This window comes from Rhinoraja longicauda, unplaced genomic scaffold (assembly GCF_053455715.1).
Source record: "Rhinoraja longicauda isolate Sanriku21f unplaced genomic scaffold, sRhiLon1.1 Scf000248, whole genome shotgun sequence".
NCBI lineage: Eukaryota > Metazoa > Chordata > Chondrichthyes > Rajiformes > Arhynchobatidae > Rhinoraja > Rhinoraja longicauda.
The window spans coordinates 89,191-150,000 of NW_027601466.1; the positions used below are offsets into that span (position 1 = coordinate 89,191).

General features: G+C 43.4%; 2 protein-coding genes across 2 annotated transcripts; one reads left to right on the forward strand and one right to left on the reverse strand.

Annotated features, from left to right (window-relative positions):
- Positions 1-655: 655 nt before the first annotated feature.
- LOC144590678 (uncharacterized) lies at positions 656-10,640 on the forward strand (the record flags this gene model as incomplete). Its single annotated transcript, XM_078395126.1, has 6 exons — positions 656-758; positions 3,949-4,041; positions 4,794-4,865; positions 6,978-7,010; positions 9,215-9,304; positions 10,488-10,640. Coding segments are annotated over 6 exons (450 nt in total), but the record flags the coding sequence as incomplete, so codon positions are not given.
- A 34,431-nt stretch (positions 10,641-45,071) lies between these two features.
- Positions 45,072-59,868, reverse strand: LOC144590679 (signal-transducing adaptor protein 1-like; the record flags this gene model as incomplete). The annotated part of the gene is made up of 9 exons (XM_078395127.1): positions 45,072-45,618; positions 46,802-46,891; positions 48,542-48,574; positions 50,683-50,754; positions 51,485-51,571; positions 55,710-55,812; positions 57,137-57,206; positions 58,865-58,996; positions 59,690-59,868. Coding segments are annotated over 9 exons (825 nt in total), but the record flags the coding sequence as incomplete, so codon positions are not given.
- Positions 59,869-60,810: the final 942 nt, after the last annotated feature.

The following is a 60,810-nucleotide window of genomic DNA, read 5'->3' on the forward strand; positions in this document are numbered from 1 at the left end:
ATAACATATCAGTGTAATGAAGAAATAAAGTGATTCGTCATTGTTTCATTCTAAAATTGTGAACAATATCTAATGAACATTTGTGCAATCTACTATATTGCAAACCTGCCAAGCTGCTTTAGCGGACCATTAGAAAACCTTGGTACTGAGCCACATGATAATATATTTGGGCAGATGAGCAAATTAGTTATCGGGCAGTTATTAAACACAAGAGGGAACTTGTAAGGCTCTGGAGTGAATTTTCGAGTTTATGGTCTTGTCAGCTGCAGGCAAGGGCCTCTAAGGAAACGATTAAGAAATGTTGGCATGATTTGGAGCCCAGAATTGGAATAACGCAGGCATCTTGGAAGGTTGTGGGGCTGGGTTAGATTACAGAAATATGTTGGGATTTGAAAACGTAGGTGAGACTTTTAAATTTCAGGCTTTACCTGACGAGGAGCTGTTCATGAGGGAAAATAAAAATTATACTTGTTTTCTATGTGGGTTTGCACCCTTGTCTTAAACCATATCTGCTTGTGACCTTCCTGATGCCATTTACAATGTAATGTAACTTACAATATAAATCCAACATCATAACATGCAAAACCTCTTTGTGACAATGTACTGCAAACTGCAACTGTACCAATCATGCAAATTGTGTTCTGGTATTTTCCAGGTTTTGTGCAACAGTAGACAGGAGATCGTCAACTATTTTATTCAACAAACCAATGGAGTGCTGAAGCCTTTGGAAATACCTACGGACTATGAAATCAATCTGAGTATGTTTTGGCCTTTAATTCTTAATGGATGTATTGGTTATTTTTACAACAATTCATTTGATTGACTAGGATTCAAAATTGGCGTGCCAAAGGAGGAATGTCTCTTTCTTCCCCCCCCCACCCCCCCATATGAACTATTCCCTCTTTAAATTCCTGACGGTGGATGCAGGGAGGAAATCTATTGGGAGAATCTAGAACTAGGGGTCACCCTTTGACATCAAGGCGGGTGCCCATTTAAGATAGAAATGAGACAACTTTTTTTATTCTGGCAGAGGCCCTAATGTCTTTGAAAGTCTTCCTCCAAGAGCCATGGGGGCGGAGTCTTTAAATATTTTTAAGGAGGAAATAGATGCATTTTTGAAGAACAAGGAGTACAAAAGAACATTGGGAATAGGTGCCCATGCGGAAATGGAGGTTGCAATCAGATCAACCACCATCTTGTGAGAAACAGGATGATTAAACCACCAGGGACAGGACTGGGAGAATTGTACAAACATCGCCCCAGTCAGAGATAAGACGGGCAACGAAAGCCGAGTCTGGAACTGCACAGGGAACAACCCATATCAGGGGTTACCAGTTTTACGGGACCTCGGGGAGAGTGACACGGTCAGTGGACCTGCTTCAGAGGGATTACTCTGGATCTGTGGACATAAGGCCTACTCAGTACTTCCGGGAAAATGGAGTGGAACGTGTTTTATTGGGTTAGTGCAGCTGGGATTCTTTTTGTTGCCAGCCAGGGGAGGACGAATGCTGGGCACCCCAGTGTTTGATGACCTACAAAGGGAAAAAAGAGAGTTGGAGATAGGAACCTGGGAGGATGATGAGTGGCCTCCGGCCCGAATCATTTCATATTATGGGCCAATGAGGTAAATGAATATTGCAAATACGCCCCTGATCGGGAAACTGCTAATTACCATGCACATGCAATGTATGATCTGGGGGGTACCCGGGGCGGTACAGAAGATTGTGCACCTCAGCGCTCTGATTGGAAGGAGCCCGAAGGGGAGGGGGATTCAGCAAAGGGGAGGGAGATTCAACGAAGTTGTATTGTATAAAGAGAAGGCACTGTCTTTGTCTCGGTGTGTCTCGGTTTGGAGAGGCACCTGGCTCTGCAGACTCGTATATAAACATTTCTTGTTTCCACGACTTTGTCTCTGGCATCGTGATTGTGAGCACTCACATTTGCATCTCACAAGCTTATTAAGTGGCAGACCAGGTTTGAGGTCAGAGTCCTGCTCCTCCTTTGTATTTATAGACAATAGACAATAGGTGCAGGAGGAGGCCATTTGGCCATTCGAGCCAGCAACACCATTCAATGTGATCATGGCTGATCATTCTCAATCAGTACCCCGTTCCTGCCTTCTCCCCATACCCCCTAACTCCGCTATTCTTAAGAGCTCTATCTAACTCTCTCTTGAATTAATTCAGAGAATTGGCCTCCACTGCCTTCTGAGGCAGAGAATTCCACAGATTCACAACTCTCTGACTGAAAACGTTTTTCCTCATCTCCGTTCTAAATGGCCTACCCCTTATTCTTAAACTGTGGCCCCTGGTTCTGGACTCCCAACATTGGGAACATGTTTCCTGCCTCTAACGTGTCCAACCGCTTAATAATCTTATATGTTTCGATAAGATCCCCTCTCAATATTTCTAGAAAATATTGCTGCAAATACTGGGTTTTGGGTCATCTGACTTCTCGATGTTGGTTTTTGAGTAGTATGAACAAGTTATAATTAAGGGCATGCCTGTATTGACTAGTATTTAACTAAGTGATAGTGGTACCTTGGGGTGTTAACGCTCAAAATTACTGTACCCATATAAACATTTGGTGAAATGTATCTGCTTTCTTTCACAACCCTGTAAATGCACACAATAATGAGTTGAGTTATTTAGCTCGCAGCACAGTAGTACAAAACAACTTGCGATCCCACTGCAGTTGACTTGGACTGACTATACAAAGTAGGACAGAGGGAATGCGGGCGTGCAACATTTTGGAGTGTTCAGGTTGCTCCTTTTGGTAACCATGGAGTTTAGAATATTCATCTGATAATCCAAGGCAGACACTTTAGGTGGATATTTTTGAAGAGAAAGGAGTGTTCCTGGTTTGCTGTTAACTCCCCTCCCTCAACTAATACCGGCAAAGGATATATTCATTGTCAAGAGTGTTTTATTGTCATGTGTCCCGAAACGGAACAATGGAACTTTTACGCAACAGCACAAGAGATATGTAAATATAATACTCTGTACACACGATAAAAACAAAGTTCAGTATATAACAAGCAATAATAGCGCAAAGACAAAATGGTTCCCCCATGTCTATGTAGTTCAGAGCTGAGTTGGAGGTTGTTATGTTTAACAGCCTGATGGTTGTTTGGGAAGAAGCTGCAACAAAACATAGGCATTCGTTTTCGGGCTCCTGTACCTTCTTCCCCATGGTAAGAGTAAAGTGAAAGCGTGGCCAACATGACGTGGGTCCCTAATGATGCTGGCTGCCTTTTTGAGGCACTGGTTCCTGCAGATTTCTTTGATGTCGGGAGGTCAGTACCCCTGATAGACTGGACGGTATTCGCTACTTTTTGCAATCTTCTTTGTGCCTGAGCATTCGAGTTGCTGAACCAGGCTGTGATGCAAGCAGTTAATATGTTCTCCCCTATCCACCTTTAGAAGTTCTAGAGAGTATTTGTCGACGTGCCAAATCTCCTCAATCTTCTAAGGAAGTGGAGCTGTTGATGGACTTCCTTTAGGAAGGCATCAATGTACTAGGTCCAGGACAGATCTTCAGAGATATGCACGCCCAATGAGGTTTCGGAGTTGAGCACCTTTATGATGGAGTGTGTGCATTTCTTTTAATCTTTATCTATATTTTATTCCCTTTAGCTTTTTTCTTTGTGAGAAGGGAGGTGACTTTAATCTTGACTGACAAAATACTGATCAAATCGGCCATTAGCTTTACAAACAGTGTGATTTTACTTTCAATTGACTGCATGTAAACTGGCAGCTGATCTAATTGTATTTGTTTAGATTACAATTGCTTGCTTCCCTATCTTTTCCAAACTTCCTACTGTCGAAAAGGGGCATTCAAGTTGGGGACCAGCTTGGTACCACTGAGATGCTTCATGTGCTCACTGTGCATAAAACAACACTTAAAAGCTGCTTTTTGGTGTTCATTTCCATTACTCTTACCTTTTAGGTATTGTGGAGGAAGATGCTGAAAGTGGAGAACTGATTCATCGGAAGCTGGACACACTCACACGATCAGCAACTAAGACATTGTTTAAGCCAGGTGAGCATAATAGTTGTACTAGTTTATTTTGATAATGGGTCAGTGTTGCCTCTGAGAAGACAAAGGTTTGATGGCATTGGGCCTGCACTCGCTGGAGTTTAAAAAGATGAGAGGGGACTTCCTTGAAACTTACAGAATAGAGAAAGGCTTGGATAGAGTGGATGTGGAGAGGATGTTTCCACCAGTGGGAGAGTCTAGGACTAAAGCTCATAGCCTCAGAATTAAAGGATATTCCTTTAGGAAGATGAGGAGGAATTTCTTTAGTCAGAGGGTGGTGAATCTGTGGAATTCTTTGCCACAGGCTGTGGAGGCCAGGTGAATGGATATTTTTGAGGCAGAGATAGACAGATTCTTGATTAGTATCGGGGGTTATGGGGAGAAGCCAGGAGAATGGGGTTAGGAGGAAGAGAGAGATTAGCCATGATTGAATGGCAGAGTAGACTTGATGGGCCGAAAGACCTAATTCTGTTCCTATCACTTATGACCTTAAAAGTAATTCTGATCATAGAGAAACTAAGATAATGGACAAAGACTTTTAAACTTGAGTTGTTCCAGATTAGAGAAGATACCTCTGAGGAACAAATGTGTGCAAAGGAAATCTGCCATTTGAGGTGGTCATGCACTCCGCCTTTTCCTGCACGTGTCCAGGCAAACGTGTACATTATGTTTTCATGTTCACCATTCATCTATCTATCCTTCTCGCTGAAAGTTAAGGTTCCTGCAATAGTCATGTGTCCAATCTTTCTTTGCAGTTAAGAAAGGGAAACAAAGTCCGAAGAAGCCTGTAATTATAGAACCAGAAACGGGGCGCATCAACAACAATGGTTAGTTTTTATTTTGAGTTTCCAAACTACACTGTTGCATGTTAAATATTATTCACATTTTTTTTGGGGGGGGGGGGAAATTCTCCAATATGGGGATCTTATAGAAAAGTTTCAAATTATAAAAGGACTGGACAAGCTAGATGCAGGAAAAATGTTCCCAATGTTGGGGGGGGGGGGGTCCAGAACCTGGGGCCACAGCCCAAGAATAAAGGGGAGGCCATTTAAAACTGAGATGAGAAAAAACCTTTTCACCCAGAGAGTTATGAATTTGTGGAATTCTCTGCCACAGAAGGCAGTAGAGGCTAAGATATTGTGTTTAAATATCTAGTTTAATACAAAGCCAGTGCCCTTTAATTTCCCAAAATTGACCCAAATGTGCTTAATAGCAGTGTTTCATATCTTGCATCAGAATAGATTTCTATTCATCAGGAAATGCCTGTTTTTCTAAGCTTTTCCTTTGGAACAAGAAGAGTTTGGAGCCCCATCTAGTGGACACATCATTCTTCTCTTTGGCGAAAGCAGGTGATAGGGGGAGAGACTGAAGGAACATTCTTAAGTGCTGGAAATCTGTGGTTTAACCCCCCCCCCCCCCCCCCCCCCCTTGAAACATGTTGGAAACACTCACTGGGTCATGCAGCATCTTTGGAACAAGAAACAGTGAACATTTCCGGTCTGGGACAGGCCGGCCTAAAATAGCAAACCCACCTCCTGTCAGTGCAGAAATCTGATAATTATTCCTTCTTTCCAATTGTATTCTACTGGTGATTGGTGACAAGAATATTTGTGTGATTAGAGCAAAGTCCGAAAATTAATGATACCGATACTGTGTTGATTTATACAATTAACCTTTGGTCCTTGGATGGTGCTGTGTCTTCTTGATCGAATGGATACGAACGTCAGCAATCTCAGCTATGTCTACTAAGAATTAGATTTTAGGGGGCACAGGATGACTCATCAACTTATTCTCTATCAAGAGGGCGTGCAGCGTAGGTTTACTAGGTTAATTCCCGGAATGGCGGGACTGTCATATGTTGAAAGACTGGAACGGCTAGGCGTGTATACACTTGAATTTAGAAGGATGAGAGGGGATCTTATCTAAACATATAAGATTATTAAGGGGTTGGACACGTTAGAGGCAGGAAACATGTTCCCAATGTTGGGGGAGTCCAGAACCAGGGGCCACAGTATAAGAATAAGGGGTAGGCCATTTAGAACTGAGATGAGGAAAAACTTTTTCAGTCAGAGAGTTGTGAATCTGTGGAATTCTCTGCCTCTGAAGGCAGTGGAGGCCAATTCTCTGAATGCATTCAAGAGAGAGCTGGATAGAGCTCTTAAGGATAGCGGAGTCAGGGGGTATGGGGAGAAGGCAGGAACGGGGTACTGATTGAGAATGATCAGCCATGATCACATTGAATGGCGGTGCTGGCTCAAGGGGCCGAATGGCCTCCTCCTGCACCTATTGCCTATTGTCTATTGTCTATATGAAGGTTTTGCATATAACAAATCTTTGAATGTGGCATGACAGGTTTGGTAAGGTGCACAGCGTTTGCTTTTCTTTAAAAGCAGAGAGATAAGATGCATAACTTTGTACAGTAAAAAAGGTTGGTCATCAAATGACAAAGATTTAAGATAACTTTGCGTTTATGAAAAATGCAATTGTACCACATTTTCTTCATTGTTAAGAACTAGACTAGAGGGTGGAGGAAGCAGATTGGTTGATTACTATAAGAAGTGACATGACATACCTGAAAAGGAGTAACTGGCAGGACCATGAGAGGAGGAGGAAATTGGGATTAATTATAAAGCTCCTTCAAAGAGCTCTCCCAGACACCAGGGAAGGAATGGTCTATTATATTACCATGTGGTTTTCTAAAGGCGTGTTGTTTATCACCCTGCATATTAAAATATATATTTTTTAATTTTAAAATAAAAATAAAAACAGCAAGTGGGATAAGTATAGATAGGCATGATGGTTGCCATAGACACGGTGGGCTGAGAAGGCTGTTACTATATTGTATAACACGATCACTTTAACACTGCACATCGTGTATGTGTATGTGTATGTGACAAATAAATTCGACTTGACTTGACTTTTGCTGTTCTTCCCTTTAGAAATTAAGAAGCTAAATCAAGCCAACATGCAAAGTAAGTTGAAAATACATTCAAAACTCCGCTGCCCGTCTACTCACACACACCTCGATCCGTGACCATATCACCCCCGTCCTTTATAAACTCCACTGGCTCCCCATCCCCCAGAGAATCCAGTACAAAATCCTCCTCATAACCTACAAAGCCCTCCATAACCTGGCCCCATCCTACCTGACCGACCTCCTCCACAGGCACACTCCCACCTGCACCCTCCGCTCTGCCGCTGCCAATCTCCTATCCCCCCACATCCGGACTAAACTCAGATCCTGGGAGGACAGGGCTTTCTCCATCGCTGCTCCCACCTTATGGAACTCACTACCCCAAACCGTTAGAGACTCCCCCACACTCACCACATTCAAAACATCGCTGAAGTCTCACCTGTTCAGTACTGCCTTCAACCACTGAAGGTCACCTCACCTACTGTCTCCTTTCTCTGTTCATTTATTTATTTACTTATTTATCTATTTATTAATTTCCCTATGTTCTCAAAATCTCTGTAAAGCGTCTTTGAGTATATGAAAAGCGCTATATAAATAAAATGTATTATTATTATTATTATTAAAATAAGGATAAGCAAAGTCAATAAAATGATCTAACTCTAATGTGGGGTAATGTCGAGCTCCTTCTTCGATAGTTATGTGATTTGAATTCCAGAAGTTCACAAAGTGGGGATAGCTGATGTAAACCTTTCGTATTTCCGCCAACAGTTGTTAACCCAGTAACTTTGACCACACCCTTGAGCATAATATCTTCAAAATGAGCTTAAACCTTTATTAAATAGCCCCACCCTGTTTTTCCATTCTATGTACACCAAGTAGAAATTGTTTTACAATTGCATCCAAATTAATTTTACCATTCCCACCCTCTTAAGTACAGAAAATCTAGGAACCTAGAAGTTGTAGATTGAGAAATAAACAAAACCATAGTCGCTGCTAAACTGGATGATCTATTGTTTTTTTTAAAAAAAAGGAATTCTGCCCTATCCCATAGGATTATGGGGTCATGCAGATGAAAATGCAGAAACGGGCACTTCAACTCACCAAGTCCATGCCAACTATCAACCATCTATTTCCACTCATTCTAATCACTGCAAAGCAGAGAGAGAAGAATTTTGGGGGCGGCCCAGTGGAAGAGTTGCTGCCTTTCAGCGCCAGAGTCCCGGGTTCAATCCTGACTCTGGGTGCTATCTACACGGTGTTTGTACGTTCCTCCTGTGACCGCATGGGTTTTCTCCGGGTGCTCTGGTTTCTTCCCACATTCCAAACATGCAAGCTTTGCAGCTTAATTGGCTTCTCCACATTTCCCCTAGTGTGTCAGATAGTGCTAAAGCGCAGCGTGATCACTGGTTGGCATTGGACTCAGTGGGCCGAAGGGCCTGTTCCACACTGTATCTCTGAAGTCTTTAAAAAAAGCAAAAAAAAGCACATGGTCATAGGGCAAAAATGCAAATTCCACACAGCACCCTTGTCATGATGGAACCTGGCTCTCTGACGCGGTGAGGCAGTGGTTCAACAAACTGCCTCACTATGCTGCATTAATATGGTGATGAGCTGGGATTTATCTGACGTTCTTCCTGCTAGTAGCTCGGACGTGAAATGCAGTAAAACACTGACAATCTGGCACACAGGATTTTGGCAGTGCCAGATGGGCAGATGCCCCAAACTATTTGATTTCACTCCTATTAATACAAACAAATTTTAGAATGCTATGGAGAAAGCTAAGGTTATTTTTCAGTGAACCAGACGAGTTTAAGGGAAGAATGTAGTAACAAGGAACTGCAGATGCTGGTTTACAAAAAAAGAGACAAAGTGCTGGACAGGCAGCATTCCTGATGATGGGTGACATTTCGGGTTGGGACACTTCTTCAGACTGAAGGGAACCAGGGCCCTAGTGAGTTTAAGGACAGCAGGGGTCAGGATTGGACAGCTGTTTCTCTGTTTATCACTGTATTCTTGGGGAACATGTAAATGAACTGAACTTTTCATCCCGTACAAAATTGGATTTGTCATGATCTCAGACCATTGAAGTATCTGGAATTGTAGATGCTCTGCAAGTAATTATGTTGCCCTTTAACAATTAATAAATATAAATAATGTGCAGTGTCATTCGAAAAGACACTGCTTCAAACAAAAGGAGACATTGACTAAGAACACCATGGATGGGCAGTTTTCATGAACACCTGGTTTTTGTTTCTTTTGCAGGAATCGTTAAGGTAGAACTACGAGCACATCTAAAAATTGAGCCACCAGCAATGCCTCGTCAGCCCATCAATCTTCCTGGATTAACAGACGGTAAGTGGAAAGGACGGGCAATGTGGGCATTGGGATATCCTTCTTTGTGACATCCTACCAAGATCTTATTGTGGCAAGTGTGCAGAGCTTCACCTGCCAGGGATACGTGCTGGAGAATTTGAGGATGGTTAATGAATTCCACAGGATTTTCTGTCGGTGAAATTAGTCGATGGAACCTCCTGAAAGCCCTTAACCTCCCCTCTCAAATTTCAGCTGCTTAAGATTCATGAACCACAATGTGGCCAATAACACTGAAAATCCCAACCTAACTTAAGGGGTAGCACAATGGTACAGCTGGTGAAGCCCGAGTTTGAGTGCTGCCTGCGAGGAGTCTGCACGTTCTTTGTGTCCGTATGGGGTTCCAGGAGCTCCCATTTCCTCCCGTACCCCAAGATGCCTGGTTTGGTAGGTTAACTGACCACTGAGTTCTTTACTCGTGTGTAATAGAAGAATTTGTGAACACTTAGTGGGAAGGCAAGATGACTAAAATGGGACTGGCACAGAATTAGTGCAAATGGGCGCTTAATGGTTGTCTGGGACTCGGTGGGCTGAAGGACCTGTTAACGTGAGGCGTGACTGATGCCAGTGAGTTAGCTGATATTACAGTGCACACTTCAACATCCTTGTACAATAATTACACGCTCGTCACCATTATTACCACTCTTGATGTCCCATCATTAAATAGTTTGTGCCTCTTACGATTTTGAGCATAAAACATTTAAATATCGTTATACATACTTTTCTCTTAAAAAAACAACAGGTTTTAGTAGAGATCTGGGCTTCTCTGAACTGTTTGTTGTAGTGTGCATGCCATTAAAGCAAAGGGAAAACCCCTCAAAGGCTGGAGTTGTACTGGATCGCTGTTTTTTCTAAACAAAGGTGGTTGTTTAGAGATACAGCAATCGCCCCGTTCGCTAACACTATCCTACACACTGGGGACAATTTGCAATTATTACCGAAGTCAATTAGCCTACCAAACCATAGGTCTTTGGAGTGTGGGAGGAAACCAAAGCACCCAGAGAAAACCCACAAACTCCTGCAATGTCATCTTATTCAAAGACTTTACTCAAAGTAGATTTGGGCATATTTGTCCATTTCTTAATACCACATTTGTCTCTGCATTCATCAAAAAAAATTTAAAAAGAGGGGAATTCACAATTTTTTTTAACCATTTCTCCACCAGATGTCACCAAAGAGCTCAACAAAAAGTTGCAGCAGAGAAGGGCAGCGATGAGTGAATGAGTGACTTCCTGAAGGTCCATTTTCTTTTGTGAATCAGAGGAGCACCGGGTGAAGAATTTGAATAAGGGCATTACAGGTGACATGCCTGAGCATGTGGTGTTTGAATTTGAAAAACTGACTCTCGTTCAATGATAAAACCTCTTTGTAAAAGCTGTACATTTAATTTTGATTCTGATTGATGCACGGTTTGATCATTTGTATTCGTGGTACTTCTCGTTTAATGATTGTTGTATCAATACTGATTTAACTGAGAAGTATGCTATATTGCAGTATATTTCCTAAAGTGCCAGGCATGAATGAGATGCCCAACCTGGACTGTAAACAGAGAGAGAAAAATGTTGAGGTTAACAAATCAAGTTTCCCTGCTCCACAAACACCTACTGCACACGACCAGATTCCCACATTAAACTTTTCATTGATGCCTGTTAACATAGAGAAGATCTATTCTTTTTCAGGGATTAAATGCTATCAAATCAACAGAATTTGAAACGAGGGAATCAGTCTTGACGTGTATATAATGTAGGATGTAAAGGGAGGATTGGTATGGAGGGGGGTAGAGAAGGAGTGAGAGGGATCTGGAGGGGCATTGATGCTCCAAGGGAAATTTGCAAAAACTGTGCGAAGGGAGATAGAAAAGATTAGGAATCCATGACAAGTGTGAAACAAACTCATTCTTTCTAAGCTGTGTTTAATACTCTTAACCGATCAATAGTTTTCTAGTCCTCTTCCATAGTGCCAACAACTCAACATATATATCTAAAGTATATTCCAGAGAGAAACAAAGAGGCTTAAAAGATTGAGCTTCACCACTGGAGTGCAGCTTTCTTCTTCTATTTTGCCTGAATCATAATTGTCTGGAGATGGTTAGTTAACACTCCATATTTACAATAACGTGTGCTTTTTCAGAAAGCTGAGTAACAGCAGTGCTGTGCATTTTATCCCAAGAGATTTATGTAATATATATGCTCTTGAAGTAACTGATATTTAAGAACTTAATTTCTTATAATACACTTTAAAATATTTATCTTGCTTTTGTTTTCTATACGAGCAAATATGCTACTCTTTGGCAGTGTGAATCAAAGGGACGAAACCTCCCTAATTTTCCTGCCATTTACATGGGAATTGACCCAGAGTTAAATTAACACTGGGCAAAAGTTAGATAATGAGGCACAAAGAGTAAGATTGTAAAACTATAAAGCAAATGATTTTGTATGTAATTATTGGTTATCAATGAATGGATTTATATCTAATTGTAACATTATTTGTTTTGTAATAAAGTCTTCCAAGACATTTTATGGAGTTAAATGATTTTTTTTAAAAAATGTATTGTGTGTGAATGATCTTTATCAGCTCACCATAAGTACGTTCATGGTCACATCGCTTGTTAGAAATCCACTCAACTTATAATGTCTTCCCAGTGATACTGAACCTCAAGAAAGAGCATGATTATTGGAAGGGTGCATGTCTGAGGAAGAACAACACTTTGAAAGGCATAGATCCGGATAGCGATGCGTCTAATTTGCAACACTCCAGCCATTAAAATCATTGACACTGATCACTGCCTGACCAGTTCTCACAATTCACTGGCATGACTTCCAACTAGTAATGCCCTCAATAGGAATGTTTCCTGCAAAGGGTCAAAGCAAGGCAACAATAAATTGAAATTAAATGTTCAGTACTTTTCTTTTGATTTTAACTAGTAAAAAGTGGAGTGCCAATTCATTGGATGTTCTCTAACTCGAGGGAGTTAGATTTAGCTCAAGGGATATGGGAAAAAAAAGCAGGAATGGGGTACTGATTTTAGATGATCAGCCACGATCATATTGAATAGTGGTCCTGGCTTGAAGGGCCGAATGACCTACTCCTGCACCTATTTTTCTATGTTTCTAAAACTCTCCCAAAAGCTTTACTGCATTTGTTTTTCCACTCAGAACTTCAAGTCTGGTTTTAATGCAAATAATGAAGGTGGTCATGTCTAGTTCATTTCATCTTAGTCTAGATACAGCATGAAAGCAGGCCCATCGACCCACCAAGTCCACGCCGACCAGTGATCCCTGTACACTAGGGACATTTCACAATTTTTACCAAAGCCAATTGACCTGTGCATCTTTGGAGTGTGGGAGGAAGCTGGAGCACCCGGTGGAAACCCATGCAGTCACAGGGAGAATGGACAAACTCCACATAGACAGCAACCATAGTCGGGATCAAACCCGGGTCTCTGGTGATGCGCCAACTTAAACTTAAGTTGATTTCAAATGCTCATGTTCAAATTCACTACCATTAGGTGTAAAGTTCAGCTAATTTAATATATTTGGAATGGGAGGGACCATAAAACGACTCTATCAGCACTGGGTCCAGTTCCTTTGATGGGAGAACTGAACCTGGCCAAAGCTTTCGACTAATTTGTGGAAAGCTCACAGATCAGGCATATTTCTCCCTGGAAGTATCTCTTTTTGACCTGCTGGGCCTATCACAAAGGCATCAGTTATACATATAAGCTGGAGGGACTGCAAGAATTCCCACTTCAAAGTGACAGATTTATTGTCTTGTTTCAATTCCTCAGTCAGCAAGGCAGTTAGATTTCCAAGTTTTCTTTAGAAGATTTTTTTTTGACGCCAAAGAAACTCAAAGCTTCATTAAAGCCAATCACTAGCAGAATGTAAAAACATTGCATCATGGAATCATGTCTTATCTAATCGATTGGTTGGTAGATCATCTGAATGAACAGTCAGAGCCACTTGCTCCATGGATACCAATATTAAATACTGAACCTTGGATAAATCATGTCCATTTGCATGCTGATCTCAGATACAAGAATGAGAACAAAGAGGGACCTAGCATAGGGGCACCAACAACATAGAGGGACCATTGGGGACTGTAATGAATACTTTGTAACTTTGCTGGCACCCTATAGGTGGCAACTCTTTAACCTTGTCTATAGTATGCAAAACAAAGAGTTTCACTGATGTGTCAAAACTAAATTGCAAAGCTTCAAGAATACAGCAAGGGATAGGTAGAGTGCCTAAACATGCTTATAACACTCATGCAATGACACTTACTGCAGTCTACTTTTGTCAGATTCTGTTCTCTGTTGTAAAAGGATAAATGACATCGTAAAACAATAAAATAAGGTCGAAAGGGTAACAGGACATTTACTTATCTGTAATGGGGTGGAATTGGGCTGTGTTGCTTCTTTCGGAGGTGCATGATTCATAATTGTTGTAAGGCTATTCGGAAGAAGGAAAAATGCTTAAGTGCTTGCTACAATAAACAACACAAAGTAAAATTCCATATAGATATTCTTGCTATTGAGGGCGTGCAGCGTAGGTTTACTAGGTTAATTCCCGGAATGGCGGGACTGTCATATGTTGAAAGACTGGAGTGACTAGGGTTGTATACACTGGAATTTAGAAGGATGAATAGAGATCTTATCGAAACGTATAAGATTATTAAGGGGTTGGACACGTTAGAGGCAGGAAACATGTTCCCAATGTTGGGGGAGTCCAGAACAAAGGACCACAGTTTAAGAATAAGGGGTAGGCCATTTAGAACTGAGATGAGGAAAAACTTTTTCAGTCAAAGAGTTGTAAATCTGTGGAATTCTCTGCCTCAGAAGGCAGTGGAGGCCAATTCTCTGAATGTATTCAAGAGAGAGCTAGATAGAGCTCTTAAGGATAGCGGAGTCAGGGGGTATGGGGAGAAGGCAGGAACGGGGTACTGATTGAGAATGATCAGCCATGATCACATTGAATGGCGGTGCTGGCTCGAAGGGCCGAATGGCCTCCTCCTGCACCTATTGTCTATTGTCTATAAGTAGATGAATCATTGTTCGTTGAGCAATCTCCTAGATTGTTCTCAGTGATCACTGTATTTGACGCTCTGAAATAAAGTTTTGATTGTCTTGCCCGATCGTATTTTTTAGGTTTTCTTCAACACATGTTACATGGGATAATAAAATATCTATCCATTTTGACATCAATTGCATGAGGTATGTCTTAGTTTGCAGAAATATGGAAAAGTGACATGCTCGCCAAGTTGAGACACAGTCTGTTCTTGTTGATGCAGAACCCCTTACATTACAAACAATTGGGATGGATATTTATTTCCTTTTGAACAAAAATCTTCAAGATCTCCCACGAAAAAGAAAGGATACTATCCAAAATAGGAAGAAAATTCTAAATTTCAAAAAGGCTAAAATAGGGGGGGAAAAAAACCTTATAGAAACTGTGGATGTTGGAATCTGAAACAAACAGAAATGCTGGAACAACATAGTCAGACAGCATCTGTGGAAAGAAAACCCAGTCAACCTTTTGGGTTAGTGACTGGAAACCTTAACTAGTTTCACTTACCATTTAGGCTGCTTGACTGGATGAGTTCTTCCAGCATTTCCGTTTTTGTTTTCGATTCCGACATCTAAACTTCAATTATCCAAAACAATAGTTTGCATTTTCCAAGTAATAAATTGACAACTCGACTACCGCCATATAATAGAATGCAAATTTAATGTAAATTCGCGATTTTGCTGCTTTAGAAACAGAACTTCCCATCAATGATAACTTGGTTCTTTTGAGGAACAAAGAGGAGCCAGTAAAAGTTAATTCTCTAACACCGTACCTTGTTAATTCCACAGATCAAAGCCTCCGAAATAGCTTTGTTTTTGCTAGAAAGATAGACTACTTTAGTTCCCCAACCCATTACCTTCTTCCCAACCTGAAAGCTTTTTTAATCATCAATAACAGATGAACTAATTCTCGTTTGAATACTGATCAATTTTCTTTCCTCTTTTTAATCAATGATTCGGGAGCGCTGATTCAACAGATCCCAGATGGTAAATCTAACCCACATGGGTCTCCTTCACCAGGCTTGTCACTGAGTGATGGCAACTTATTCAATTAGTGTCATGGCTCTCAAGCTCCACCTTTCACTCATTATATTATGTCCTCAAAATTCCATTCCTGCGCACAATAGATTGGGGTTTTTTCCACCAGACTATTTAGTTAAATATCACTGGCACCGTAGTAGGTCAGACTATCACTCAAACACGATTCGCAATCTAAATAGAATTTTACTTCCCTGACAATTGCTTTGCATCGTTCCTCCTCAACTCTTGTGTGACTCGCATTTTCAGGTCAGACCCATTTTACGAGAGGTAGACTTTCTGAACACAATGCTTTGTTTTAGTTGGAGCTGGAGTCCGCACAGATTGATACGTTGGCTTCATGGGCACTAATGGTTTTAGAAGACAACTAGACCCGTTGGGCCCAAACCTCTCCTGCATTGGTGCAGCACCCTCTCCTCCTCCCTCCCTCTCCCTCTCCCTCCCCTCTCTCCAACCCCCTCAATCCCCCTTATCCTCTGTCCTCCCCCTCCCCCTCCCCCCCTCATCCTCCGTCCTCCCCCCCTCTCACTCCAACCCCCTCAATCCCCCTTATCCTCTGTCCTCCCCCTCCACCCCTCCCTCCCTCCCTCCCTCCCCCTCATCCTCCGTCCTCCCCCCCCTCCCTCCACCCCCTTCCCTCCCTAGGGGATAGATTTAAACTTTAAAATGTGAATAACTTTAAAAATATAACACCGATTTCAATGAAACTTCTTCCATTAGCACCTGTCAGTGAGTAAGGTGGGCCTAAAATTGTCATGCTATCGTGTACCGTTTTGGCTGTAGTTCAGGAACAAACAAACAAACGTGCAGCACGGTGGCACAACGGTAGAGTTGCTGCTTTACAGCGAATGCAGCGCCGGAGACTCAGGTTCGATCCTGACTACGGGTGCTGCACTGTAAGGAGTTTGTACGTTCTCCCCGTGACCTGCGTGGGTTTTCTCCGAGATCTTCGGTTTCCTCCCACACTCCAAAGACGTACAGGTATGTAGGTTAATTGACTGGGTAAATGTAAAAATTGTCCCTAGTGTGTGTAGGATAGTGTTAATGTGCGGGGATCGCTGGGCGGCGCGGACTTGGTGGGCCGAAAAGGCCTGTTTCCGCGCTGTATCTAAAATATGAAAAAATAAAAAATAAATATGAAATGAGAGTTTTAGTATTTAGATTATGCAGTTTATTGTATATTCCAGTTTGAGGGATGTCTCCAGCAGTACATTTCTCCCTGTAACCAAATGTCTAAAAGGACAGACTGCAACCATGGGATTCTAGATTTGACATGATTGAAGACTGATGAAGCGAAGCATTACAACCCTAAAGAATCAAGCTGCTATACGGCAGAGAATACCTTGGCTGCCTCTAATTTGTAACAAAGATGAAATGTCCTGCTATAGATCAAATCACATTCAAACTGTGAATGGACTCAGATTATCTGTTCCGTTATTTCAACACGTTAGAGGGTCCACATAACTGCCAGTTGTTAAAGATTTTAAGCGCGATAGAAATAGTGGTGCACTAATATCTCAATAACCAATGTCAAGCAAATGGTGAACAATATCTCTGAAGACTTCAAGATTATATTACAATGCTTTTTACATTTACATTGTTTTGCAAAGAGTAGCCGTTTGAGCAAGATTCAAGATTCAAGATAGCTTTATTTGTCATCCAAATTGGACGAAATTCAGTCACCCACAGTCCAACAACAAAAGCATTAAAATAGGCATTAAAATTACACAACCCCAAAAACACACAAAAAAAGAAACATCCATCAAAGAAACATCCATCACAGTGAGTCTCCTCCAGTCCTCTCCTCACTGTGATGGAAGGCCACAATGTCTTTTCCCTTCTCCTGCCGTCTTCTCCCGCGGTCAGGTTGTTGTGGTTGCAGGCCGCGCCGGATGGTCCGCAGCGTTAACAAACTTGCAAGCTTTTTGCGAAGTAACAAGCAAATTAAAATCTTGCTTTGTGGCAAGATCTGAGCAAGCAATCTCACCAAGATCGCTTAGCTATCTCAACAAAAGTCATATTTCTGGAGTTTTCCTTCAACACAACAATGCCACAGAAGGCTGTGGAGGCCAAGTCAATGGATATCTTTAAGGCAATAGATTCTTGATTAGTACGGGTGTCAGGGGTTATGGGGAGAAGGCAGGAGAATGGGGTTGAGAGGGAAAGATAGATCAACCATGATTGAATGGCAGAGTAGACTTGATGGGCCAAATGGCCTAATTCTGCTCTTATCGCCTATGAACTTACGCCCTTGAGTACTTAAATTCAATCAATAATAGAACAAATAATGGCTAAATAATAATAATAATAATAATATTCATTTATTGTCATTGCAACGAGTACAACGAAATTAAAAAATAGCCAATCCTGACGGTGCGTACAAACATATATGCAATAAATGCAAAAACAAATAAATACATAAATACAATTAAATACAAATGAGAATTTTCAGAATTGGCTTACTGCTGGGCCACGTGGGAGGAAGCAGTTCAAATAATAGCTGCACTCTGCAGAATGTATTGTACTGCAGTGGTATTTGTCCTGCTGGTGGGAAATTTGTATTTTCTTAAAATGCAACAGCATGACGTTCAATGCCTGGCAAATAAATGTGTTTGCAAATTGACTATTAAATTATACAGTTCTTTAAAAACATAGTACTCTCTTTTTAAGCCCAAATTAGATAATAGGACAGGCAGCCTAACTCCCTCCAAGAGAACTGACAACTTGATTGTTAATTGCAAGAATTTGGCAAGGAGTCACGTCACTCCAGCTGCGCCCAGTTCCCTGAAAACTCTACTCATCGTGCCTGGTATCCCCATATGATTTACTCATCCAGTAATTGGAAAATTACTAACTGCATCCACATAAAACAATAGAAGATTAAGGTCCCCTTTAATTTTACAAGGAGGAATTTTCTCCTTCCCTCAAAACACTTTCTACAACTAATGATGGGCCTCAGTCGCTGGTTTGCACTTGCATTAAAAAACTGGTTTACACTTGATTTTAAATAAAATGCAGATTTTGTTTTCAATCTAACTCCATGAATTCAAATGACAGTATATTTAATCAAGTGTGGATAGTGGGTGTCTTGAACTCGATTTTCAGCTTGAGGGTGCAATTTTTCCTGCACACAGACATCTCAGGCTAGGAACACCAGAATTAGATAAGAGTGAGACCAAAGTGCTGGAGCAACTCAGCAGGTCAGGCAGCATGTCTGGAGAAAAGGAATAGGTGCATTTCAGGCCAATGCCCTTCCCCAGACCGAGTCCAAAGAACGGTCTCGACCCTAAACATCACCGATTCCTTTTCTCCAGAGATGCTGCCTGACCCGCTGGGTTAATCCAGCACTTTGTGTCTACGGTGTAAACCAGCATCTGCAGTTCCTTCTAACACAGAGCGAGTCCAATCTTAGCTGGCGTCTTCTACAGATGATTGACAGGATTGTTCGGATTTAGTTATAAGCCCCACGAAGCAAGATCTGAATTTGACCACAAAGCAGGAGGAAAGAACATGGTGCATTTCTTTGGCAGTTTTAAAATAATTGGTGAATCCTCAGTCTATTCCCAATTATATCTTAGTATACCAATAGGATTGAGGGGTTTGTGGTGTCCCTTCAAAGTTAATAAATAACACACCTGTACAGATGGAGGCAGAGCCATGGATATTGGGGGGGGGGGGGGGGGGGGGTTGGCAGCGAGGAAATAGAATCTACAAAAGGGAAACCAACAAGTTTGAAAACATTAAGTAATTGTCAATAGTTTGCAACTTCATTTCTATTGCTTCACCATCTCGTCTGTTTTCAAAATGCCCTCAAGTTTGAAAACCTGTGAATCCAATTGACACACCATGCCAGACAACATCTTAATGCCTTTAGACTTAGTCAGTGTTGTAGATGTGGGTCAAGCTTCCCAATCAGTTACTATGTCAGCACTTGTTATCACCTGGCAGGACTCAATTCAGGTCAGCTAATGATAAGTGTTTGTGGTCTTTACTACTCCAAGCGGGCAACAAATTTGCACCCAGGAACAGCAATAATGAAGAAAAGCAATGAGCAAGTCATTCAGGCATTGAGACGTCAGGTTGGTTTTCACTTCCTTTCACTGCCCATATTAAAGTGACACACCTGCATCACAGAACATTGCTCCCAGTTGTAGCCACACAAGATAATATTCTACCTGATAAATGTCAACCTCTTTGGCAATTCAGCTGCTTCCCTCCTGCTGCATCTATAATTTAAGAGCCACAATTGTAATCAGGAAGAGGGCCTGAGCTACAGCGAAGGTGAGGACTTTATTCCTTGGAGGGTAGGTGGATGAGGGGTGATCTTATAGAGGTGTACAAGATCATGAGAGGAAGAGAGTTAACGCAGTCTTTTATCCAGTGTAAGGGAATAGGTTTAAAGGTGCGGGGGGGGGGGGGGGGGGGGGGGGGGAGATTTAATAGGAACCCGAGGGGCAATTCATAAATATATACACAGTAGATGGTAGGTACATGGAACGAGCTGCCAGAGCAGGCAGTTGAAGCAGGCACTATCACATTTAAGAAACATTTGGACAGGTACATGGATAGGATAGATCTAGTGGGAAAAGAGCCAAACGCAGGCAGGTGGGGCTAGTGTAGATGGGACATGTTTGTCGGCAAGGGCAAGGTGGACCAAAGTGCCTGTTTCCATGCTCTATGAGTCTACAGTCACCAGCTCTCCATTAAAAAAACATGCATAAAATTGAGGGCATTTTGAAAACAGACGAGATGGTGAAGCAATAGAAATGAAGTTGCAAACTATTGACAATTACTCACTTAGCTGAGTCGCAACTGGTATTTCAGATGAGAAACTTACTTTGGATCTACCATTGTCTGATAGAACCACATGGAAAAAAATGGAAAATGCAATAAACCAGTAGCCCTCAACATAGCAGCAGTCTGTTGTCATGAAATATCATCATTAAGTGAATAAACCATAAGACTTTCAGAGATACAAAGAAAGGGACTTCAAAGTAATTTTAGCAATTCAATAAGAGGCCATGAGTGGGAGTCTTTAATGTTTCCACTCAATGTTGGTCAGTTTCAAAAGTACTTTTTTGTCACGTGCAGTGACAAGTATGGTGATTTTTTTTGCATATAGTTCAGCAGCAATCCTACTATACATTAGGCACAATCATAGCACAAGAGTGTAAGACAGTAGACCACACTGAGTCAGTACGCAATAGTAACCACATTTCAGGTGTCATCTTGTACTCTTCAAGACCAATGTTTAAAAAAAAAATGTTGGGAGCTTTAATTTGGCAGTAAAGTCCAATGATGCTGAAGCAGCCAACGTTTCCTCAGTTCGCCAACTGCACGATTGGGGAATGCCAAGAGTTGGGTGGTATCAGGGTGACGAAGTCGCTAATTGCTGTCTCACAGGACACTATTCAATCCTGACCTCAGTCCGTCTCTCTCTCTCTCTCTCTCTTTTTTTTTTTTTCTTTTTTTTTCATTTTCATTTTCAAAGACTTTATTCAGCACATTCACATGATACATCACATCAAAACCACATTCAGGGGTTACAAGTCATCAAATAATCATTATAATACAATGTTGCCTTCATTATTTACAATGCTGTCAACCCCCCGCGGTGACCAGCGCCCACGGAAGGCCTCCATAGTCCCCGTGGTCACCGCGTGTTCCCTCTCTAGGGTCACACGCGCACGGACGTAGGCCCGGAAAAGGGGAAGGCAGCCGACTCTGGCAAGACCATCGACCGCCCGCTGCCTGGACCCGCGAATGGCCAACTTGGCCAGGCCCAAGAGCAAACCGACAGGGAGGTCCCACCCCCCCGAAAGACCCTCCCCACCCCCTGCCTTGTGTCCAAACACTAGAATCGTAGGACTAAAGTGTAACCAGAACTTGAGGAACAACCCCTTCAGATATTGGTACAGGGGCAGTAACCTCTCACATTCCATATAGACATGGAACACGGTCTCTTCGTCACCGCAGAAAATACAGGCGGTCGGCGAGCCCGTGAACCGGCTCAACAGTTTATTACACACTACCGCTCTGTGCAACACTCTCCACCCCAGGTCCCCGATGTAAAGGGGAACAACTCCCTTATAGAGAGCCCCCCACTGAGGACCGTCCCCGTCTTCAGGTGGTAACACAGACCGCCAAGATGTATCAAGGCGGTGTACGAAAACAAGGAGGTGTAGAATGTGCAGGAGCATTCTGTACAGTGTGCGTCTCTTCGCATCACGAAACAGCACGCTGGGCATCTCGGAAAGGCGGCTCAAGTTGTGCGGAGCCGGCGCCCGGGAGAGATACCGGAGCCTAGGCCCGATGAGCAAATCTGACGGAGCGGGGGTAAGCTCAGTCAGAACTACTCTAGGCACACGCCTCTCCTCGACACCCGCCATGACAGGGTGAGGACCAGCTGCTCCCGCAGCCACAACGTCCCCCTCCCTTTGTGGAGCAACACGTCGGCTGAAAACAACCAAATTCCTCACTCTAAGCACGTCCCGATAGAAACTAGGCAGACCCCGTAAGGCGGGTCGACTGATGCCCGCCACCGGCAGCCGCGAAACTCCCCGTAGGCAACAACCCCGATGAAAAAAATACGTGGCCAGAGCGTGCCACCTGGGGGGGTTCTCCGTGTACATGTACCTCTGCAGAGTCTTGAGACGGAGAGCCGCCACCTGGGTACGCACGCATACCAAGGACTGGCCGCCCTCCTCCAACGGGAGACTCAGGACTGCTGCGGTAACCCAATGCTTCCTGTTTCCCCAGAAGAAGTCCACCAGCTTCTTCTGTAAAGTAGTTGCAAAGATGGAGGGCGGGACAAGAGTAGCCAGCCGGTACCACAACATGGAGGCCACCAGCTGGTTTATGACCAGCACCCTCCCCTGAAAGGAAAGGACTCCAAGCAGGCCTGACCAGCGTCCCAGCCGGGCGACGATTTTCATCTCCAGCTCCTGCCAGTTCGCCGGCCAGGCATCCTCAGTGGGACTCAGGTACACCCCCAGATAGAGGAGGTGCGTGGTGCTCCACGCATACATCGCCATCTCCTCCGGCAGGGAGTCCACCTGCCACTGACCCACTAATAGTCCAGAACATTTACTCCAATTAATCCTGGCGGATGATGCAGCCGAGAAAGTCCTCTGGCAGTCACGCATCCTCCGCAGGTCACCAGGGTCAGTGAACGTAAGGAGCACATCATCGGCATAGGCTGAAAGAACCACTTCCACCCCCGGACCTGGTAGAGCCAGGCCTGTCAGCTTCCTCCGAAGAAGACACAGGAATGGCTCTACACAGACCGAGTACAACTGACCGGACATGGGGCACCCCTGACGAACCCCCCTCCCAAAATGAATGGGAGCCAACAACACCCCATTAACCTTCACAAGACACTCCGCTGCAGCGTACAAGAGCCGGACCCTGGCTACAAAATGCGGTCCAAATCCGAACGCTTGCAGCGTCCCGAGTAGGTAGTCGTGGTCTACCCTGTCAAAAGCCTTCTCCTGATCAAGAGACAGGAAGGCTACTGACTGACCAGTGCCCTGAGATAGATGAATCAGGTCCCTAACCAGGTGGATGTTATCCTGAATGGACCGACCAGGGACTGTATAGGACTGGTCAGGGTGAATCAGTTGAGACAGCACAGAGCCTAGGCGATTTGCCATCGCCCGTGCAAAGATTTTGTACTCTGTACAGAGGAGAGAGACCGGGCGCCAGTTCTTCAACAGGCGGAGTTCACCCTTCTTGGGCAGCAGGACAACGACTGCTCTGCGCCACGAGAGGGGCATCTCCCCGGTCGCCAGGCTCTCCCCCAGAACCTTCATATAATCATCCCCCAGGACATCCCAGAAGGCTCTAACAAATTCTACCGTCAACCCATCCAGCCCAGGGGACTTGCCCCTCCTGAGCTGGTGCAGGGCACGTGTCAACTCCTCCAGTGATAAGGAGTCATCCAGAAGATCGGACACTTCCCTATCTACAGTCGGTAGACCCTCCCACAGGACCCGCTGAGCCTCCCCGCTGCAACCATCTGCGGAGAACAGGGTCCCATAAAAGGACCGGACTAAAGCACTGATCCTCTCTGGATCTGTGACAGAGGAGCCATCATCCGCGAGCAGCTCTACGAGCTGTTTGCGGGCTCCCCGCCCCTTCTCCAGAGAGAAAAAGAAAGGTGACGCTCGGTCCAAATCGTGCAGCATTTGGACCCGCGACCTCACGTAAGCTCCTCGGGACCGCTCAAGCAGCAGGTTCCTCAAGGCTTCCTTCTTCCCCTGAAACTCTCCCCATTCACAGGAGTCCTCACCAATCCGACCCAGGCGAGACTCCGCCCCCGATAGCTCCCTCTCGAGCCTCCCAGCGCTGAGTCCCGCCTTCCGGTCGACCCCCACGTATATTCCTTACAAAAGAGGCGGATGTGAGCTTTCCCCACATCCCACCACTGCCTAAGTGAAGAAAAGCTCCCCTGCCTCTCTCTCCACTTCACCCAACTCCGTCTGAATGACTCCCGGAAACACCGATCCTCCAGCAGCTTGTTATTGAAATGCCAGTAAGCAGACCCAGCCCGCGTGCGCCCCGGATTGAAGTCCACGCGCACCAGACAGTGGTCCGAGCACGGCACCAGCCGCATTGAGGCCGCTGAGACACGGGAGACAAACGCACCGGAGATATACATTCGATCAATGCGGGAACCGCCCCCCTCAGACCTCCGCGAGAATGCGTTTGAGTCAGGGTGGAGGTTCCGCCATGCATCCACTAGCTCAAAGGAATCAAGCAAGCCTCTCAGTTTCTTTGCTACAGCAGGGGCACACTGAGTACCAGAACGATCTCGCACCTCAAGTGTGCAGTTGAAATCTCCCCCCAGAAAGACACACTCTCCTCTTTCAATAGTGCTCAACAGAGCAGTCACCTCCTGAAGTAGGCAGGCCTGCATCGTGCCACTGCTGGGGGCATACACGTTAATAAAATGCAACGGCATGCCATCCAGACTCACAGCCAGATAGAGCAAACGACCTGGCACCACTTCCTGCACCTTCAGGATCTCTGGCTGAAAAGTCGGGGCCAACAGAAAAGCCACCCCGCTCGAGTTTGTGCTGAGGTGGCTCATGTAAACCCCCCCTTCCCACTCCAGTCGCCAGGTGGGTTCGTCACCGACAACAGTGTGCGTCTCTTGCAGAAAACACACCGCGTATTTCCCCTCTCTCAGGACTTGTAAATGCTGAAATCTGCGAAAGCTCGCTCTACTGCCATTTAAATTTAATGTAACTACTGTGAATTTGCAAACACGTTGGAATTATTTCCTCACATTGCTCTTGGTCACAGAACCATCCTCCTTGAGGAACCTTGAGAAATCCCCAAGCTGATGCCTCACAGACGCAGGAATATCACTATCCTTGCTGCCAAGGATGCTTTCAAGATCCTCAATAAATCCTGGCAGCTCTCCCCACCGCCTCCGCGCTGCTTCAACTTTAGTCTTTTGACTTTTAGATGTTTTGAGAAAGTCCTGAATCTCACGGATAAGGGTTGCGTTAAACACGGCCCTGAAGTCTGGGCGCTCCGCCAACCCACTCACACCTGGAGCAGCAGCCTCCTCTGCACATCGCTCAAGGCCAGTGTCAGAGTCCGTGGGGCTACAGCTTGCTGAAAGCTCACTCACCCCACTGCACAGGCCAAGCCCATCGCTCTCCCCCTCCTCCGGCATGACACCACCCCCAGGATCAATGCCGAGGGAGGGTCCCGATGCCTCTGACAGCAACAAGCTGTCCGGTAAAAGGCTAGGCTCCTGCACTCTCCCATCACACCCCACATCTGGGTCTGGGGAAGAAAAAACAGCAGGCACCCCCGGGGTCCCAGGTGTTCTTGGAGTCTCCCCTACTACCTCAACCGATGAGGCATCACTCCCCTCATCACTTCCACTGGTTCTAATACAGAGCTCAGAGTGGAACGTTTGATCTCCCGCTCCTCCCCCCTCAGGCTGACTCTGCTCATCCCCCATCCCAGGGGGCACATTTCCAGGGGAGTCAAACCCATCAACTGGCGTGCCATCACCCTCAGAAGGCCCCTGAAACGAGGGGACCTCCTCCGACCCAGCGGACACACTCCCAGGGGCATCAACCCCGCTACCCGATGAGATGACTTCCTCGGAAGGCCCCAGAGACGAGGGGGCCGCCACCAACCCAGAGGACACGGTTTCAGGGGAGGCGATCCCAGTAACTGATCTGGTAACACCTGCAGAAGGTCCCTGAACCAGAGGCTCATCCTCCGGCCCACAAGTCACCAGTCCGTGGTCACCGCTCTCGACAGGGGTGGAAGGTCTCGAAATATCCGTCCCCCTTAATTTGGGCCCACGCTCATGCTCTTCCTCGCTTTCCGACAGCCTTCTTTTTGTCCCGGTGGCTATGGGAGGTGCGGTGACCTCCATAGAGGAAGGGTCCTCCGCCTCCGCACCACCCGCTGCCCCCTTTCTACTCCCATGTTTGCTCCCACCTGCCCCCTTCCGGTTCACCTCAGCTCCTTGCTGAGCCAAACCAGGTGCGCCCTGGACTTCACTGGGCCCACTGGGCAGGAGCTCATCTGCATTTGATTGATTCCCTTGGAGGGGCTTATTCTTCTTCTTATCCTTATTCTTAATCTTCCCCTTCTGTGTCTCCCAACCTCCCTCCCCCCCTTCACCCTTCCCCTGCGCCTTGCCATCTACCACCTCCACAGGTTCAGGGCATGGGGGGGGGGGGGGCCCTCACTGCTCCGGGTCACCAAGGTAGTACTTGCAGCCTCTGATGGGTTGGCAGTGCCGTCCCGGGTTACCGAGACGGAGCCAGCAGCCCCAGCCGAGTCAGCAGTTCCACCCCGGGCCACCGAGGCTTGGAGGGCCGCCCCGGATGGGCCAGCACTGCATTCCTGGGCCCCTGCGTTAGAATTTCTCGCAGTGGCCCGGCTCCTGGGACACTCTCTACGGAGATGTCCAAACTCCTTGCACGCATGACACTGTGCCTCTCCCCAGCTCCAATACACGCGATTGGAGAGACCCTTATGCTCCACAGCGAAACTCCCCTCGGCACCCAACCCCACTTCCACCTTCATAAACACGCGCCTCTTGAAGCTCAGCACCCCTTTCTCATACGGGTCATTCCCGGGGTGCATGAGCCTAGTAAGCTTAGACCGCACCTCCCCAATCTTCATCAAGTGTGGAAGGATTTTTGCATCCCGGAGAAACGTGGGACAATTCCGTAGGAGAACCGATTTTACATTGGACACCCACGGTTCCACCTGTAGATGGACCCCCTCCACCGTGAGCCCCTTCTCCAACACTTGGGCCACATCCTTCCGGGACTTCAGTATCAACTGAACCTTCCCTCCTGCACTCTCGGAAGAGGCAATGACATCCCTCTTGAACAGATCATGCAAGCCCTTTGCAATTGCAGCCCTGCTCCACGTGAACCCGGTTTGAACCGAGATCCCGTAAATATCCCAGTCCAAGTCAACATGAGGCTCATCCACGAGTGGCCTCGAGGCCGCCGTCGAAGCCGCCACTGCGTAGCTCTGAACCTTAGGCCGAGCCCCCGCCTTCATGACAGTGGCACACCTCAGCTCCAGGGACAGCAGCACCTCAGCTCAAAAGCGATCCTCAGAGACAGTCACAGTCTGAATAAGCAGCAGAAGCAGTTTCCTCCAGCCAGAGAAAGGAAAGTCCCCAAGCTCACCTCCACAGTCCAGAGCAGCTTTTGGAAGGCTCTTCAAAGCCCTGACAGAAGCAAAAGATACCCTCTTCACGTTAAGCCCAGGCAACAGCACTGTGCAAAACGGTATTGGGGCAGAGAGTCGGTGCTATAAATGTCAAAGACACCGAAATCATTCCTACCCACGATCTCCAGGCACTCTTGGCAATCCGCCAGCCACGGCTGCTCCCACCGCGGTGCAGAGGAACTCAGGAATTCCACACGAAATGGAGAAATCCTTAAACAAAGGAAAGTTTCCACAGTCCGACGTTCGGTCGAACTATGAAATCTCACTGCAACTGTTCCTCCTCCTTCGACAAGAACCTTGAAAGGTTGCTTCAAAACTTCTCAGTCGCCGGAGCAGAGAAAAACACGATCTCTCTCTCTCTCTCTCTCTCTCTCTGTGGAGTTTACCCAGTCTCAGATCACATGGGAATCCTCCAGATGCTTATGAAAGCCTGCTCCTCTACAAAGATGCTTGATAGTGTAACTGGTAAATTGTAGCCAGTTTTTGGTGGGTGGAAATGGAAAAACATACAGTCGATGCAAGTGAGCGAATGACAAGGATGTGGAAGAATTCGACTTTTGGGAATGCTGAGGGTCAGTACAGACTTGTGGAACCGAATGGCCTTCTATACTGTATGAAAATATCAGGATATACTGGGGCATGGAGGAAATGTATCAATTATTCCCATAATTATTTATTCACAAAATGCTGGAGTTGCTCAGCAGGTCAGGCAGCATCTCGGGAGAGAAGGAATGGGTGACGTTTCGGGTCGAGACCCTTCTTCAGACTGATGTCAGGGGGGCGGGACAAAGGAAGGATATAGGTGGAGACAGGAAGATAGAGGGAGATCTGGGAAGGAGGAGGGGAAGAGAGGGACAGAGGAACTATCTAAAGTTGGAGAAGTCGATGTTCATACCACTGGGCTGCAAGCTGCCCAGGCAAAATATGAGGTGCTGTTCCTCCAATTCCCATAAAGTAACTTACGAACACTTACTTTAAAAATAGTAGAACAGAAAGTATTGGAGTAACTCAGCAGATCAGGCAGCATCTCTGGAGGGAATGGACAGGCAGTGTTTCGTATCTGGACTCTGTTTTTTTTCCCAAAAGTGCTGATTTCGGCAAGAATAAATCTCCACATGCGCAAGCAAATGCCTTGTATGTCAGCAAGCCATTACTAATTAATGCATGATGCATCACTTGCCAAGGGATCGAGGCAAACTCCTATGTACAAAACACCTGAGTAAATGGTGACTCCGGCCAAAGCAGTAAAGATACCCCAAGAGTCAAGAGACAGGTAACCACTGTGAACTATCATGTCTTTATTATGTGTTGGGCCTTGCACAAACACAAGACGCAAAAAAAAACAAACCTGGTGCAATTAATTTTTAATAGTAAACGTTTAACTCGCGAAATGCTGACTTTTATGTACATTCTACAATCAGATGTTGATGCAAACATATTACACAGAAACCCAAAATGGAATTTTTACAAGTAAAAATAAATACTGATGACTGCGTCTGGTTTCATTTCTCTCTAAAAGATTTAAACACTTAAATTTAATCCTGCAGATTACTTTCAAAGGTCAGTACAATCCTCAAGAATGAAGTTCTCCGACAATTAGCATCTCTCAATTACCCTCTGCATTTACTACCGTTAGTTAGAGGGGCCTTCAGTGTCTCGCGACATGTGTTCCACATTCAAGTTAGCCCCTCGGTGACACGCGTTAGCCCAGCTAAAGCACAACGGGAGAACTCACATCAATACAAGCACAGATCCGACAGAAAGGTCAGGCCTAACACAGCTTTATTTCTATTCATATCACACAGAGCAAGTGCGTCACAAATACCTGTTCCAACAACCGAGGTAGTAAAATGCAGAGAGCGCATTAAAAAGCCATTTGAAAAATACCAACATATTAACCTCCTTTTAACTTGGCCTCAGCTCTGCCATCTGCGGAGATCTGGTACCCAGATGCACAGGTGGCAAATGCCAAGAGTTCAAATCACAACATCATTCACCAAGTGATTCATTTAAAAAAAACCATCTGTATGAAAACCTGTATTATGTTTATACATCGCCAGAATAGATCTTCATATCCAGAGAAACTGTTTTGTTCATTAATGGTCTGAAAAGACGAATCCCAAAAGACTCTGCAGCATGGCTCCTAGCCATTATGGGGGGAGGGAGGGGGGGGGGAAGGAACGCATTCCTCGGGTTTAAGCGATCTTGAGAGAGTTTCCCAGTCTGTGACGTGTATGTGCACAAGCCACAACCTGGAAATATCCCCTTGCTCCACTCACCGCTTAACCTTTCTCCTCAAAACAACCGTTTCACAGAATAGAATGCATTTTGCTTCAGTAGTAAAAAGCAGCCAGCAGCAGAAGAGCTTAAAGCTTCAAAGGATGAAGCATTCGTTATCTTGCTCAGGAGAGGGGATAAAAAGGGGGCAGAGGAATCCTCCGCAGGCCTCATTGTTCTTAGTCAAGGCGAGTATTATTTACCATTGGACAATTTTGGAAGTTGTTTTTAAATCGGCTATTTACTGTGAAACTTCAATTTTATAAAATCAAAGTGAATGCAGAGGTTTTATTTGGCTCCTAACTGTAATAAAGGCCAAAGGGAAATGCAAGGCTATACAATCTTGCTTTCCCAGCTGCAGAGCAGTTGTATATGAAAAGCAAAATCAGCAAAACGTAGTTAAGTGGGTTTAGAATTTCCTTAGTGATCATGGCTACTCAGGTTCAGCAGTCCAGTCATTATCTGATGCACAATTCACTGTAGGTAACATTCAGTCAGGGGAAGCCAGTGGGCAGAGGTGGGAAATGCTTCTGATCTGTTCTATTGAGGAATTTTACCGTGACGCCCATTACCTTTCACTGCCTCAGTAATTTGAGTTTACACTTCTACCGTAATAAAGCAACCGTCAAAGGGGAAATTTTAAAATACTGTTTTTAACATTATTATTTTAAGTTGAATGAATGAATGAATAAGTTTATTGGCCAAGTAATGTTCGTTGGTGCTCCGCTCACAAATGACAACACAAACATACAGTTACCAATTAAGAATAAAGTATAACCACATCAAAACAATAAGGATACAACATTACGGTCTAAACATGTGGGTGAAAATAAACCAGAGCAAAAAGAAGACTACAGATTTTGGTTCATTGAGCCTGTAGTCTCTTATTTGCTCTGGTTTACTCAAATAACAATAATGGTAGGCAAAATTTACCCCCAGGTTGGGAACACTTGGGATAGAGGATGTTTTAGTAAAGGAAAGAAAGCATAAGGCCCTAAACAGTGGAATAGAAAATTGTCGATTTAATGTCAGGTCAATGGTCAGGGCATTTAGAGGAATAACTTCAGTGATAATTTGAAATTTAAGTTGAGAAGATTTTGTTATTTTAAATGTTCCTTGGATAATTTGTAACCATTTTTATTATGCATTGTTTTAGGTCATCTGTCATTCTACAATGCCAAAACGAAGCAGCTGATTCATTCCTTTAGGACGAAGTTCACACAGCCCGTCCTTCCTGCCTTCATGGTAAGCGCGTCTCACTGTCTTTCAACGCGTTACTGGACCACGCACGGGACACGTACCTCCTGATTATTTGCACAATCAAGCCCATTACTGCTTTGTATATTGTGTGGGTAATCTATTACTGCATTGCCAGTTGATCTGAAGATGTGACCCAAATTGAAATTAAGAAGCTCCCTTGTCGCTAAACTCACTACAACAAATTATAGCAAGACCAATAGTGGCATGATTGACAATTGATCCACTGTAACTTGGTGATTGTTAAAACGATGTTTCTTAAAGAAGAGGAGCACATCAGTTTGGATTTGATGTTTTATTTATACAAATTCACTTCCAGTTATAAACAGAAATTATCTGAATCTGTCTTCTCATCAGATTACTTTGAAAAGTTGGGATGCACAGAGTCTCTTGCCCAGAGTAGGTGAACCGAGGACCAGAGGACATAGGTTTAGGGTGAAGAGGAAAAGATTTAATAGGAATCTGAGGGGTAGCTTTTTCGCACAAAGGATGGTGGATGTATGGAACAAGCTGCCATTCGAGGTAGTTGAGGCAGGGACCATCCCAACATTTAAGAAACAGTTAGACAAGCACATGGATAGGACAGGTTTGGAGGGATATGGACCATATGCTGGCAGATGGGACTAGTATGGGCAAGTTGGACCAAAGGGCCTGTTTCCACACTGTATCACTCTGACTCACTAGCATTTGAGGCCCTCTGAGGGGGCGCTGTGAATTGTTTATGTAGGTGCTGTTATGTTTGTGTGCTATTGTATGTTCGTTCTTAGTACCTGAACTGATGTACAGCACTTTGGTCAACGTGGGTTGTTTTTAAATGTGCTACACAAATAAAATTGACTTGACTCTAAGTTGACCAGCAGGTGGCACAGTGGTGCAGCTAGCAAAGCCACTGTCTCGTGGTGTCAGAAAGCCAGGTTCAACCCTGAATTAGATTGCACTTTGTGTGGAGTTTGCACGTTCTCCCCATGACTGTGTAGGTTTCCTCCCACATCCCAAATATGTGACAGACAGTCACTCAATTGACCGTTGTAATTAGCCTCCAGTGTGTAGGTGAGAGGAGGAGGAGGAGGAGGAGGCTGTGAGGGAGTTGATGGAATGAAGGCTTAGTGTAAAAGCGGTGTTTGTAGCTCGGTGCGGGCTCAGTAGGCTGAATGCCTGGGTTCCTTGCTGTATCGGTACGGTGGCACAGTGGTAGAATTGCTGCCTTACAGGGCCAGAGACACAGGTTCGATCCTGACCACGGCTGCTGTTTCTATGGAGTTTGTACATTCTCCCGTGACCTGCGTGAGTTTTTTTCCAGGTGCTCCGGTTTCCTCCCACACACTCCAAAGATGTACAGGTTTGTAGGTTAATCAGCTTGGAAAAATTGTAACTTGTCCATAGTACGTGTAAGATAGTGTTAATGATGGGGATCACTGGATGGCATGGACTCGGTGGGCCGAAGGACCTGTTTCCATGCTGTATCTCTAAACTAAACGAAATCTCTCCAGCCCTGACTCTATCTCTCCATTTTGTCCTGTGTGGTGGCTCAGTCTTGCCTTTCTCCTGTCTATCGCCCCTTCCTATTTCTTTGGGTTGCATCTCTTCGCACACACACTCACTCAAACACACATGATTGACTTCTTCTTACTGCACGTTTTGTATTGACTGTACCTGTGTGTTTCCTCTTTCTTCAGGTTTGGTGTGGTAGCTTTATCATGCAAACAGAAATTCAGGTACCAAGTGCTGTCAAATCGCTGCAGAAACGAAACAGTGGCACCAGTAGCTCCAATGCTAGCCTAACCTAGAGATCATCACCGAGCCTCCATTTAACTGCACCATATCATGCAAATCGAAGGCTGTACCTCGAAACTTGCCTTGAAGAAAACCGAAGACTCAAAATTTGGATTCTGCAAACCACTGCGTGGAAGTTGGCCTTCTTAAATTTGACGTTATCGAGTCTGGCACTGTCTTCAGAAATTGAATATTGTGATTGGTCTTTCATTTCTGATGAGAACAATTACTAGAAAATTGATGTAAGATGTAAATTTTGAAATGGTTTTAAAACTGACAAGCTGGACAAACTCGTAGCAGTCAATCATTGGACAGGCTATTAGGATAGTTTGTGATCTTCCTCTAAAGGTAACTTGGCATTTTGAAATCTTTTGACCTTGGGAAGCATCCTATTGTAAAACAGATGGTCCCATGGCCCAAGTTTCTCTACATTCAATGGAGAGGAGCAAATCTCCAGAGCTGGGATCTAAATACAATTACTGTAGCTAATTCTGTACTTGTGCCTTCTGTTCATTTAAAGTCGAGGTACTGGGAATGGCCACCTGGAAATTGGATTATAGAACTGAGGCAGTGAAAGGTAATGGGCGTCACGGTAAAATTCCTCAATAGAACAGATCAGAAGCATTTCCCACCTCTGCCCACTGGCTTCCCCTGACTGAATGTTACCTACAGTGAATTGTGCATCAGATAATGACTGGACTGCTGAACCTGAGTAGCCATGATCACTAAGGAAATTCTAAACCCACTTAACTACGTTTTGCTGATTTTGCTTTTCATATACAACTGCTCTGTAGCTGGGAAAGCAAGATTGTATAGCCTTGCATTTCCCTTTGGCCTTTATTACAGTTAGGAGCCAAATAAAACCTCTGCATTCACTTTGATTTTATAAAATTGAAGTTTCACAGTAAATAGCCGATTTAAAAACAACTTCCAAAATTGTCCAATGGTAAATAATACTCGCCTTGACTAAGAACAATGAGGCCTGCGGAGGATTCCTCTGCCCCCTTTTTATCCCCTCTCCTGAGCAAGATAACGAATGCTTCATCCTTTGAAGCTTTAAGCTCTTCTGCTGCTGGCTGCTTTTTACTACTGAAGCAAAATGCATTCTATTCTGTGAAACGGTTGTTTTGAGGAGAAAGGTTAAGCGGTGAGTGGAGCAAGGGGATATTTCCAGGTTGTGGCTTGTGCACATACACGTCACAGACTGGGAAACTCTCTCAAGATCGCTTAAACCCGAGGAATGCGTTCCTTCCCCCCCCCCCCTCCCTCCCCCCCCCCCCCCCATAATGGCTAGGAGCCATGCTGCAGAGTCTTTTGGGATTCGTCTTTTCAGACCATTAATGAACAAAACAGTTTCTCTGGATATGAAGATCTATTCTGGCGATGTATAAACATAATACAGGTTTTCATACAGATGTTTTTTTTTAAATGAATCACTTGGTGAATTATGTTGTGATTTGAACTCTTGGCATTTGCCACCTGTGCATCTGGGTACCAGATCTCCGCAGATGGCAGAGCTGAGGCCAAGTTAAAAGGAGGTTAATATGTTGGTATTTTTCAAATGGCTTTTTAATGCGCTCTCTGCATTTTACTACCTCGGTTGTTGGAACAGGTATTTGTGATGCACTTGCTCTGTGTGATATGAATAGAAATAAAGCTGTGTTAGGCCTGACCTTTCTGTCGGATCTGTGCTTGTATTGATGTGAGTTCTCCCGTTGTGCTTTAGCTGGGCTAACGCGTGTCACCGAGGGGCTAACTTGAATGTGGAACACATGTCGCGAGACACTGAAGGCCCTTCTAACTAACGGTAGTAAATGCAGAGGGTAATTGAGAGATGCTAATTGTCGGAGAACTTCATTCTTGAGGATTGTACTGACCTTTGAAAGTAATCTGCAGGATTAAATTTAAGTGTTTAAATCTTTTAGAGAGAAATGAAACCAGACGCAGAGTCATCAGTATTTATTTTTACTTGTAAAAATTCCATTTTGGGTTTCTGTGTAATATGTTTGCATCAACATCTGATTGTAGAATGTACATAAAAGTCAGCATTTCGCGAGTTAAATGTTTACTATTAAAAATTAATTGCACCAGGTTTGTTTTTTTTTGCGTCTTGTGTTTGTGCAAGGCCCAACACATAATAAAGACATGATAGTTCACAGTGGTTACTTGTCTCTTGACTCTTGGGGTATCTTTACTGCTTTGGCCGGAGTCACCATTTACTCGGGTGTTTTGTACATAGGAGTTTGCCTCGATCCCTTGGCAAGTGATGCATCATGCATTAATTAGTAATGGCTTGCTGACATACAAGGCATTTGCTTGCGCATGTGGAGATTTATTCTTGCCGAAATCAGCACTTTTGGGAAAAAAAACAGAGTCCAGATACGAAACACTGCCTGTCCATTCCCTCCAGAGATGCTGTCTTATCTGCCGAGTTACTCCAATACTTTCTGTTCTACTCTTTTTAAAGTAAGTGTTCGTAAGTTACTTTATGGGAATTGGAGGAACAGCACCTCATATTTTGCCTGGGCAGCTTGCAGCCCAGTGGTATGAACATCGACTTCTCCAACTTTAGATAGTTCCTCTGTCCCTCTCTTCCCCTCCTCCTTCCCAGATCTCCCTCTATCTTCCTCTCTCCACCTATATCCTTCCTTTGTCCCGCCCCCCTGACATCAGTCTGAAGAAGGGTCTCGACCCGAAACGTCACCTATTCCTTCTCTCCCGAGATGCTGCCTGACCTGCTGAGTTACTCCAGCATTTTGTGAATAATAAGTATGGGAATAATTGATACATTTCCTCCATGCCCCAGTATATCCTGATATTTTCATACAGTATAGAAGGCCATTCGGTTCCACAAGTCTGTACTGGCCCTCAGCATTCCCAAAAGTCGAAATCTTCCACATCCTTGCCATTCGCTCACTTGCATCGGCTGTATGTTTTTCCATTTCCACCCACCAAAAACTGGCTACAATTTACCAGTTACACTATCAAGCATCTTTGTAGAGGAGCAGGCTTTCATAAGCATCTGGAGGATTCCCATGTGATCTGAGACTGGGCAAACTCCACATAGAGAGAGAGAGAGAGAGAGAGAGAGAGAGAGAGAGAGAGAGAGAGAGAGAGAGAGAGAGAGAGAGAGAGAGAGAGAGAGAGAGAGAGACGGACTGAGGTCAGGATTGAATAGTGTCCTGTGAGACAGCAATTAGCGACTTCGTCACCCTGATACCACCCAACTCTTGGCATTCCCCAATCGTGTAGTTGGCTAACTGAGGAAACGTTGGCTGCTTCAGCATCATTGGACTTTACTGCCAAATTAAAGCTCCCAACATTTTTTTTTTAAACGTTGGTCTTGAGGAGTACAAGATGACACCTGAAATGTGGTTACTATTGCGTACTGACTCAGTGTGGTCTACTGTCTTACACTCTTGTGCTATGATTGTGCCTAATGTATAGTAGGATTGCTGCTGAACTATATGCAAAAAAAATCACCATACTTGTCACTGCACGTGACAAAAAAATACTTTTGAAACTGACCAACATTGAGTGGAAACATTAAAGACTCCCACTCATGGCCTCTTATTGAATTGCTAAAATTACTTTGAAGTCCCTTTCTTTGTATCTCTGAAAGTCTTATGGTTTATTCACTTAATGATGATATTTCATGACAACAGACTGCTGCTATGTTGAGGGCTACTGGTTTATTGCATTTTCCATTTTGTTCCATGTGGTTCTATCAGACAATGGTAGATCCAAAGTAAGTTTCTCATCTGAAATACCAGTTGCGACTCAGCTAAGTGAGTAATTGTCAATAGTTTGCAACTTCATTTCTATTGCTTCACCATCTCGTCTGTTTTCAAAATGCCCTCAATTTTATGCATGTTTTTTTAATGGAGAGCTGGTGACTATAGACTCATAGAGCATGGAAACAGGCACTTTGGTCCACCTTGCCCTTGCCGACAAACATGTCCCATCTACACTAGCCCCACCTGCCTGCGTTTGGCTCTTTTCCCACTAGATCTATCCTATCCATGTACCTGTCCAAATGTTTCTTAAATGTGATAGTGCCTGCTTCAACTGCCTGCTCTGGCAGCTCGTTCCATGTACCTACCATCTACTGTGTATATATTTATGAATTGCCCCTCGGGTTCCTATTAAATCTCCCCCCCCCCCCCCCGTACCTTTAAACCTATTCCCTTACTCTGGATAACAGACTGCGTTAACTCTCTTCCTCTCATGATCTTGTACACCTCTATAAGATCATCCCTCATCCACCTACCCTCCAAGGAATAAAGTCCTCACCTTCGCTGTAGCTCAGGCCCTCTTCCTGATTACAATTGTGGCTCTTAAATTATAGATGCAGCAGGAGGGAAGCAGCTGAATTGCCAAAGAGGTTGACATTTAGCAGGTAGAATATTATCTTATGTGGCTATAACTGGGAGCAATGTTCTGTGATGCAGGTGTGTCACTTTAATATGGGCAGTGAAAGGAAGTGAAAACCAACCTGACGTCTCAATGCCTGAATGACTTGCTCATTGCTTTTCTTCATTATTGCTGTTCCTGGGTGCAAATTTGTTGCCCGCTTGGAGTAGTAAAGACCACAAACACTTATCATTAGCTGACCTGAATTGAGTCCTGCCAGGTGATAACAAGTGCTGACATAGTAACTGATTGGGAAGCTTGACCCACATCTACAACCCTGACTACGTCTAAAGGCATTAAGATGCTGTCTGGCATGGTGTGTCAATTGGATTCACAGGTTTTCAAACTTGAGGGCATTTTGAAAACAGACGAGATGGTGAAGCAATAGAAATGAAGTTGCAAACTATTGACAATTACTTAATGTTTTCAAACTTGTTGGTTTCCCTTTTGTAGATTATATTTCCTCGCTGCCAACCCCCCCCCCCCCCCCCCCAATATCCATGGCTCTGCCTCCATCTGTTTTAGGTGTGTTATTTATTAACTTTGAAGGGACACCACAAACCCCTCAATCCTATTGGTATACTAAGATATAATTGGGAATAGACTGAGGATTCACCAATTATTTTTAAACTGCCAAAGAAATGCACCATGTTCTTTCCTCCTGCTTTGTGGTCAAATTCAGATCTTGCTTCGTGGGGCTTATAAGTATATCCGAACAATCCTGTCAATCATCTGTAGAAGACGCCAGCTAAAATTGGTCTCGCTCTGTGTTAGAAGGAACTGCAGATGCTGGTTTACACCGTAGACACAAAGTGCTGGAGTAACCCAGCGGGTCAGGCAGCATCTCTGGAGAAAAGGAATCGGTGATGTTTAGGGTCGAGACCGTTCTTTGGACTCGGTCTGGGGAAGGGCATTGGCCTGAAATGCACCTATTCCTTTTCTCCAGACATGCTGCCTGACCTGCTGAGTTGCTCCAGCACTTTGGTCTCACTCTTATCTAATTCTGGTGTTCCTAGCCTGAGATGTCTGTGTGCAGGAAAAATTGCACCCTCAAGCTGAAAATCGAGTTCAAGACACCCACTATCCACACTTGATTAAATATACTGTCATTTGAATTCATGGAGTTAGATTGAAAACAAAATCTGCATTTTATTTAAAATCAAGTGTAAACCAGTTTTTTAATGCAAGTGCAAACCAGCGGCTGAGGCCCATCATTAGTTGTAGAAAGTGTTTTGAGGGAAGGAGAAAATTCCTCCTTGTAAAATTAAAGGGGACCTTAATCTTCTATTGTTTTATGTGGATGCAGTTAGTAATTTTCCAATTACTGGATGAGTAAATCATATGGGGATACCAGGCACGATGAGTAGAGTTTTCAGGGAACTGGGCGCAGCTGGAGTGACGTGACTCCTTGTCAAATTCTTGCAATTAACAATCAAGTTGTCTGTTGGTGTCAGTTCTCTTGGAGGGAGTTAGGCTGCCTGTCCTATTATCTAATTTGGGTTTAAAAAGAGAGTACTATGTTTTTAAAGAACTGTATAATTTAATAGTCAATTTGCAAACACATTTATTTGCCAGGCATTGAACGTCATGCTGTTGCATTTTAAGAAAATACAATTTTCCCACCAGCAGGACAATACCACTGCAGTACAATACATTCTGCAGAGTACAGCTATTATTTGAACTGCTTCCTCCTACATGGCCCAGCAGTAAGCCAATTCTGAAAATTCTCATTTAGCCATAACTTTCTTTAGCCATTATTTGTTCTATTATTGATTGAATTTAAGTGCTCAAGGGCGTAAGTTCATAGGCGATAAGAGCAGAATTAGGCCATTTGGCCCATCAAGTATACTCTGCCATTCAATCATGGTTGATCTATCTTTCCCTCTCAACCCCATTCTCCTGCCTTCTCCCCATAACCTCTGACACCCGTACTAATCAAGAATCTATTGCCTTAAAGATATCCATTGACTTGGCCTCCACAGCCTTCTGTGGCATTGTTGTGTTGAAGGAAAACTCCAGAAATATGACTTTTGTTGAGATAGCTAAGCGATCTTGGTGAGATTGCTTGCTCAGATCTTGCCACAAAGCAAGATTTTAATTTGCTTGTTACTTCGCAAAAAGCTTGCAAGTTTGTTAACGCTGCGGACCGTCCGGCGCGGCCTGCAACCACAACAACCTGACCGCGAGAGAAGACGGCAGGAGAAGGGAAAAGACATTGTGGCCTTCCATCACAGTGAGGAGAGGACTGGAGGAGACTCACTGTGATGGATGTTTCTTTGATGGATGTTTCTTTTTTTGTGTGTTTTTGGGGTTGTGTAATTTTAATGCCTATTTTAATGCTTTTGTTGTTGGACTGTGGGTGACTGAATTTCGTCCAATTTGGATGACAAATAAAGCTATCTTGAATCTTGAATCTTGCTCAAACGGCTACTCTTTGCAAAACAATGTAAATGTAAAAAGCATTGTAATATAATCTTGAAGTCTTCAGAGATATTGTTCACCATTTGCTTGACATTGGTTATTGAGATATTAGTGCACCACTATTTCTATCGCGCTTAAAATCTTTAACAACTGGCAGTTATGTGGACCCTCTAACGTGTTGAAATAACGGAACAGATAATCTGGGTCCATTCACAGTTTGAATGTGATTTGATCTATAGCAGGACATTTCATCTTTGTTACAATTTGAAGGCAGCCAAGGTATTCTCTGCCGTATAGCAGCTTGATTCTTTAGGGTTGTAATGCTTCGCTTCATCAGTCTTCAATCATGTCAAATCTAGAATCCCATGGTTGCAGTCTGTCCTTTTAGACATTTGGTTACAGGGAGAAATGTACTGCTGGAGACATCCCTCAAACTGGAATATACAATAAACTGCATAATCTAAATACTAAAACTCTCATTTCATATTTATTTTTTATTTTTTCATATTTTAGATACAGCGCGGAAACAGGCCTTTTCGGCCCACCAAGTCCGCGCCGCCCAGCGATCCCTGCACATTAACACTATCCTACACACACTAGGGACAATTTTTACATTTACCCAGTCAATTAACCTACATACCTGTACGTCTTTGGAGTGTGGGAGGAAACCAAAGATCTCGGAGAAAACCCACGCAGGTCACGGGGAGAACGTACAAACTCCTTACAGTGCAGCACCCGTAGTCAGGATCGAACCTGAGTCTCCGGCGCTGCATTCGCTGTAAAGCAGCAACTCTACCGTTGCGCCACCGGGCCGCTCGTTTGTTTGTTTGTTCCTGAACTACAGCCAAAATGGTACACGATAGCATGACAATTTTAGGCCCACCTTACTCACTGACTGGTGCTAATGGAAGAAGTTTCATTGAAATCGGTGTTATATTTTTTAAGTTATTCACATTTTAAAGTTTAAATCTATCCCCTAGGGAGGGAAGGGGGTGGAGGGAGGGGGGGGGAGGACGGAGGATGAGGGGGTGGGAGGGGGGAAGGTGGGGTGGAGGGGGAGGACAGAGGATGAGGGGGATTGAGGGGGTTGGAGTGAGAGGGGGGAGGACGGAGGATGAGGGGGGGAGGGAGGGGGGGTGGAGGGGGAGGGAGGGGGGGGTGGAGGGGGAGGACAGAGGATAAGGGGGATTGAGGGGGTTGGAGAGAGGGGAGAGGGGAGGGGGAGGGAGGGGGGAGGAGGAGAGGGTGCTGCACCAATGCAGGAGACGTTTGGGCCCAACGGGTCTAGTTGTCTTCTAAAACCATTAGTGCCCATGAAGCCAACGTATCAATCTGTGCGGACTCCAGCTCCAACTAAAACAAAGCATTGTGTTCAGAAAGTCTACCTCTCGTAAAATGGGTCTGACCTGAAAATGCGAGTCACACAAGAGTTGAGGAGGAACGATGCAAAGCAATTGTCAGGGAAGTAAAATTCTATTTAGATTGCGAATCGTGTTTGAGTGATAGTCTGACCTACTACTGTTCCATGATATTTAACTAAATAGTCTGGTGGGAAAAACCCCAATCTATTGTGCGCAGGAATGGAATTTTGAGGACATAATATAATGAGTGAAAGGTGGAGCTTGAGAGCCATGACACTAATTGAATAAGTTGCCATCACTCAGTGACAAGCCTGGTGAAGGAGACCCATGTGGGTTAGATTTACCAGCTGAGATCTGTTGAATCAGCGCTCCCGAATCATTGATTAAAAAGAGGAAAGAAAATTGATCAGTATTCAAACGAGAATTAGTTCATCTGTTATTGATGATTAAAAAAGCTTTCAGGTTGGGAAGAAGGTAATGGGTTGGGGAGCTAAAGTAGTCTATCTTTCTAGCAAAAACAAAGCTATTTCAAAGGCTTTGATCTGTGGAATTAACAAGGTACGGTGTTAGAGAATTAAATTTTACTGGATCCTCTATTCCTCAAAAGAACCAAGTTATCATTGATGGGAAGTTCTGTTTATAAAGCAGTAAAATCACAAATTTACATTAAATTTGCATTCTATTATATGGCGGTAGTCGAGTTGACAATTTATTACTTGGAAAATGCAAACTATTGTTTTGGATAATTAAAGTTTAGATGTCGGAATCCAAAACAAAAATGGAAATGCTAGAAGAACTCATCCCGTCAAGCAGCCTAAATGGTAAGTGAAACTAGTTAAGGTTTCCAGTCACTAACCCAAAAGGTTGACTGGGTTCTCTTTCCACAGATGCTGTCTGACTATGTTGTTCCAGCATTTCTGTTTGTTTCAGGTTCCATCATCCACAGTTTCTATAAGGTTATTTCCCCCCCTAGTTTAGCCATCTTGAAATTTAGAATTTTCTTCCTATTTTGGATAGTGTCCTTTCTTTTTCGTGGGAGATCTTGAAGATTTTTGTTCAAAAGGAAATAAATATCCATCCCAATTGTTTGTAATGTAAGGGATTCTGCATCAACAAGAAGACTGTGTCTCAACTTGGCGAGCATGTCACTTTTCCATATTTCTGCAAACTAAGACATACCTCATGCAATTGATGTCAAAATGGATAGATATTTTATTATCCCATGTAACATGTGTTGAAGAAAACCTAAAAAATACGATCGGGCAAGACAATCAAAACTTTATTTCAGAGCATCAAATACAGTGATCATTGAGAGCAATCTAGGAGATTGCTCAACGAACAATGATTCATCTACTTATAGACAATAGACAATAGGTGCAGGAGGAGGCCATTCGGCCCTTCGAGCCAGCACCGCCATTCAATGTGATCATGGCTGATCATTCTCAATCAGTACCCCGTTCCTGCCTTCTCCCCATACCCCCTGACTCCGCTATCCTTAAGAGCTCTATCTAGCTCTCTCTTGAATGCATTCAGAGAATTGGCCTCCACTGCCTTCTGAGGCAGAGAATTCCACAGATTCACAACTCTTTGACTGAAAAGGTTTTTCCTCATCTCAGTTCTAAATGGCCTACCCCTTATTCTTAAACTGTGGTCCTTTGTTCTGGACTCCCCCAACATTGGGAATATGTTTCCTGCCTCTAACGTGTCCAACCCCTTAATAATCTTATACGTTTCGATAAGATCTCCATTCATCCTTCTAAATTCCAGTGTATACAAGCCTAGTCGCTCCAGTCTTTCAACATATGACAGTCCCGCCATTCCAGGAATTAACCTAGTAAACCTACGCTGCACGCCCTCAATAGCAAGAATATCTATATGGAATTTTACTTTGTGTTGTTTATTGTAGCAGGCACTTAAGCATTTTTCCTTCTTCTGAATAGCCTTACAACAATTATGAATCATGCACCTCCCAAAGAGGCAACACAGCACAATTCCACCCCATTACAGGTAAGTAAATGTCCTGTTACCCTTTCGACCTTATTTTATTGTTTTACGATGTCATTTATCCTTTTACAACAGAGAACAGAATCTGACTAAATTAGACTGCAGTAAGTGTCATTGCATGAGTGTTATAAGCATGTTTAGGCACTCTACCTATCCCTTGCTGTATTCTTGAAGCTTTGCAATTTAGTTTTGACACATCAGTGAAACTCTTTGTTTTGCATACTATAGACAAGGTAAAGAGTTGCCACCTATAGGGTGCCAGCAAAGTTACAAAGTATTCATTACAGTCCCCAATGGTCCCTCTATGTTGTTGGTGCCCCTATGCTAGGTCCCTCTTTGTTCTAATTCTTGTATCTGAGATCAGCGTGCAAATGGACATGATTTATCCAAGGTTCAGTATTTAATATTGGTATCCATGGAGCAAGTGGCTCTGACTGTTCATTCAGATGATCTACCAACCAATCGATTAGATAAGACATGATTCCATGATGCAATGTTTTTACATTCTGCTAGTGATTGGCTTTAATGAAGCTTTGAGTTTCTTTGGCGTCAAAAAACATTCTTCTAAAGAAAACTTGGAAATCTAATACTAAGCCTTGCTGACTGAGGAATTGAAACAAGACAATAAATCTGTCACTTTGAAGTGGGAATTCTTGCAGTCCCTCCAGCTTACTATGTATAACTGATGCCTTTGTGATAGGCCCAGCAGGTCAAAAAGAGATACTTCCAGGGAGAAATATGCCTGATCTGTGAGCTTTCCACAAATTAGTCGAAAGCTTTGGCCAGGTTCAGTTCTCCCATCAAAGGAACTGGACCCAGTGCAGATAGAGTCATTTTATGGTCCCTCCCATTCCAAATATATTAAATTAGCTGAACTTTACACCTAATGTTAGTGAATTTGAACATGAGCATTTGAAATCAACTTAAGTTTAAATTGGCGCATCACCAGAGACCCGGGTTTGATCCCGACTATGGTTGCTGTCTATGTGGAGTTTGTCCATTCTCCCTGTGACTGCATGGGTTTCCACCGGGTGCTCCAGCTTCCTCCCACACTCCAAAGATGCACAGGTCAATTGGCTTTGGTAAAAATTGTGAAATGTCCCTAGTGTACAGGGATCACTGGTCGGCGTGGACTTGGTGGGTCGATGGGCCTGCTTTCATGCTGTATCTAGACTAAGATGAAATGAACTAGACATGACCACCTTCATTATTTGCATTAAAAGCAGACTTGAAGTTCTGAGTGGAAAAACAAATGCAGGAAAGCTTTTGGGAGAGTTTTAGAAACATAGAAAAATAGGTGCAGGAGTAGGTCATTCAGCCCTTTAAGCCAGGACCACTATTCAATATGATCGTGGCTGATCATCTAAAATCAGTACCCCGTTCCTGCTTTTTTCCCCATATCCCTTGATTCCTTGAGCTAAATCTAACTCTCTCGAGTTAGAAAACATCCAATGAATTGGCACTCCACTTTTTACTAGTCAAAATCAAAAGAAAAGTGATGTGACCATGAACGTACTTATGGTGAGCTGATAAAGATCATTCACACACAATACATTTCTTTAAAAAATCATTTAACTCCATAAAATGTCTTGGAAGACTTTATTAAAAAATAAATAATAAGTTACAATTAGATATAAATCCATTCATTGATAACCAATAATTACATACAAAATCATTTGCTTTATAGTTTTACAATCTTACTCTTTGTGCCTCATTATTGAAAGGACATGTGAAGTTCTAACTTTTGCCCAGTGTTAATTTAACTCTGGGTCAATTCCCATGTAAATGGCAGGAAAATTAGGGAGGTTTCGTCCCTTTGATTCACACTGCCAAAGAGTAGCATATTTGCTTGTATAGAAAACAAAAGCAAGATAAATATTTTAAAGTGTATTATAAGAAATTAAGTTCCTAAATTTCAGTTACTTCAAGAGCATATATATTACATAAATCTCTTGGGATAAAATGCACAGCACTGCTGTTACTCAGCTTTCTGAAAAAGCACACGTTATTGTAAATATGGAGTGTTAACTAACCATCTCCAGACAATTATGATTCAGGCAAAATAGAAGAAGAAAGCTGCACTCCAGTGGTGAAGCTCAATCTTTTAAGCCTCTGTTTCTCTCTGGAATATACTTTAGATATATATGTTGAGTTGTTGGCACTATGGAAGAGGACTAGAAAACTATTGATCGGTTAAGAGTATTAAACACAGCTTAGAAAGAATGAGTTTGTTTCACACTTGTCATGGATTCTTAATCTTTTCTATCTCCCTTCACACAGTTTTTTCAAATTTCCCTTGGAGCATCAATGCCCTCCAGATCCCTCTCACTCCTTCTCTACCCCCCCTCCCCCCTCAATACCAATCCTCCCTTTACATCCTACATTATATACACATCAAGACTGATTCCCTCGTTTCAAATTCTGTTGATTTGATAGCATTTAATCCCTGAAAAAGAATAGATCTTCTCCATGTTAACAGGCATCAATGAAAAGTTTAATGTGGGAATCTGGTCGTGTGCAGTAGGTGTTTGTGGAGCAGGGAAACTTGATTTGTTAACCTCAACATTTTTCTCTCTCTGTTTACAGTCCAGGTTGGGCATCTCATTCATGCCTGGCACTTTAGGAAATATACTGCAATATAGCATACTTCTCAGTTAAATCAGTATTGATACAACAATCATTAAACGAGAAGTACCACGAATACAAATGATCAAACCGTGCATCAATCCGAATCAAGATTAAATGTACAGCTTTTACAAAGAGGTTTTATCATTGAATGAGAGTCAGTTTTTCAAATTCAAACACCACATGCTCAGGCATGTCACCTGTAATGCCCTTATTCAAATTCTTCACCCGGTGCTCCTCTGATTCACAAAAGAAAATGGACCTTCAGGAAGTCACTCATTCACTCATCGCTGCCCTTCTCTGCTGCAACTTTTTGTTGAGCTCTTTGGTGACATCTGGTGGAGAAATGGTTAAAAAAAATTGTGAATTCTCCTCTTTTTAATTTTTTTTTGACGAATGCAGAGACAAATGTGGTATTAAGAAATGGACAAATATGCCCAAATCTACTTTGAGTAAAGTCTTTGAATAAGATGACATTGCAGGAGTTTGTGGGTTTTCTCCGGGTGCTTTGGTTTCCTCCCACACTCCAAAGACCTATGGTTTGGTAGGCTAATTGACTTCGGTAATAATTGCAAATTGTCCCCAGTGTGTAGGATAGTGTTAGCGAACGGGGCGATTGCTGTATCTCTAAACAACCACCTTTGTTTAGAAAAAACAGCGATCCAGTACAACTCCAGCCTTTGAGGGGTTTTCCCTTTGCTTTAATGGCATGCACACTACAACAAACAGTTCAGAGAAGCCCAGATCTCTACTAAAACCTGTTGTTTTTTTAAGAGAAAAGTATGTATAACGATATTTAAATGTTTTATGCTCAAAATCGTAAGAGGCACAAACTATTTAATGATAGGACATCAAGAGTGGTACTAATGGTGACGAGCGTGTAATTATTGTACAAGGATGTTGAAGTGTGCACTGTAATATCAGCTAACTCACTGGCATCAGTCACGCATCACATTAACATGTCCTTCAGCCCACTGAGTCCCAGACAAACATTAAGCGCCCATTTGCACTAATTCTGTGCCAGTCCCATTTTAGTCATCTTGCCTTCCCACTAAGTGTTCACAAATTCTTCTATTACACACGAGTAAAGAACTCAGTGGTCAGTTAACCTACCAAACCAGGCATCTTGGGGTACGGGAGGAAATGGGAGCTCCTGGAACCCCATACGGACACAAAGAACGTGCAGACTCCTCGCAGGCAGCACTCAAACTCGGGCTTCACCAGCTGTACCATTGTGCCACCCCTTAAGTTAGGTTGGGATTTTCAGTGTTATTGGCCACATTGTGGTTCATGAATCTTAAGCAGCTGAAATTTGAGAGGGGAGGTTAAGGGCTTTCAGGAGGTTCCATCGACTAATTTCACCGACAGAAAATCCTGTGGAATTCATTAACCATCCTCAAATTCTCCAGCACGTATCTCTGGCAGGTGAAGCTCTGCACACTTGCCACAATAAGATCTTGGTAGGATGTCACAAAGAAGGATATCCCAATGCCCACATTGCCCGTCCTTTCCACTTACCGTATGTTAATCCAGGAAAATTGATGGGCTGACGAGGCATTGCTGGTGGATCAATTTTTAGATGTGCTCGTAGTTCGACCTTAACGATTCCTGCAAAAGAAACAAAAACCAGGTGTTCATGAAAACTGCCCATCCATGGTGTTCTTAGTCAATGTCTCCTTTTGTTTGAAGCAGTGTCTTTTCGAATGACACTGCACATTATTTATATTTACTTAATTGTTAAAGGGCAACATAATTACTTGCAGAGCATCTACAATTCCCGATACTTCAATGGTCAGATCATGACAAATCCAATTTTGTACGGGATGAAAAGTTCAGTTCATTTACATGTTCCCCAAGAATACAGTGATAAACAGAGAAACAGCTGTCCAATCCTGACCCCTGCGGTCCTTCAACTGACTAGGGCCCTGGTTCCCTTCAGTCTGAAGAAGTGTCCCAACCCGAAACGTCACCCATCATCAGGAATGCTGCCTGTCCTGCACTTTGTTTCTTTTTTTGTAAACCAGCATCTGCAGTTCCTTGTTACTACATTCTTCCCTTAAACTCGTCTGGTTCACTGAAAAATAACCTTAGCTTTCTCCATAGCATTCTAAAATTTGTTTGTATGAATCGGAGTGAAATCAAATAGTTTGGGGCATCTGCCCATCTGGCACTGCCAAAATCCTGTGTGCCAGATTGTCAGTGTTTTACTACATTTCCCGTCCTAGCTACTAGCAGGAAGAACGTCAGATAAATCCCAGCTCATCACCATATTAATGCAGCATAGTGAGGCAGTTTGTTGAACCACTGCCTCACCGCGTCAGAGAGCCAGGTTCCATCATGACAAGGGTGCTGTGTGGAATTTGCATTTTTGCCCTGTGACCATGTGCTTTTTTTTTTTTTTTTTAAAGACTTCAGAGATACAGTGTGGAACAGGCCCTTCGGCCCACTGAGTCCAATGCCAACCAGTGATCACGCTGCACTTTAGCACTATCCGACACACTAGGGGAAATGTGGAGAAGCCAATTAAGCTGCAAAGCTTGCATGTTTGGAATGTGGGAAGAAACCAGGGCACCCGGAGAAAACCCATGCGGTCACAGGAGGAACGTACAAACACCGTGTAGATAGCACCCAGAGTCAGGATTGAACCCGGGACTCTGGCGCTGAAAGGCAGCAACTCTTCCACTGGGTCGCCCCCAAAATTCTTCTCTCTCTGCTTTGCAGTGATTAGAATGAGTGGAAATAGATGGTTGATAGTTGGCATGGAATGGACTCGGTGAGTTGAAGTGCCCGTTTCTGCATTTTCATCTGCATGACCCCATAATCCTATGGGATAGGGCAGAATTCCTTTTTTTTAAAAACAATAGATCATCCAGTTTAGCAGCGACTATGGTTTTGTTTATTTCCCAATCTACAACTTCTAGGTTCCTAGATTTTCTGTATTTAAGAGGGTGGGAATGGTAAAATTAAGTTGGATGCAATTGTAAAACAATTTCTACTTGGTGTACATAGAATGGAAAAACAGGGTGGGGCTATTTAATAAAGGTTTAAGCTCATTTTGAAGATATTATGCTCAAGGGTGTGGTCAAAGTTACTGGGTTAACAACTGTTGGCGGAAATACGAAAGGTTTACATCAGCTATCCCCACTTTGCGAACTTCTGGAATTCAAATCACATAACTATCGAAGAAGGAGCTCGACATTACCCCACATTAGAGTTAGATCATTTTATTGACTTTGCTTATCCTTATTTTCAACTTACTTTGCATGTTGGCTTGATTTAGCTTCTCAATTTCTAAAGGGAAGAACAGCAAAAGTCAAGTCAAGTCGAATTTATTTGTCATACACACACACGATGTGCAGTGTTAAAGTGATCGTGTTATACAATATAGTAACAGCCTTCTCAGCCCACAGTGTCTATGGCAACCATCATGCCTATCTATACTTATCCCACTTGCTGTTTTTATTTTTATTTTAAAATTAAAATATATATATTTTAATATGCAGGGTGATAAACAACACGCCTTTAGAAAACCACATGGTAATATAATAGACCATTCCTTCCCTGGTGTCTGGGAGAGCTCTTTGAAGGAGCTTTATAATTAATCCCAATTTCCTCCTCCTCTCATGGTCCTGCCAGTTACTCCTTTTCAGGTATGTCATGTCACTTCTTATAGTAATCAACCAATCTGCTTCTGCCACCCTCAATGCAGTCTAGTTCTTAACAATGAAGAAAATGTGGTACAATTGCATTTTTCATAAACGCAAAGTTATCTTAAATCTTTGTCATTTGATGACCAACCTTTTTTAATGTACAAAGTTATGCATCTTATCTCTCTGCTTTTAAAGAAAAGCAAACGCTATGCACCTTACCAAACCTGTCATGCCACATTCAAAGATTTGTTATATGCAAAACCTTCATATAGACAATAGACAATAGGCAATAGGTGCAGGAGGAGGCCATTCGGCCCTTTGAGCCAGCACCGCCATTCAATGTGATCATGGCTGATCATTCTCAATCAGTACCCCGTTCCTGCCTTCTCCCCATACCCCCTGACTCCGCTATCCTTAAGAGCTCTATCCAGCTCTCTCTTGAATGCATTCAGAGAATTGGCCTCCACTGCCTTCTGAGGCAGAGAATTCCATAGATTCACAACTCTGACTGAAAAAGTTTTTCCTCATCTCAGTTCTAAATGGCCTACCCCTTATTCTTAAACTGTGGCCCCTGGTTCTGGACTCCCCCAACATTGGGAACATGTTTCCTGCCTCTAACGTGTCCAACCCCTTAATAATCTTGTATGTTTCGATAAGATCCCCTCTCATCCTTCTAAATTCAAGTGTATACACGCCTAGCCATTCCAGTCTTTCAACATATGACAGTCCCGCCATTCCGGGAATTAACCTAGTAAACCTACGCTGCACGCCCTCTTGATAGAGAATAAGTTGATGAGTCATCCTGTGCCCCCTAAAATCTAATTCTTAGTAGACATAGCTGAGATTGCTGACGTTCGTATCCATTCGATCAAGAAGACACAGCACCATACAAGGTCCAAGGACCAAAGGTTAATTGTATAAATCAACACAGTATCTGTATAATTAATTGTCGGACTTTGCTCTAATCACACAAATATTCTTGTCACTAATCACCAGTAGAATACAATTGGAAAGAAGGAATAATTATCAGATTTCTGCACTGACAGGAGGTGGGTTTGCTATTTTAGGCCGGCCTGTCCCAGACCGGAAATGTTCACTGTTTCTCGTTCCAAAGATGCTGCATGACCCAGTGAGTGTTTCCAACATGTTTCAAGGGGGGGGGTTAAACCACAGATTTCCAGCACTTAAGAATGTTCCTTCAGTCTCTCCCCCTATCACCTGCTTTCGCCAAAGAGAAGAATGATGTGTCCACTAGATGGGGCTCCAAACTCTTCTTGTTCCAAAGGAAAAGCTTAGAAAAACAGGCATTTCCTGATGAATAGAAATCTATTCTGATGCAAGTTATGAAACACTGCTATTAAGCACATTTGGGTCAATTTTGGGAAATTAAAGGGCACTGGCTTTGTATTAAACTAGATATTTAAACACAATATCTTGGCCTCTACTGCCTTCTGTGGCAGAGAATTCCACAAATTCATAACTCTCTGGGTGAAAAAGTTTTTTCTCATCTCAGTTTTAAATGGCCTCCCCTTTATTCTTGGGCTGTGGCCCCAGGTTCTGGACCCCCCCCCCCCCCCCCCCCCCCAACATTGGGAACATTTTTCCTGCATCTAGCTTGTCCAGTCCTTTTATAATTTGAAACTTTTCTATAAGATCCCCATATCGGAGAATTTCCCCCCCCCCCAAAAAAAATGTGAATAATATTTAACATGCAACAGTGTAGTTTGGAAACTCAAAATAAAAACTAACCATTGTTGTTGATGCGCCCCGTTTCTGATTCTATAATTACAGGCTTCTTCGGACTTTGTTTCCCTTTCTTAACTGCAAAGAAAGATTGGACACATGATTATTGCAGGAACCTTAACTTTCAGCGAGAAGGTTAGATAGATGAATGGTGAACATGAAACATAATGTACACGTTTGCCTGGACACGTGCAGGAAAAGGCGGAGTGCATGACCACCTCAAATGGCAGATTTCCTTTGCACACATTTGTTCCTCAGAGGTATCTTCTCTAATCTGGAACAACTCAAGTTTAAAAGTCTTTGTCCATTATCTTAGTTTCTCTATGATCAGAATTACTTTTAAGGTCATAAGTGATAGGAACAGAATTAGGTCTTTCGGCCCATCAAGTCTACTCTGCCATTCAATCATGGCTAATCTCTCTCTTCCTCCTAACCCCATTCTCCTGGCTTCTCCCCATAACCCCCGATACTAATCAAGAATCTGTCTATCTCTGCCTCAAAAATATCCATTGACCTGGCCTCCACAGCCTTCTGTGGCAAAGAATTCCACAGATTCCTCCTCATCTTCCTAAAGGAATATCCTTTAATTCTGAGGCTATGAGCTTTAGTCCTAGACTCTCCCACTGGTGGAAACATCCTCTCCACATCCACTCTATCCAAGCCTTTCTCTATTCTGTAAGTTTCAAGGAAGTCCCCTCTCATCTTTTTAAACTCCAGCGAGTGCAGGCCCAATGCCATCAAACCTTTGTCTTCTCAGAGGCAACACTGACCCATTATCAAAATAAACTAGTACAACTATTATGCTCACCTGGCAATGTCTTAGTTGCTGATCCAGTGAGTGTGTCCAGCTTCCGATGAATCAGTTCTCCACTTTCAGCATCTTCCTCCACAATACCTAAAAGGTAAGAGTAATGGAAATGAACACCAAAAAGCAGCTTTTAAGTGTTGTTTTATGCACAGTGAGCACATGAAGCATCTCAGTGTTACCAAGCTGGTCCCCAACTTGAATGCCCCTTTTCGACAGTAGGAAGTTTGGAAAAGATAGGGAAGCAAGCAATTGTAATCTAAACAAATACAATTAGATCAGCTGCCAGTTTACATGCAGTCAATTGAAAGTAAAATCACACTGTTTGTAAAGCTAATGGCCGATTTGATCAGTATTTTGTCAGTCAAGATTAAAGTCATCTCCCTTCTCACAAAGAAAAAAGCTAAAGGGAATAAAATATAGATAAAGATTAAAAGAAATGCACACACTCCATCATAAAGGTGCTCAACTCCGAAACCTCATATTCCTGGGCGTGCATATCTCTGAAGATCTGTCCTGGACCTAGTACATTGATGCCTTCCTAAAGGAAGTCCATCAACAGCTCCACTTCCTTAGAAGATTGAAGAGATTTGGCACGTTGACAAATACTCTCTAGAACTTCTAAAGGTGGATAGGGGAGAACATATTAACTGCTTGCATCACAGCCTGGTTCAGCAACTCGAATGCTCAGGCACAAAGAAGATTGCAAAAAGTAGCGAATACCGTCCAGTCTATCAGGGGTACTGATCTCCCGACATCAAAGAAATCTGCAGGAACCACTGCCTCAAAAAGGCAGCCAGCATCATTAGGACCCACGTCATGTTGGCCACGCTTTCACTTTACTCTTACCATGGGGAAGAAGGTACAGGAGCCCGAAAACGAATGCCTATGTTTTGTTGCAGCTTCTTCCCAAACAACCATCAGGCTGTTAAACATAACAACCTCCAACTCAGCTCTGAACTACATAGACATGGGGGAACCATTTTGTCTTTGCGCTATTATTGCTTGTTATATACTGAACTTTGTTTTTATCGTGTTTACAGAGTATTATATTTACATATCTCTTGTGCTGCTGCAAGTAAAAGTTCCATTGTTCCGTTTCGGGACACATGACAATAAAACACTCTTGACAATGAATATATCCTTTGCCGGTATTAGTTGAGGGAGGGGAGTTAACAGCAAACCAGGAACACTCCTTTCTCTTCAAAAATATCCACCTAAAGTGTCTGCCTTGGATTATCAGACGAATATTCTAAACTCCATGGTTACCAAAAGCAGCAACCTGAACACTCCAAAATGTTGCACGCCCGCATTCCCTCTGTCCTACTTTGTATAGTCAGTCCAAGTCAACTGCAGTGGGATCGCAAGTTGTTTTGTACTACTGTGCTGCGAGCTAAATAACTCAACTCATTATTGTGTGCATTTACAGGGTTGTGAAAGAAAGCAGATACATTTCACCAAATGTTTATATGGGTACAGTAATTTTGAGCGTTAACACCCCAAGGTACCACTATCACTTAGTTAAATATTAGTCAATACAGGCATGCCCTTAATTATAACTTGTTCATACTACTCAAAAACAAACATCGAGAAGTCAGATGACCCAAAACCCAGTATTTGCAGCAATATTTTCTAGAAATATTGAGAGGATCTTATCAAAACATATAAGATTATTAAGGGGTTGGACACGTTAGAGGCAGGAAACATGTTCCCAATGTTGGGGGAGTCCAGAAACAGGGGCCACAGTTTAAGAATAAGGGGTAGGCCATTTAGAACGGAGATGAGGAAAAACGTTTGCACTCAGAGAGTTGTAAATCTGTGGAATTCTCTGCCTCAGAAGGCAGTGGAGGCCAATTCTCTGAAGAGATTTGAGAGAGTTAGATAGAGCTCTTAAGAATAGCAGAGTTAGGGGGTATGGGGAGAAGGCAGGAATGGGGTACTGATTGAGAATGATCAGCCATGATCACATTGAATGGTGGTGCTGGCTCGAAGGGCCAAATGGCCTACTCCTGCACCTATTGTCTTTTGTCTATAAATACAAAGGAGGAGCAGGACTCTGACCTCAAACCTGGTCTGCCACTTAATAAGCTTGTGAGATGCAAATGTGAGTGCTCGCAATCACAATGCCAGAGACAAAGTCGTGGAAACAAGAAATGTTTATTTACGAGTCTGCAGAGCCAGGTGCCTCTCCAAACCGAGACACACCGAGTCAAAGACAGTGCCTTCTCTTTATACAATACAACTTCGTTGAATCTCCCTCCCCTTTGCTGAATCCCCCTCCCCTTCGGGCTCCTTCCAATCAGAGCGCTGAGGTGCACAATCTTCTGTACCGCCCCGGGTACCCCCCAGATCATACATTGCATGTGCATGGTAATTAGCAGTTTCCCGATCAGGGGCGTATTTGCGATATTCATTTACCTCATTGAGCAAGCGCAGTAGTTATCCACATGACCCATAGTTATCCTCATGACCCATTTCAACCCTTTCCTGCCGCTTAAACACTCTCTTAAATTTACGGCTGTTTGTACAGCCTGTCTCTGTCCCTGTACCACATTATCAGTGCCCTAACGAACTCGGTGGTAGTTTAATCATCCTGTCCCTGACGGGGTGGTAGTTTAATCATCCTGTCCCTGACGGTTTAATCGTCCTGTCCCTGGTGGTTTAATCATCCCGTTTCTCACAATCCACCCTTTTTCTTTTGCTACGCATTCCCTGATTAAACCCCATTTTCAAACTCCTTTGTCTCCAACTGATGTAGCATTCTCCTCATTTCCCTACTCTGGGAATCCAGAACCTCCCCTGGTCGCATGATCATGATTTTCTGCACCTCCCCTCTTGTCCCCATTGGCATTGCTACAGCCTGCATCCGACTTATGCTCCTAGTTATAAGCTCCCTAAGACAAGGTATACAACAGGGGATAAAGATCAGCCCAGCCAGTGCACATAAGATCACCTGTGCCACCGTTCTCCACCATGATCCTCCCAGGAGGGAATCCCACCATCCAATGCCCATAATTGAGTTCCACTTTTGTACCGGAACATGCGCCAATTTCCAGATTCCTTCGTTAAGTTCTGTTATACTGTTATATGTCCATTACTGCCTGTCCGTTATTGTCAATATTCAGGCAACAATTAGAGAGGTTGAATTTCCCACATACCCCTCCTTCTTCGGCTAGGAGGTAGACCAGGGCCAATCGATTTTGGTATATTGCTGTTCTCATCTGCGTTTGCTGTTTTGCTAACATCTCTAGTGCGGCAGCCGTCCGATTAGTGATCACCTCCAATACAGCCTGTAAGCGTATTATTTGGTTTAGCATGTACACTGGGGTACGATATCCCCAGGAACCATCCTGAGCCCAGGTGGCTGGCCCATAATATGAAATGATTCGGGCCGGAGGCCACTCATCATCCTCCCAGGTTCCTATCTCCAACTCTCTTTTTTCCCCTTTGTAGGTCATCAAACACTGGGGTGCCCAGCATTCGTCCTCCCCTGGCTGGCAACAAAAAGAATCCCGGCTGCACTAACCCAATAAAACACGTTCCACTCCATTTTCCCGGAAGTACTGAGTAGGCCTTATGTCCACAGATCCAGAGTAATCCCTCTGAAGCAGGTCCACTGACCGTGTCACTCTCCCAGAGGTCCCGTAAAACTGGTAACCCCTGATATGGGTTGTTCCCTGTGCAGTTCCAGACTCGGCTTTCGTTGCCCGTCTTATCTCTGACTGGGGCGATGTTTGTACAATTCTCCCAGTCCTGTCCCTGGTGGTTTAATCATCCTGTTTCTCACAAGATGGTGGTTGATCTGATTGCAACCTCCATTTCCGCATCGGCACCTATTCCCAATGTTCTTTTGTACTCCTTGTTCTTCAAAAATGTATCTAATTCCTCCTTAAAAATATTTAAAGACTCCGCCCCCATGGCTCTTGGAGGAAGAGACTTTCAAAGACATTAGGGCCTCTGCCAGAATAAAAAAAGTTGTCTCATTTCTATCTTAAATGGGCACCCGCCTTGATGTCAAAGGGTGACCCCTAGTTCTAGATTCTCCCAATAGATTTCCTCCCTGCATCCACCGTCAGGAATTTAAAGAAGGAATAGTTCATACAGGGGGGAGGGGGGGAAAGAAAGAGACATTCCTCCTTTGGCACGCCAATTTTGAATCCTAGTCAATCAAATGAATTGTTGTAAAAATAACCAATACATCCATTAAGAATTAAAGGCCAAAACATACTCAGATTGATTTCATAGTCCGTAGGTATTTCCAAAGGCTTCAGTACTCCATTGGTTTGTTGAATAAAATATTCGACGATCTCCTGTCTACTGTTGCACAAAACCTGGAAAATACCAGAACACAATTTGCATGATTGGTACAGTTGCAGTTTGCAGTACATTGTCACAAAGAGGTTTTGCATGTTATGATGTTGGATTTATACTGTAAGTTACATTACATTGTAAATGGCATCAGGAAGGTCACAAGCAGATATGGTTTAAGACAAGGGTGCAAACCCACATAGAAAACAAGTATAATTTTTATTTTCCCTCATGAACAGCTCCTCGTCAGGTAAAGCCTGAAATTTAAAAGTCTCACCTACGTTTTCAAATCCCAACATATTTCTGTAATCTAACCCAGCCCCACAACCTTCCAAGATGCCTGCGTTATTCCAATTCTGGGCTCCAAATCATGCCAACATTTCTTAATCGTTTCCTTAGAGGCCCTTGCCTGCAGCTGACAAGACCATAAGCTCGAAAATTCACTCCGGAGCCTTACAAGTTCCCTCTTGTGTTTAATAACTGCCCGATAACTAATTTGCTCATCTTCCCAAATATATTATCATGTGGCTCAGTACCAAGGTTTTCTAATGGTCCGCTAAAGCAGCTTGGCAGGTTTGCAATATAGTAGATTGCACAAATGTTCATTAGATATTGTTCACAATTTTAGAATGAAACAATGACGAATCACTTCATTTCTTCATTACACTGATATATTATGTGTGCATTGCAAAATACATGAGCTCTGGGGAGTGAAATCAGAAGGCATTACCTGTGATGGAGGGTAGGATGGTGGGATGCAAGAAAGTATTTTTATTTGGCCATTGGGAAAGTTGAGTGACATGGAGACAATGCTGTGCAAAACTAGCACACACCCAGACTTTACTGTGATGGATTCAAGGATCAACACTGAGCCAGAATTGGTCAACAATACAATAGTGAACTTGAACAAAATTACAAAAAACAAAGTTACTTTAACCAATGTTTCTGCTCTATGGATGGCTGTCTTCCTGGGCATAATTCCACAAGTTATTATTTTCTGACAGCTCGGTACTTATTCTCAGAGAGAGATTCTATGTGCCATATCGCAAGGTTACTCAGCCAAAGAGTGTTGTAGAATCTCCAAATCCCAATTTACCCAACCTGCAGATCATATTTTACTGGATGACAAATATGGCATTAAAGTGCCAGGTGACATGTTGTTCTTTTGTATTGCTGGTATTTTAAGGCCAAATGTAACATTGCTACTGCTGCCCTCATTTCAATCTGCAAACCCAGTCATCCTTCTGCTCTTTGATTCAGAACCATTTTGGAAGTCTCATCATCAGCTGAATCATATGGACTCAAAATGGCGGCACGAAGATAGTAATTATTTAAAAGCTTACTTACGCCTTCATCAATGTCAATGATGTAACCACTGTCAACACATCGTATCCGGTAGTGTTTTACAATTGTCCCGCTGAAATGTAACACATTTATTAAATGGTATTTCTAACATTCTTTGACCATTATCCAATGTTCCCATTACATCGCTTGCAATGCTAATTAATATTTACTCAATTCCTTAACTCCCTCAGGTTTCCTTTCCCTTTGCAGTTATAAAATCCAGAAAGCCCAGGCTTGACATTATCTAATCGTTTGGTTTAACCTTTGATGAGTGCACAATTAAAATATTCATGGAATTGTTGCCTCCAGTATGTGGAATATTTGAAGTTTCCTTCAGTAGAGATGGTGAATAACATCATTTCCAATTTCACAATGTAAAAGCAGTTGTGGCAGGTTTCATGTGTAAGAAGGAACAGCAGATGCTGGTTTACACCAAAGATAGATATGAAATGCTAGAGCAACTCAGCGAGTCAGGCGTCATCTCTGGTAAAGAGGAATAAGTAGCGCTTTGGGTCGAGACCCTTCTTTTCATGTTGGAAAGGGTTCAGTTACATTCTTTAGGTACATGAAGCAGGTGTTCACATGAGGGTTGAATAAGTACCCAATGCCCTCTTGAGCTCTGTAAAGGTAAGCCACATAATTTGCTTGCCTGACAGCAGACTCATGAAACAGACAAGCTATTTCAAGCTCCATCGTGGGAGGATATTATCATGTGGACAGAGGAAAAGATTCAAAGATGTTCCCAAAGCCCCCTTGAAAAATACAACATGCCCACTTACTCCCTGGTTCACAATTGTTCATTATGGAGGGATAGCATTTAAGACTGGGATCAGTTAAGAACCTCGTGCATCAGAAGCTGTTGTAGGAGCGCAGGGTCTCACAAACCACACACCAACCCACCCCTATCACATGTACAGTAAATTCCGAGGGACTCACATTGGCCTCATTCACAACAGAACCCACACAATCAAAACAGGAAACAAATCATCCACGGGACTGGCTTGACAGTAAGAAAACAAAATAAAGGGAACAAGAAAACTAGAACCTTGGTTTAGTTTAGAGATACAATGTGGAAACAGGCTCTTCAGCCCACTGAGTCTGTGTTGAATAGTGATCACCCTTACACCACTACTTGAAGTGTGGGAGGAAACCGGAGCAGTTTAAGGATAAGGGGGAAGTCTTTTAGGACTGAGATGAGAATGTTTTTTCACACAGAGAGTGGTGAATCTGTGGAATTCTCTGCTACAGAAGGTAGTTGAGGCCAGTTCATTGGCTATATTTAAGAGGGAGTTAGATGTGGCCCTTGTGGCTAAAGGGATCAGGGGGTATGGAGAGAAGGCAGGTTTGGGATACTGAGTTGGATGATCAGCCATGATCATATTGAATGGCGGTGCAGGATCGAAGGGCCGAATGGCCTACTCCTGCACCCATTTTCTATGTTTCTATGTTTCTATCTGGAGGAAACCCAAAGGGAGAACATACAAACTCCGTATAGACAGCACCTGTAGTAAACATCAAACCCGGGTCCCTGGGGCTGCGTCACCCTAGTTGTTACACATGTTAATTGGTTTGTAGTTTAGAGCTGCTTGTGGGGTATTATGCAGAAAATAGTTATCCTTTTTCTCCACACAACCTAGAAAGTGTTAACTGGTTGTTAACATACAACTGGTTGCAATTTGCTTTGGGTGGCCAGAGGATTCATTGATGCACTGATCATAATTCCTTCCTTACTTGTTGAATGCTTGTCGTGTTGAAACGGATAGGTCCCGGTCATCAGTGCTGGGTCTCATTAACAGATTTCCAAATTCTATGTTTTTCGCCAGCAGGGACTCAGCTTCCATCCTTGAGACTTTATAGAAACAGCTGGAAGAAATGGAGACAAAAAAAATAGTTAAAAAGGATAGCGTTCAACTAAACATGAAAGTATTCTCTTGACTAAAGGTTGATGATTAACAGTTAATGCCTCTATAACCACTACCTTAGTCAATGTAGAGGAGTTAACTTTTTCATAACAAGTAGGCCCAATACTGCCATTAAACAGAAGCCCAGAAGATTTTCGTACAAATACTTTGGAAGCACGATGCAATCTTGGGCTTCAAGTCCAGATAATCGAATTATGATGACAATCCCCAATTAGTCTAAACTAACATTCTCATCTTTGTGTCACACTATCATTGAACTCACCAAGATCAACTATTAGCTTTTGCAGATCAAACTAAAGGGGCACCATGGTTGAGCTGACAAGGACAGAATGCTGCTGATTTACATTGCTTTCCTTTGACGTATATAGGAGAATATAATGTTGGACTGGGATTCAATATTCTTCTTACAAGAGCATGCACAAGGTACATACTTGAAAACCGCTGAGGTGAGTGATTGAGGAAAGAGCAAAGAGCATGAAGGGAATCACAGGGCAGAAAGAAGTGAACATAGCAGAAGACAACGTAACAAACAAAAATGAGATGGACATGCAACGGGCTCAGAAGAAATTCATCCCTCCTTTCACCTTGCTCAACATCAACTAATCCCACTTCCTCTCAACACCTAGAAAGGCACCTGAGACGGACGTTTTCCACATCATCGTAGTTTTGGTCACGCTCTGGAGTTGTTGATCGTGGTGGTGGCAGGGGTGGTGGAGAGGACGTCAACTTTCGCCGTCGCTTTATCTCCTGTTCAAGTACCCCCCGAAGTCTCCAAATCTGTCCAGGGAGGAGAATCAGGTTGGGAATCTCAAGCTATATAAAGAAAATTGTACAAGACATTGGTTAGGCCACATTTGTTGTACACGACATTGGTGAGGGCACATTTAGAGCAATGTGCTCAGTTTTGGTCATTATGTGAAGCTGGAAAGGGTGCAGATAAGATTTACGAGGATGTTGCCAGGACTCGAGGGCCTGAGCTATAGGGAGAGGTTGAACGGGCTAGGGCTTTAGTCCATGGACTGCAGGAGGATAAGAGGCGATCTTGGAGGTGTACAATAAGAAAATAACTGGAGATGCTGGTACAAATCAAAGGCATTTCTTCTATCCCGAGATGCTGCCTGACCTGCTGAGTTACTCCAGCATTTTGTGAATAAATACCTTGGAGGTGTACAATATCATGAGAGAAATAGATAGGGTATATGCACAGACTGCTTTACCCAGAATAGGGGAAATCGAGAACCAGAAGACAAAGGTTTGAGGTGAGGGGGGAAAGATTTAATATGATCCTGGGGGCAACTTTTAAAAAAAAACACAAACAGTGGTAGGTATATGGAAAGAGCTGCCGGTGGGGGTAGTTGAGGCAGGTACTATCGCAATGTTTAAGAAACATTTAGACAGGTACACGGATAGGAAAGGTTGAGAGGGATAGGGGCCAAACACAGGCAGGTAGGACTTGGGACAGGTAGATGAGGCATGTTGGTCGGTGACGGCAAGTTGGGCAAAGGGGCCTGTTTCCATACTGTACGACTCCAATACACACCACAACATTCAGAACAAAACAACATGCTCAGTCACAACAGTTTAATGAATTGTATTTCCTTATTTAGAAATCTTACTGCAATTTAAACATTCAAGTTTAGAGCGAAGTGGGGGGGGGTTGCATTACTCCTGTGACATTTATTACATATTGATTGAATGTATTATTTCATTTCAAAATGGCCGATCTCATGAGGAGAAATGGTCTGGAACTTTAAA